Source organism: Lipotes vexillifer, unplaced genomic scaffold, assembly GCF_000442215.2.
Source record: "Lipotes vexillifer unplaced genomic scaffold, Lipotes_vexillifer_v1.1 scaffold576, whole genome shotgun sequence".
Classification (NCBI taxonomy): domain Eukaryota; kingdom Metazoa; phylum Chordata; class Mammalia; order Artiodactyla; family Lipotidae; genus Lipotes; species Lipotes vexillifer.
In genome coordinates this window covers 253,482-325,570 of record NW_006791774.1, presented here as the reverse complement: position 1 = coordinate 325,570, position 72,089 = coordinate 253,482, and the positions used below count along the sequence as shown (strand labels likewise).

The 72,089-nt window shown below is 45.4% G+C and overlaps 1 protein-coding gene and 2 pseudogenes across 1 annotated transcript; 2 read left to right on the top strand and 1 right to left on the bottom strand.

Annotated features, from left to right (window-relative positions):
• Positions 1-29,603: 29,603 nt before the first annotated feature.
• On the top strand, positions 29,604-34,905 carry LOC103086112 (uncharacterized protein C2orf78-like). The gene is made up of 2 exons (XM_007464632.1): positions 29,604-29,703; positions 32,573-34,905. Exons 1-2 carry the CDS (start codon positions 29,604-29,606, stop codon positions 34,903-34,905), a joined length of 2,433 nt encoding a protein of 810 aa, XP_007464694.1.
• Positions 34,906-37,912: 3,007 nt separating this feature from the next.
• On the bottom strand, positions 37,913-40,776 carry LOC103085828 (RNA/RNP complex-1-interacting phosphatase-like; annotated as a pseudogene).
• Positions 40,777-54,556: 13,780 nt separating this feature from the next.
• LOC103085550 (uncharacterized protein C2orf78-like) lies at positions 54,557-61,416 on the top strand (annotated as a pseudogene).
• Positions 61,417-72,089: the final 10,673 nt, after the last annotated feature.

The following is a 72,089-nucleotide window of genomic DNA, read 5'->3' as shown; positions in this document are numbered from 1 at the left end:
CCATGGGAACTATCACGGTGAGCACTGTCACCAAAGCACTGTCATCATGGGCACTATCACCATAAACACTATTACCGTAAGCACTGTCACAATGAGCATTGTCACCATGGGCACTGTCACCAATTTGAACTGCCAACATGTGAAATACTACCATGGGCACTGTCACCATGGGCAATATCACCCTGAGACCTGTCACCATAGGTACTGTCACCATGGGCACAGTCAACATGGGCATGGACACTATGTGCAATCTCACAGTGGGCACTATCACCATGGGCACTGCCACCATGGGCACAGCCACTATGGAAACTCCCACCATGGGCACTATCAACACGGACACTGATACCTTGGGCACTGTCACTGTGGGCACTGTCACCGTGGGCACGGCCACCATGAGTATTGTCACCATTGACACTCTCACCGTGGGCACTGTCCCCAGAGGCACCAATACCATGAGTAATGTCACTATGGGCAGTGTCACCATGATAAATTTCAACAGGGTCACTACCACAATGGGCACTGTCTTCCTGGTATATTCCACCATGGGCATGGTCACCATGAGCACTGTCACCATGGGCACTGCCACCGTGAGCACTGTCACAATTAGCACTCTCAGCATGGGCACATTTACTGTGAGCACGTTCACTGTGGTAACTCTCATCATGGGCACTGTCACCATGAACAAAGTCACCATTTGCACTGCTACCATAAGCACTCCATGGGCACTGTCAACATGGGCACTGCCAACATGGGCACATTCACCATAAGCAGTGTCACCATGTGCACTGTTCCGATGGGTACTGTCACCGTGAGCACTGTCACTATGGGCAGTGTCACCATGAGCACTTTCACCATGGGCACTATCCCAATCGGCACTGTCACCATGGCAACTGACACCCTGGGCAGAGTCACAATGGGCACTGTACCATGGGCACTGTCATGGTGGGCACTGTTACCGTGGGCACTGACACCATAAGCACTATCACCATGAGCACTTCTACCGTGAGCACTATCACCATAAGCACTGTCCCCATGGGCACTGTCACTGTGTGCAATATCACCATGGGCACTGCCACCATGTTCAGTGTAACCATGGGCACTGTCACTATGGTCATTCTCAATGTGAGCACTGTTACCATGGGCACTGTCACAATGAGCACTCTCACAATGGTCCTTATCACCATGGGCATATCACCATGAGCACTGTCACGATGGGCACTGCCACTGTAAGCACTCTCACCTTGAGCACTGCGATAAGCAGAACTGTCACCATGGGCACTGCCACCATGAGCACACTCACCATGGGTACTATCACCATCAGCACTGTCACCATGGGTACTGTCACCATTTTGCACTGAGACCATGTGTAATACCACCATTCTTCTGTCACCATGGGTACTATCATCGTGAGCACTGTCACCTTGCATATTGTCACCATGGTCACTGTCACCATGCGCACACCACCATGTGCAATGTCACCATGGGCACTATCTCCGTAATCTCTGTCACCATGGGCACCTGCATCATGGGCACTATCATGGTGAGCACCATCACCATGAGCATTTTCTCCATCGGCACTGTCACCGTGTGCACTATCAGCATGGGCACTGCCACCATGAGCACTATCACCATGAGCACTACCACTGTTAGGGCTTTCACCATAAGCACTGTCACCATGGGCACTGTAACCATGGGCACTATCACTGTGAGCACTGTCACCATGAGCACTGCCATCATGGGCACTGTCACCATGAACACTGTCAGTATGGGCACTATCACCATAAGGACTATCACTGTAAGCACTGTCACCATAAGTGCTGTCACCATGGGCAGCATCACGATGGGCACTGCCACAATGGGCACTATCATGGTGTTCACTGTCACTGTGAGCAATGTCACCATGAGCAATGTCAACATGCACATTATCACCGTGAGCACTGTCACCATGAGCACTATAACCCTGAGCACTATCACAATGGGCACTATCACCGTGAGCACTGTTACCATGAGCCCTATCACAGTGAGAACTGTCAACATGGGAATTATCACCGTGAACACTGTCACCAAAGCACTGTCATCATGGGCACTAACACCATAAGCACTATCACCGTAAGCACTGTCACAATGAGCATTGTCACCATTGGCACTGTCACCATGTTGCACTGCCAGCATGTGAACTACAACTGTGGGCACTGTCACCATGGGTATGTCACCGTGGGTACCGTCAACATGGGCACGGACACTATGTGCACTCTCACAGTGGGCACAATCACCATGAGCACTGTCACCATGGGCACTGCCAGCATGGACACAGCCATGATGGTAACTGCCACCATGGGCACTATCAACATGGGTTATGACACCGTGGGCACTGTCACTGTGGACAATGTTACCATGTGCACTGTCAAAGTGGGCACTGTCACCTTGGGCATGGCCACCGTGAGTAATGTCACCATGGGCACTCTATTGTGGCCAGGGTCCCCACGGGCACCAACACCATGAGCACTGTCACTATGGGCACTTTAACCATGAGAACTTTCACCAGGGGCACTACCACAATGGGCACTGTCCCCATGGTATATGCCACCATGGGCACTGTCAAGATGGGCACTGTCAAGATGGGCACTGACACCGTTAGCACTGTCACCATTAGAACTCTCAGCATGGGCACTATCACCGTGAGCATGCTTAGTGTGGTAAATGTAAACATGGGCACTGCCACCATGAGCACTGTCACCATTTGCACTGCTACCATAAACACTATCAGCATAAGAACTGTCACCATGCGCACTATCAACATGGGCACTGCCACCATGGGCACTTTCATTGTGAGCACTGTCACCATGGGCACTGTTCCCATGGGTACTGTCACCATGAGCACTGTCATTATGGGCACTATCACCATGGTCACTACACCAATGGGCACTGTCACCATGGTAACTGATACTCTGGGAACAGTCACAATGGGCACTGTCACCATGGGCACTGTCATGGTGGGCACTGTTACCATGGGCACTGCCACCATAAGCACTATCACCATGAGCACATCTACCGTGTGCACTATCACCATAAGCACTGTCACCATAAGCACTGTACCATGTGCACTGCCACCATGGACACTGTCACTGAGCAATGTCACTATGGGCACAGCCACCATGTGCAGTGTCACCATGGGCACTGTCACCACGGTCACTCTCACCGTGAGCACTGTTACCGTCTGCACTGTCACAATGAGCACTGTCACCATGGCCCTTATCACCATGTGCACTATCACCATGGGCATATCACCATGAGCACTGTCATCATGGGCACTGCCACCATCAGCACACTCACCATGGGTACTATCATCATAAGGACTGTCACCATGGCCACTGTCACCATTTTGCACTGTGACCATGTGTAATACCACCATGGGCACTTTCACCATGGATACTATCATTGTGAGCACTGTCACCATGCATATTTTCACCATGGGCACTGTTACATGCACAGACCACCATGTGCACTGTCACCATGGGCACTGTCATCCTGATCTCTGACACCACGGGCACCTTCATCATGGGCACTACCACTGTGAGCACCATCACCATGAGCACTTTCACCATCGGCACTCACAACCTGTGTACTTTCACCGTGTGCACTGTCAGTGTGAGGGCTTTCACCATAAGCACTGTCACCATGGGCACTGTAACCATGCACACTATCACTGTGAGCACTGTCACCATGTTCACTGCCATCATGGGCACTATCAGGGTGAGCACTGTCACCATGAGCACTGTCATCGTGTGCACTGTCATCATGGGCACTATCACCATAAGCACTGTCACCATGAGCAATGTCACCATGGGCACTGTCATCCTGATCTCTGACACCACGGGCACCTTCATCATGGGCACTACCACTGTGAGCACCATCACCATGAGCACTTTCACCATCGGCACTCACAACCTGTGTACTTTCACCGTGTGCACTGTCAGTGTGAGGGCTTTCACCATAAGCACTGTCACCATGGGCACTGTAACCATGCACACTATCACTGTGAGCACTGTCACCATGTTCACTGCCATCATGGGCACTATCAGGGTGAGCACTGTCACCATGAGCACTGTCATCGTGTGCACTGTCATCATGGGCACTATCACCATAAGCACTGTCACCATGAGCAATGTCACCATGGGCACTGTCACCATGAGCACTGTCACCATGGGCAGCATCATGATGGGCAGTGCCACCAACAGCGCTATCACGGTGTTCACTGTCAACCTGAGCACTGTCACCATGAGCAGTTTCAACATGCGCATTATCACCATGAGCACTGTCACTGTGAGCCCTATCACCATGAGCACTGTCACCGTGAGAAATATCACGGTGAGCACTGTCATCATGAGTACTGTCACCGTGTGCACTGTAACCATTGGCACTATTACCGGAAGAACTAACATTTTGCACTGTGACCATGTGTAATACCACCATGGGCACTGTCACCGTGAGCTCTGTCACCACGGGCACCTTCATCATGGACACTATCACTGTGAGCATCATCACCACGAGCACTTTCACCATGTGCACTGTCAGCGTGGGCACTGCCACCATGAGCACTATCACCATCGGCACTCACACTGTGTGCACTGTCAGTGTGGGCACTGCCACCAGGAGCACTATCACCATGAGCACTGCCACCGTGAGGGCTTTCACCATAAGCACTGTCACCATGGGCACTGTAACCATGAGCAATGTCACCATGGGCACTGTCACCATGAACCCTATCACCGTGAGCACTGTCACCATGGGAATTATCATAGTGAGCACTATCACCATGAGTACTGTCACTGTGTGCAGTGTAACCATTGGCACTATTACCGGAAGCACTATCACCATAAGCAGTGCCACCATGAGCTATGTCACCATGGGCACTGTCACCACTTTGCACTGTCACCATGTGCACTACCACCATGGGCAGTGTCACCATGTGCACTGTCACCACGAGCAATGCCACCTTGGGCAATGCCACCATGAACATTGTCGCTATGAGAACTGTAACCATGAGTCCTGCCACCATGGGCACTTTCACCATGAGCACTGGCACCATGGGCACTGGCACCATTGGGACTGTCACCACTAGCACTGTAACCATGGACACTTCACCGTGAGCACTGTCACTGTGGTAAGTGTCACCATGGGCATTGTCACTGTGAGCACTGCCACAATGAGCACTATCACCATGAGCATTGCTACCATGAGTACTATCAGCATAAGGACTCTCAACATGCACACTGTCATGATGGGCAGTGCCATCATGGGCACTGTCACCATGAGCAGTGTCACCATCATCTTTGCCACAGTGTGCACTGTTACAATTGGAAGTGCCGTCATGTGCATTGTTACCATGGGCACTGTCATCGTGGTCACTGCCACCATGGGAATTGTCACCATGAGTACTGTGACCAAGGGCATTGTCACCATGAACAGTTTCACCACACGCACTGCCAACATGAGCACTGTCACCTTGGGCACTGCTACCATGAGCACTGTCACCCTGAGCACTATCACCACACGCAATGCTACCATGGGCACTTTCACCATGAGAACTGTCATCATGGGTATTCTCGCCATGGGCACTGTCATTGTGAGCACTATCTCCGTGAGCAATGTCCCCATTGTCACTTTCACTATGGGCAAGGTCACCATGGACAGTGTCACCGTGGGCACTGCCACCATGGGCACTATCACGGTGTGCAGTGTCACTGTGAGCACTATCACCATGAGCACTATCACCATGGGCACTGTCACTGTGGGCACTATCACCGTGAGCACTATCACCATGGGCACTATCACTGTGAGCACTGTTACCGTGAGCCCTATCACAGTGCGAACTGTCACCATGGGATCTATCACCGTGAGCACTGTCACCAAAGCACTGTCAGCATGGGCACTGTCACCATTTTGCACTGTCAACATGTGAAATACCACCATGGGCACTATCAATGAGCACCGTCACCAAGAGCACTTTCACCATCGGCACTCACACCTTGTGCACTGTCACCGTGTGCACTGTCAGCATGGGCACTGCCACCATGAGCACGATCAACAGGAGCACTGCCACTGTGAGGGCTTTCACCATAAGAACTGTCATCATGGGCACTATCACTGTGAGCACTGTCACCGTGGGCACTGCCACCATTGGCACTATCATCGTGAGCACTGTCAGCATGAGCACTGTCATCATGGGCACTATCACCACAAGCACTGTCTCCATGAGTAATGTCACTATGGGCACTGTCACCATGAGCACTGTCACCATGGGCAGCATCACGATAGGCACTGCCAACATGGGCACTATCACGGTGTGCATTATCACCGTGAGCACTATCAACATGAGCACATTCAACATGTGCATTATCACCCTGAGCACTGTCACCGTGAGCCCTATCACTATGAGTACTCTCACCATGGGAAGTTTCACAGTGAGCACTGTCACCATGAGTACTGTAACCATTGGCACTATTACTGGAAGCATTATCACCATAAGCGCTGTCACCATGAGCTATGTCACCTTGGGCACTATCACCACTTTGCACTGTCACCATGTGCACTACGACCATGGGCACTGTCACCATGGGCACGACCACCATGTGCAATGTCACCATGGGGATTATCATTGTGAGCACTGTAAAAATGGGCACTGTCACCATGAGCAGTTTCAACATGCGCATTATCACCATGAGCACTGTCAGTGTGAGCCCTATCACCGTGAGCACTGTCACCATGGGAAGTATCACAGTGAGCACTGTCACCATGAGTACTGTCACCGAGTGCACTGTAACCATTGGCACTATTACTAGAAACACTATCACCATGAGCGCTGTCACCACGAGCTATGTCATCATGGGCACTGTCACCATTTTGCACTGTCACCATGGGCACTCTCACCATGGGCACTATCACCGAATTCACTATCACCATGTGTACTGTCACCATGGGCACTGCCATCATGGGCACTGTCATCATGAGAACTGTCATCATGGTCTTTGCCACAATGTGCACGTTTCCAATGGTAACTGCCACCATGTGCAGTGTCACCATGTGCACTGTCATCACGAGCAATGCCACCTTGGGTAATGCCACCATGAACACTGTCACTATGAGAATTGTAACGATGAGTCCTGCCACCATGGGCACTTTCACCATGAGTACTGTCACCATGGGTTTTGTCACCATGGGCACTGTCAACATGAGCACTCTCATCACGTGCAATGCCACCATGGGCACTTCCACGATGGGCAACGTCACCATGGGCACTGTCACCGTGAGCACTATCACCATGGGCACTATCACTGTTAGCACTGTTACAGCGAGCCCTATTACAGTGAGAACTGTCACCATGGGAACTATCACTATGAGCAAGGTCACCAAAGCACTGTCATCATGGGCACTATCACCATAAGCACTGTCACCATAAGCACTGTCACAATGAGCATTGTCACCATGGGCGCTGTCAACATTTTGCACTGCCAACATGTGAAATACCACCATGGGCATTGCCACCATGGGCACTGACATGGTGTGCACTCTCACCATGAGCACTGTCACCATGAGCACTTTCAACATGCGCATTATCACCGTGAGCACTGTCACCATGAGCCCTATCAACATGAGCTCTTTCAACATGCGCATTATCACCATGAGCACTGTCACCATGAGCACTGTCACTATGGGCACTATCACCGTTAGCCCTATCACCATTAGAAATATCACCGTGAGCACTGTCAACATGAGTACTGTCACCGTGTGCACTCTAACCATTGGCACTATTACCATAAGCGCTGTCACCAAGAACTATGTCACCATGGGCACTGTCACCACTTTGCACTACCACCATGGGCACTGTCACCATGGGCACTATCATCAAATTCACTATCACCATGGGCACTGTCACCCTGGGCATGGCTACCATGTGCGATGTCACCACATGTTTTACCATAGTGAGCACTGTAACAATGGGCACTGCCATCCTGGGCACTGTCACCATGGGTACTGTCACCATGAGCACTGTCAACATGGTCTTTGCCACAAAGTGCACTGTTACAATGGTAACTGCCACCATGTGAAGTGTCACCATGTGCACTGTCACCATGAGCACTGTCACCATTTGCACTGCTACCATAAGCACTATCAGCATAAGAACTGTCACCATGCGCACTATCAACATGGGCACTGCCACCATGGGCAATGTCAACATGGGAAATGCCACCATGGGCACTTTCACTGTAAGCAGTGTCACCATGGGCACTGTATGCATGGGTACTGTCACCGTGAGCACTGTCACTTTGGGCACTGTCACCATGAGCACTTTCACCATGGGCACTACCCCAACTGGCACTGTCACCATGGTTACTGACACCCTGGGCACAGTCACAATGGGCCCTGTCACCATGGGCACTATCATGGTGAGCACTTTTACCATGGGCACTGCCACCATGAGCACTGCTAATGTGTGCACTATCACCATAAGCACTGTCTCCATGGGCACTGTCACCATGTGCACTGCCACTATGGGCACTGTCACTGTGAGCAATGTCACCATGGGCACAGCCACCATGTGCAATGTTACCCAGGGCACTGTCACCACATTCAATCTCACTGTGAGCACTGTTACCATGGGCACTGTCACAATGAGCACTGTCACCATGGCCCTTATCACCATGTGCACTATCACCATGGGCATCTAACCATGACCAATGTCACCATGGGCATTTTCACCATTTTTCACTGTGACCATGTGTAATACCACCATGGGCACTGTCACCATGGGCACTATCATCGTGAGCACTGTCACCATGCATATTGTCACCATGGGCACTGTCACCATGGGCACTATCATCGTGAGCACTGTCACCATGCATATTGTCACCATGGGCACTGTCACCAGGGGCATGGCCACCAAGTGCAATGTCACCACATGGTTTATCATAGTGAGCACTGTAACAATAGACCTTGCCAATCTGGGCACTATCATCGTGAGCACTGTCACCATGCATATTGTCACCATGGGCACTGTCACCAGGGGCATGGCCACCAAGTGCAATGTCACCACATGGTTTATCATAGTGAGCACTGTAACAATAGACCTTGCCAATCTGGGCACTGTCACCATGGGCACTGTCACTATGAGCACTGTCAACATGGTCTTTGCCACAAAGTGCACTGTTACGATGGTAACTGCCACCATTTGAAGTGTCACCATGTGCACTGTCACCATGAGCAATGCCACCTTGGGCAATGCCACCATCAACCCTGTCGCTATGAGAACTGTAAACATGATTTCTGCCACCATGGACACTTTCACCATGAGTCCTGTCACCATGGGTTTTATCATCATGGACACTGTCACCATGAGCACTGGTACCCTGTGCACTGGCACCATTGGGACTGTCACCACTAGCACTGTAACCGTGGATACTTTCACCATGAGCACTGTCACTGTGGCAACTGTCACCATGGGCACTGACACAATGAGCACTATCACCATGCGCACTGCTACAGTGAGTACTATCAGCATAACTACTCTCAACATGCACACTGTCACAATGGGCAGTGCCACCACGGGCACTGTTACCATTAGCAGTGTTACCATGACCTTTGCCACAGTGTGCACTGATACAATGGGAACTGCCAGCATGTGCACTGTTACCATGGGCACTGTCACTGTGAGCACTGTCACCGTGGTCACAGTCACCATGGGAATTGTCACTGTGAGCACTGCAACCAAGGGCAACGTCACCATGAACATTTTCACCATGAGCACTGCCACCATGAGTACTGTCACCTTGGGCACTGTCACAGAAGGCCCTGCTATGATGAGCTATGACACCATGAGCCTAGTCACCTTGCGCACTGTTACTGTGAGCACTGTCACCATGGGATAGCCATGATGGGCACTGCCACTTTGAACACTGTCACCCTGGGTACTGCAACAATGAGCATAGTCACCATGGGCAACATCACAGTGTGCACTGTCACCACGCTCACTATCACCATTCTTCACTGCCAGCATGTGCATTACCACCATGGGCACTGTCACCATGGGAACAATCACCATGAGCACTGTCACCATGGGTACTGTCACTATGGGCACTGTCACAATGGACACAATGACCATGTGCACTGCCACCATGAGCACTGTCACCATGGGCACTGCCACCATGAACACTATCACCATGAGTACTCTCACCATGGGCATTGTCACCATTTTGCAATGACACCATGTGCCCTACCACCACAGGCACTTTCACAGTGCGCACTATCACCGTAAGCAGTGTCACCATGGGCACTGTCACTATTTCGGACTGCAACACAGTGCACTACCACCATGGGCACTATCAACATGTGTACTCTCACCATGGGCACAGACACCCTGTGTACTGTCACAAAGGTCACATTCACGTGAGCACTCTCACCATGGGCACTGCCAACATGGGCACTTCCATCATGAGCCCTTTCACCATGGAAAATGTCACCATGTGTACTTTTACCATGGGCACTATCACCGTGAGCACTATCACAATGGGCACTATCACTGTGAGGACTGTCACCATGGGCACAATAACCGTGAGCACTATCACTATGGGCACTGTCACCGTGAGCGCTATCTCCATGGGCACTATCACCATGGGCACTGTCACCATGAGCACTCTCACCATAGCTGCTCGCACCATGGGACTGTCACCATGAGCACTGTCACCATGGGCACTATCACCATGAGCACTGTCACCCTGGGTACTGTCACCCTGAGCACTCTCACCATGGGTACTGCCATCGTGGGCAATCTCACCATGGGTACTGTCATCATGGGAACTGTCACCGTGGGAACTCTCACTATGTGCAGTGTCATCATAGACACTATCACCATGAGCACTGCTACCGTGAGCACTGTCACCATAAGCACTGTCACCATGGGCACTGCCACTATGGGCACTGCCACCATGGACACTATCACTGTGAACATTGTTACCATGGTTACTGTAACCATGACCACTGTCACCATGAGTACTGTCACAATGGGAATTATCACCGTGTGCACGTCACCATGGGTACTCTCTATATGGGTATGGCCACCATGTGCACTGTCACCATGGTCAGCATCACCATGGGCACTATCACCAGGAGAGCTATCACCATGGGCATTATCAACGTGAGATCTGTCACCTTAGGAACTGTCACTGTGAGAAATGTCACCATGTGCACTGTCACCATGGACATTATCACTGTGAGCACTGTCACTATGAGTGCTGTCATCATGGTTAATGTCACCAGGGGCAGTGCCACTCTGATCACTGCCACCATGCACACTGTCACCATGGGCACTGCCACAATGCGCGATGCCACCATGGGAACTGTCATAATGGGGACTAATACCGTGGGCACTGCCACTTTGAGCAATATCACCATGAGCACTGCTACCATGACCATTATCACCATTAGCACTGTCACCATGGGTACTGTCACCATGGGCATTGTAACCATGGGCATTGCCATCAACACACTATCACCATGAGCTCTTTTACCATGAGCACTGTCACCGTGTGCACTGTCACCATGGGCAATGTCACCATGAGCAGTGTCACCATGAGCAATATCACCGTGAGTATATTCATCAATGAGCATTGTCACCATGAGCACTGTCACCATGGGCACTGCCACCATGGGCACTATTACGTTGTGCACTGTCACCATGAGCAGTAACACTGTGAGCACTGTCACCATGGGCACTATCATGTGAGCCCTGTCACCTTGAGCTCTATCACAGTGAGCACCGTCACCATGGGAACTGTCACCATGAACACTGTCAACAAAGTAGTGTCACCATGGGCACTATCACTGTGAGCAGTATCACCATGAGAACTATAACCATGAGCAATGTCACTGTGTTCTCTGTCATCATGGGCACTATTACTGTAAACACCATCACTGTAAGCACTGTCACAATGAGCAGTGTCACCAGGGTCACTCTCACCATTTTGCACTGCCAACATGGGAACCACCACCATGGGCACTGTCACCATGAGCACTGCCAACATGGGTACTGTCATTATGGGCACTGTCACCATGGACATTATCACCATGAGCACTGTCACCATGGGCAATGCCACTATGGGCACTGTGACCATCGGCACTTTCACCATGAGTACTGACACTATGGCTACTGTAACCATGAGTACTGTCACCATGAGCACTGTCACCATGGGGACTGTCACCATTTTGCACTGTGACCATGTGTAATACCACCATGGGCACTGTCACCGTGATCTCTGTCACCACGGGCACCTTCATCATGGGCACTATCACCATCAGCACTCACACCGTGTGCACTGTCACCATGTGCACTGCCACCATAAGCACTGTCACCATGGGCACTGTAACCATGGGCACTATCACTGCAAGCACTGTCACCATGGGCACTGCCACCATGGGCACTATCACCGTGAGCACTGTCATCTTGTGCACTGTCAGCATGGGCACTATCACCATAAGGACTGTAACCGTAAGCACTGTCACCATGGGCAGTGTCACTGTGGGAATTGCCACCATAGGCACTATCATGGTGTGCACTGTCACTGTGAGCACTATCACAGTGAGCACTGTTACCGTGATCCCTATCAGAGTGAGAACTGTAACCATGGGAACTATCACCATGAGCACCATCACCAAAGCACTGTCATCACAGGCACTATCACCATAAGCACTATCACCATAAGCACTGTCACAACGAGCATGGTCACCATGGGCACTGTCACCATTTTGCACTGCCAACATGTGAACTACCACCATGGGCACTGTCACCATGGTCACTATCACCTTGAGCACTGTTACCATAGGTACTGTCACCATGGGCACCATCAACATGGGCATGGACACCATGTGCACTCTCACAATGGGCATTTTCACCGTGAGCTCTGTCAACATGGGCACTGCCTTCATGGGCACAGCCACCATGTTAACTGCCACCATGGGCAGTATCAACACAGGCACTGATACCGTGGGCACTGTCACTGTGGGCACTGTCACCACGGGCACGGTCACCGTGAGAAATGTCACCTTGGGCACTCTCACCATGGGCACTGTCCCCACGGGCACCAACACCATGAGCACTGTCACTATGGGGATTATCATCGTGAGCACTGTAAAAGTGGGCACTGCCATCATGGGAACTGTCACCATGGGCACTGTCACCATGGGCACTGTCACCATGAGCCCTATCACCATGAGCACTGTGACCATGGGCAATGTCACCATGGGCCCTTTCACAGTGAGCACTGTCACCATGGACTATATCACTGTGGGCACTGTCACCGTGGGAACTGTCACCAAGGGCACTATCACCATGAGCACTGTCACCATGGGCAGTGTCACCATGGGGACTGTCAACATGGGCACTGCCACCATGGGAACTATCACTGTGAACACTGTCACCATAAGGATTGTTTCCATGGGCACTGTCACCATGAGCACTGTCACCCTGGGTACTGTCACCATGGGCACTGTCATCATGGGCACTGTCATCGTGGGCACTGTCACCATGTACACTGCCACCAGGAGCACTATCACCATGAACACTGCTACCATGAGCACTATCATCATAAGCACTCTTACCATGCACACTCTCACGATGGGCAGTGCCACCATGGGCACTTCACCATCAGCACTGTCATCATGGGCATGGCCACCATGGGCATTTTTACTGTGAACACTGTCACCATGGGCACTATCACCATGAGTACTCTCACCATGGGAACTGTCACCATTTTGAAATGACACCATGGGCTCTGCCACCATGGGCACTGTCACCATGTGTACTGTCAGCTTGGGCATTGTCACGATGGGCACGGCCACCAAGCGCATTATCAGCATGGGCAGTATCACTGTACGAACTGTCACCATGGCCATTTTAACCATGGGCACTATCACCGTGAGTACTATCATAATGGGCACTGTCACTGTGAGCACTGTCACCATGGGCACTGTCACCCTGGGCAGTGTCATCGTGGGCACTAGCACCGTGGGCACTCTCACTGTGGGCACAGTCATCATGGGCACTATCACCATGAGCACCGGTACTGAGAGCACTATCAACATAAGCACTGTCACAATGGGCAATGTTACGATGGGCACTGCCACCATGGACACTATCACCATGAGCAGTGTCACCATGGGCACTGCCAACATGGGCACTGCCTTCATGAGCACTTTCACCGTGGTCACTGTCACCATGGGCACTTTCACCATGGTCACTATCACCGTGAGCACTATCACCATGGGAAATATCACCAGGAGGACTGTCACCATGGGCACTATGACAGCACTATCACCATGGGCACTGTCACCATGAGCACTCGCACCATGGGGACTGTCACCATGAGCGCTGTCGCCATGGGCACTATCACCATGAGCACTGTCACTGTGAGCACTCTCACCATGGGCACTGTCATTGTGGGCAATCTCACCATGTGTACTGTCATCATGGGCACTGTCACCATGGGAACTCTCACTATGTGCAGTGTCATCGTAGACACTATCACCATGAGCACTGCTACCATGAGCACTATCACCATAAGCACTGTCACCATGGGCACTATCACTGTGAGCACTGTTACCATGGTTACTATAACCATGACCACTGTCACCATGAGTACTGTCACCATGGGAATTATCACCGTGTGCACTGTCACCATGTGTACTCTCACCATGGGCATGGCCACCATTTGCACTGTCACCATGGTCCGTATCACCGTGAGAACTGTCACCATGGGTATTGCCACCAAGGGCACTGCTATCATAAGCACTTTCACCATGGGAACTGTCACCATGGGCACTTTCATCATGGGCACTCTCACCATGAGCACTATCACCATGGGCATTATCACCGTGAGGTCTGTCACCTTAGGCACTGTCACCGTGAGAACTGTCATCATGTGCACTATTACCATGGGCACTGTCACAATGCGCGCTGCCACCATGGGAACTGTCATCATGGGCACTATTACTGTGGGCACTGCCACTTTGAGCAATATCACCATGAGCACTGCTACCGTGACCATTATCACCATTAGCACTGTCACCATGGGTACTGTCACCATGGGCACTGTCACCATGGGCACTGCCACCAAGACAATATCACCATTAGCTCTTTTACCATGAGCACTGTCACCATGAGCAGTGTCACCATGAGCAATATCACCATGAGTATTTTCAGCATGTGCATTGTCACCAAGAGCACTGTCACCGTGGGCACTGCCACCATGGGCACTATCATGATGTGCACTGTCAGCATGAGAACTGTCACCGTGAGCAGTAACACCATGAGCACTGTCACCGTGGGCACTATCATGTGAGTCCTGTCACCTTGAGCCCTATCACAGTGAGCACTGTCACCATGGGAACTGTCACCATGAACACTGTCAACAAAGTAGTGTCACCATGGGCACTATCACCGTGAGAACTATAACCATGAGCACTATCACCGTGTTCTCTGTCATCATGGGCACTATCACCGTAAACACTATCACTGTAAGCACTGTCACAATGAGCAGTGTCACCAGGGTCACTCTCACCATTTTGCACTGCCAACATGGGAACCACCACCATGGGCACTGTCACCATGAGCACTATCATAATGAGCACTGCCAAATGGGTACTGTCATTATGGGCACTGTCACCATGGGCACTGCCACCATGAGCACTGTCACCATGGGCAATGTCACTATGGGCACTGCGACCATCGGCACTTTCACCGTGAGCACTGTCACCATGGGTACTGTAACCATGAGCACTGTCACCATGAGCACTGTCATCATGGGCACTCTCACCATTGTGCACTGTTACCATGTGAACTACCACCATGGGCAATTCACCATGGGCACTCTCACTGTGAAAACTGTCACCATGGGCACTTTCACCATGGGCATTATCACCATGAGCACTGTCACCATTGGCACTATCACCATGAGGTCTGTCACCATAGGCACGGTCACTGTGAGTACTGCCACCATGAGCAGTGTCACCATGGGCACTGTCACCATTTTGCAATGACACCATGTGCCCTACCACCATGGGCACTCTCACAGTGGGCACTATCACCATGAGCAGTGTCACCCTGTGTATGACCACCAAGTTCACTATCAACATTGGCACTATCAACGTAAGCAGTCACCATTTGCACATTAACCATGGGCACTCTCACCATGAGCACTATCACCATGGCCACTGTCATTGTGAGCACTGTCACCGTAGGCACTGTCACCCTGAGCACTCTATCCATCAGGACTATCACCATGGGCATTGTAACCATGAGCACTGTCACCATAAGCACGGTCACCGTGAGCACTGTCACCATGGGCACTGCCACCATGGGCACTATCACCTTGAGCATGGTCACCATGGGTATTGTCACCATGGGCACTTTCATCATGAGCACTGTCATCATGGGCACTGTCACCATGGGCACTGTCACCGTGGGCACTGATACTGTGGGCACTGTCGCTATGGTCAGTGCGACCATGGGCTCTGTCCCTGTGTGAACTGTCACCTTCGGTACCGCAACTATGAGCACTGTCACCATGAGCACTTTCACCATGGGCATTATCACCGTGTGAACTGTCACAATGGGCACTATCGCCATGAGCACTGTCACCATTTGCACTTTCACCATTTTGCACTGCCACCATGTTCACAAGCACCATGGGCACTGTCGCCATGGGCACGGCCACAATGTGCACTGTCACTATGGTCAGTATCACCGTGAGCACTGTCGCCATGGGTATTGCCAACGTTGGCATTGCCATCATAAGCATTTTCACTATGTGAACTGTCACCATGGGCACTTTCACCATGGGCACTATCACCGTGAGGTTGGTCACGACAGGCACTGTCACCATGGGTACTGTCACCATGGGCACTGTCACCATTTTGCACTGCCAACATGTGAACTACCACCTTGGGCACTGTCACCATGGGCACTATCACTGTGAGCACCCCCAACATGGGTACTGCCACCATGAGCACTGTCACCATGGGCAATGTCACTATGGGCACTGTGACCATGGGCACTATCACCGTCAGCACTGTTACCATGGGTACTGTAACCATGAGCACTGTAACCATGGACACTATCACCATGGGAATTATTACCGTGTGCATTGTCACCATGGGCACTCTCACCATTGAGCACTGCCACCATGTGAACTATCACCATGGGCACTCTCATCATCGGCAGTATCACCGTGAGCACTGTCACCATGTGAAGTACCACCATGTGCACTATCACCATGAGCAGTGTCATCGTTGTCACTGTCACAGTGGGAACTGTCACCATGAGCACTGCGACCAAGGGCACTGTCACCATGAGAACTTTCACCACGAACACTGCCACCATGAACACTGTAACCTTGGGCACTGCCACCATGAGCACTGCCCCCATGAGCACTGTCACCACATGCAATGACACCATGGGCGCTTTCACCATGAGAAAAAGTTCTCATGGGTATTTTCACCGTGAGCACTGTCACCATGACCAATGTCACCATTGTCACTGTCACCATGGGCACTCTCACTGTAGACACTGACGTCATGGGCACTGTCAACATGGGCATGGCCAGCATGTGCACTGTCACCATGGGCATTATCACCTTGAGCACTGTAACCACGGGCACTGCCATCATGGGCACTGCCACCATGACCCTTGTCACCATGGGCAGTGTCATCATGGGCATTGTCACCACGGGCACTCTCACCATTAGCAGTGTCACCATGGGCACTGTCACCATGAGCACTGTCACCATGGACTTTGCTACCATGTGCACTGTTACAATGGGAACTACCACCATGTGCACTGTCACCACGAGCATTGCCAACTTGGGTGCTCATGGTAATAGTGCCCATGGTGACAGTGAACATGGTGATAGTGACCATGGTGACAGTGCTCATGGTGTCAGTGCTCATGGTTTCAGTACCTATGGTGACTGCTCACAGTGACAGTGCCCATGGTGGCAGTGCCCATGGTGAGTTTGCTCATGATGATAATGTCCATGGTGACAATTACCACAGTGTCAGTGCTAACAGTGATAGTGCCCATGATGACAGTGCTCATGGTGACAGTGCCCACAGTGACAGTGCCCATGGTGATGGTGCTCATGGTAAGAGTGCACACAGTGGCAGTGCCTATGGTACCAATGCTCATTGGGGCAGTGCTCATGGTGATAGTGCTCATGTTGACAGTGCTCACGGTGATAGTGCCCATGGTGACATAGCTCATGTTGACAGTGCTCATAGTGGCAGTGCACAAGGTGAGAATGCTCATGGTTGCAGTGCTCATGGTGACAGTGCTCATGGTGAGAGTGCCCATGGTTACAGTACTCATGGTGTGGGTGCTCACAGTGATAGTGTTCACGCTGATATTGCTCATGGTTAAACTGCTCATGTTGAGAGTGCACACGGTGATAGTGCTTATGGTGGCAGTGTCCATGGTTACAGTGTTCATGGTGACAGTGCCCGTGGTGACAGTGCACATGTTGACACTGCCCTTGGTGACAGTGCTCATGGTGACAGTGCTCACGGTGATAGTTCCCATGGTGGCAGTACCCATGGAGACAGTTCCCATGGTGACAGTGCTAATGGTGATTGTGCCCCTGGTGACAGTGCTTGTGATGATAGTGCTCACGGTGGCAGTGCTCATGGTGAGAGTAATCACGGTGGCAGTGCCCATGGTGACACTGCTCACAGTGACAATTCCCATGGTGACAATGCTCACAGTTACACTGCCCATGGTGACAGTGCCCATTATGAGAATGCCCATGGTGACAGTGCTCACGGTGAAATTGCCCATGGTGACCTTGACCAAGGTGATACTGCCCATGGTGTCAACACTCATGGTTATAGTGCCCATGGTGACAATGCCCATTGTGAGAGTGCCCATGGTGACAGTGCTCACGGTGAAAGTGCCCAGGGTCACAGTGCCCATGGTGATAGTTCTCACAGTGAAAGTGTCCATGGGGACAATGTGCATGGTTACAGTGCTGAAGGTGATAGTGCTCATGCTGATACTGCCCATGGTGACAGTGCTCAAAGTGAAACTGCCCATTGTGACAGTGCCCATGGTGATAGTGCCTGTGGTGACAGTGCTCACGGTGAAAGTGCCCATGGTGACATTGCCCACAGTGATAACGCTCAAGGTGACAGAGCTCACAGTGAGAGTGGCCATGTTGACAGTGCCCTTGGTGAGAGTGCTCATGTTGAGATTGCTCATCATGACAACGCTCATGGTGGCAGTTCCCATGGTTACAATGCTCATTGTGGCAGTGCTCATGGTGATAGTGCTTATGTTGACAGTGCTCCCAGTGACAATGTCAATGGTTTCAGTGTCCATGGTGACAGTGCTCCTGGTGATACTGCTCAGGGTGACAGTACCCACAGTGATAGTTCCCATGGTGAGTGTGCCCACAGTGACTTTTCTCATGGAGACAGTACCCACTATCACAGTCTCCATGGTGAGAGTGTGCATGGAGACAGCGCACATTGTGACATTTCCCACGGTTAATATTCCCATGGTGACAGTGCCAATGGTGACAGTGCCCATGGTGATAGTGCCAATGGTGACATTGCCCACGGTGATAGTGCCCATGGAGACAGTTCTCACAGTGAAAGTGGCCATGATGACAGTACTCATGATGATAGTGCCCATGGTGACAGTGCTGACGGTCATAGTCCTCATGGTGACAGTTCCCATGGAGACATTACCAATGGTTACAGTACCCATGGTGACAGTGCCTATGGTGACATTGCTCAAGGTGAAAGTGATCATAGTGGCAGTGCACATGATGGCAGTGCCCATGATGAGAGTGGTCAAGGTGATAGTGCCCATGGTGGCTGTGCCCATGTTGACAGGGCCCATAGTGACACTGCTTATGGTGATCGTGCTTACGGTTGCAGTGCTCATGGTGATATTTCTCACGGTGGCAGTGCCCTCAGTGCCACTGCCCACAATGAGTGTGCCCACGGTGACAGTGCACAAGGTGACTATGCTCAGGGTGACAGTGCCCATGGTGACAGTGACCATGGTGACAGAGCTCACAGTGACAGTGTCCATGGTGACAATGCTCATTGTGGCAGCGCTCATGGTGATAGTGCTCATGTTGACAGTGCTCCTGGTGATAGTGTCAATGGTTTCAGTGCCCATGGTGACTGTGCTTATGGTGATAGTGCTCACAGTGGCAATGCCCATGGTGGCAGTGCCCATGGTGATAGTTCCCATGGCAACAGTGCCCATGGTCACAATGCTCACAGTGACAGTGCCCATGGTGACAGTACACATGGTGAGAGTGTTCATGGTGAAAGTGCCCATGGTGACAGTGCTCATGGTGTCAGTTGCTATGGTGACACAGCCCATGGTGACAGTGTTTATGGTGATAGTGCTCACTGTGGCAGTGCTCATTTTGATAGTGCTCAAGGTGACAGTGCCCATGGTCACAGTGCTCACGGTGACAGTGGCCATGGTGACAGTGACCACAGTGAAAATTCCCATGGTGAGAGTGCTCACAATTAAAATGCCCATGGTGGCAGTGCCCATGGTGATACTGCCCATGGGGTCAGTGCTCACAGTGAAAGTGCCCATGGTGACATTGCCTACTGTGATAGTGCAAAAGGTGACAGTGCTCACGGTCATAGTGACCATAGTGAGAGTGCCCATCATGAAACCACCCACTGTGATAATGCCCATGGTGATAGTTCTCATGGTGAAAGTGTCCACGGTGATAGTGTCCATGGTGAGAGTGCTCACGGTGATACTGTTCACCATGACAGTGCCCATGGTGAGAGTGCTCATGATGACAACGCTCATGGTGGCAGTTCCCATGGTTACAATGCTCATTGTGGCAGTGCGCATGGTGATACTGCTGTTGATAGTGCTCCCAGTGATAGTGTCAATGGTTTCAGTGCCCATGGTGACTGTGCTTATGGTGATAGTGCTTACAGTGGCAGTGCTCATGGTGATATTGCTCATGGTGGCAGTGCCCACGGTGATAGTTCCCATGGCGACAGTGTCGCAGTGATAGTTACCATGGTGACCATGCCCACGGTCACAGGACACATGGTGGAAGTGCCCATGGTGACATTGCTCACTGTGATAGTGCCATGGTGACAGTGCCCATGGAGGCAGTGCCCATGGTGAGAGTGCCCATGTGGAGAGTGCTCATTGTTGCAGTGCCCATGGTGCCATTTCCCATGGTGACAGTGCTCACAGTGATAATACCATGGTGACAGTGCACATGGTGACACTACCCATGGTGATAGTGCTTATGGTGATAATGCTCATCGTGACAGTGCCTATGGTGGCAATTCCCATTGTGACAGTGCCCACTGTGGCAGTGTCCATGTTGACAGTGCACATGGTGACATTGCCCATGGTGACAATGCTCATGGTCATATTGCCCATGGTGAAAATGCCCATGGTGGCAGTGCATATGGTAAGAGTGCCTGTAGTGACAGTGCTCATGGTGGCAGTGCTCATGGTGACAGTGCACATGGTGACACTGCACATGGTGGCACTGCCAATGGTGACAGTGCCCATGGTGGAAGTGCCCATGGTGACCGTGTTCACAGTGTCAATGCCCATGGTGACATTGCTCATGGTGACAGTGCTTACAGTGAAAGCGCTTACGGTGATAGTGCTCATGGTGATAGCACCCTGGGTGACAGTGCTCACGGTGACAGTGCACATGGTGACAGTGCTGATGGTGATAATGCCCATGGTGACAGTGCTCATGGGGTCAGTGTTCAGGGTTGCAGTACCCATGGTGACAGGGTTCACAGTGACTCTGCCGATGGTGGCAGAGCCCATGGTGACAGTGTCCATGGTGACAGTGATCACAGTGTCAGTGTGCACAGTGATAGTGCCCATGGTCACAGTGCTCATGGTGATAGTGTGCATGGTGATAGTGCACATGGTGACACTGCCCATGGTGACAGTGCTCACAGTGACAATGCCCATGTGATATTGCTCATGGTGACAGTGCTTATGTTGAAAGTGCTTACGGTGATAGTGATCATAGTGGTAGTGCCCAGGCTGACAGTGCCCACGGTGACAGTGCCCACAGTGACAGTGCCAAAGGTGACACTGCTAAAGGTGATAATGCCCATGTTACAGTGCCCATGGTGCAGGTTCCAATGGTGACAATGCCCACTGTGGCAGTGCCCATGGTGAAAGTGCACATGGTGACATTGCCCATGGTGATAGTACTCACGGTCATATTGCCCATGGTGACATTGCCCATAGTGACAGTGCTCATAGTGACAGTGCTCATGGTGGCAGTGCCCATGGTGACAGTGCCCATGGTTACAATGCTCATTGTGGCAGTGCTCATGGTGATAGTGCTCATGTTGACAGCGCTCCCAGTGACATTATCAAGGTTTCAGTGTCCATAGTGGCAGTGCTTATGGTGATATTCCTCACGGTGGCAGTGCTCATGGTGACAGTGCGCATGGTGACAGTGTCCATGGGGACAGTGACCACAGTTTCAGGACTCACAGTGATAGTTCTCATGGTGACAGTGCTCATGGTGAGAGTGCACATAGTGACAGTGTCAATGGTGGCAGTTCTGATGGTGACAGTGCCCATGTTCACAGTGCTCATGGTGGCAGTGTCCATGGTGACAGTGCTCACAGTGATAGTGCCCATGGTGATAGTGCACACGGTGGCAGTGTCCATGGTTACAGTACACATGGTGACAGTTCGCTTGGTGATAGTGCCCACGGTGACAGTGCACACAGTGATAGTGCCCATGGTGACAATGCTCATGGGGTCAGTGCTCATAGCTGTAGTACCCATGGTGACAATGTTCACAGTGACTGTGCCCATGGTGGCAGTGCCCATGGTGACAGTGCTCATGGTGATAGTGCCTATGGTAACAATGTCGATGGTGACAGTGTTCACGGTGACAGTGTCCATGGTGACATTGACCACAGTGTCAGTACTCACAGTGATAGTCCCCATGGTGACACTGCTCATGGTGACAGTGCCCATGGTGACGGTGTCCATGGTGAAAGTGCTCACAGTTATAGTGCTCATGGTGATTTTGCTCACAGCAAGAGTGTCCATGGTGACTGTACCCATGGGGACCGAGCTCATGGTGAAAGTGCCCCTGGTAACATTGCCTATGGTGATATTGCTCAAGGTGGCAATGCCCATGGTGACAGTGCACATGGTGACTGTGCCCATGGTGACACCGCTCAACGTGATAATTCCCATGGTGACAGTTCCCATGGCAACAGTGCCATAGTGATAGTGCCCATGGTGACTGTGCCCACGATCACAGTGCACATGGTGACAGTCCCCATGGTGACATTGCTCACTGTGATAGTGCCCATGGTGACAGTGCCCATGGTGGCAGTGCCCATGGTGACAGTGTTCATGGTTGCAGTGCCCATGGTGTCACTTCCCATGGTGACAGAGCTCACAGTGATAATACCATGGTGACAGTGCACATGGTGGCAGTGCCTATGGTGACACTACCCATGGTGACAGTGCTCACAGTGATAATGCTCATTGTGCCAGTGCGTATGGTGGCAATTCCCATTGTGACAGTGCCCACTGTGGCAGAGTCCATGTTGACAGTTCACTTGGTTACATTTCCTACGGTGACAGTGCTCACGGTCATATTGCCCATGGTGAAAATGCCCATGGTGGCAGTGCATATGGCAACAGTGCCCATACTGAGAGTGCTCATTGTGGTAGTGCCCACAGTGACAGTGGTCATGGTGACTGTGCCCATGGTGACAGTGCTCATGTTGATAGTGCCCATGGTGACAGTGCTCACAGTGGCAGTACCCATGGTGACAGGGCTCACAGTGGCAGTGCCCATGGGGACAGTGCACATGGTGATAGTGTGCATGGTGACAGTGCACATGGTGATAGTGCTCATGGTGATAGTGCCCATGGTGACAGTACTCATGGTGATAGCATCCATGGTGAGAGTGCTCATGGTGACAGTGCTCACAGTGACAGTGCTCATGGTGGCAGTGCCCATGGTGACAGTGCTCACGGTGATAGTGCTCATGGTGACACTGCACACGGTGACAGTGCTCAGGGTGATAGTGCCCATGGTGCCAGTGCTCTTATGACAGTGCTCACAATGATGGTGCTCACACTGATAGTGCCCATTTTGGCAGTGCCCATGGTCGCAGTGCTCATGGTGATAGTAGTCACAGTGGCAGTGCCCACGGTGACAGTGCCCACCATGACAGTGACCATGGTGACAGTGCCCTGGGTCAGAGTGCCCATGGTGACAGGGCTCATGGTGACAGTGCCCATGGTGACAGTGCACATGATGACAATGCCCATGGTGACAGTGCTCATGGTGGCAGTGCCCATGGTGACACTGCTCATTGTGGCAGTGCTTATGGTTGAAGTGCCCATGGAGACAGTTCTCACAGTGGAAGTGCCAATGGTGGCAATGCCCATGGTGACAGAGCACATGGTAACATTGCCCATGGTGACCCTGCTCAAGGTGATAATGCCCATGATGACAGTGCCCATGGTGGCAGTTCCCTTGGTGACAATGCCCACTGTGACAGTGCCGATGGTGACAGTGCACATGGTAACATTGTCCATGGTGACAGTAGTCACGGTCATATTGCCCATGGAGACAGTGCCCATAGTGGCTATACCCATGGTGACAGTGCTCACAGTGATAGTGTCCATGGTGACTGCTCATGGTGGCAATGCCCATGGTGACAGTACTGATGGTGACAGTGCTCTCGGTGATAGTGCCCATGGTGCCAGTTTCTACAGTGACAGTGTCCATGGTGGTAGTACACATGGTGGCATTGCAAAATGCTGACAGTGCCCATGGTGATAGTGTCCATGGTGACTGTGATGGTGTCAGTGCTCATGGTTGCAGTAACCATGTTGACAGTGCTCACAGTGACAGTGCCCATGGTGACAGTGCCGATGGTGACAGAGCTCACGGTTATAGCACTCACAGGAATATAGTTCACGGTATTAGTGCCCATGGTGACTGTACCTATGGTGACAGTGCTCATGGTGCAAGTGCTCGTGGGGTTCAGCTCTGGATTTGGGCCCGCCTCTGCGTGTAGGTCGCCTGAGGGTGTCTGTTCTTCAGTCAGACAGGACCAGGTTGAAGGAGCCACAGATTTGGGGGCTCTGGCTCACTCAGGCCGTGTGGACTGATGGGTATGGATATAGGGTGAGTCTGCGGCGGCAGAGGCCAGGATGATGTTGCACCTGCTGGAGGCATGCTGTGTGTTCTCCCAGGGAAGTTGTCCCTGGATCACGGGACCCAGGCAGTGGCGGGCTGCAGAAGCTCCCGGGAGGGGAGGTGGGGATAGTGACCTGTGCTCGCACACAGGCTTCTTGGTGGCTGCAGCAGCAGCCTTAGCATCTCATGCCCGTCTCTGGGGTCCTTGCTGATAGCCACGGCTCACGCCCATATCTGGAGCTCCTTTAAGCAGTGCTCATAATCCCCTCTCGTCGTGAACCAGGGAACAAAGAGGCAAGAAAGAGACTCTTGTCTCTTTGGCAGCTGCAGACTTTTCCTGGACTCCCTCCTGGCTAGCCGTGGCACACTAACCCCTTCAGGCTATGTTCATGCCACCAACCCCAGTCCTCTTCCTGCGATCTAAGCTCAGAAGCCCAAGCCTCAGCTCCCAGTGTCCACCCTTCCCGGCGGGTGAGCAGACAATCCTCTGGGACTGGTGAGTGCTGGTAGGCACCAATCCTCTGTGCGGAAAACTCTCCACTTTGCCATCCACACCCTGGTGGCTATGCTCTCCTCCGTGGCCCTGAAGCTTCCCCCCCTCTGCCACCCATAGTCTCTGCCCGCGAAGGGGCTTCTAGTGTGTGGAAACCTTTCCTCCTTCATAGCTCCCTCTCACTGGTGCAGGTCCTGTCCCTATTCTTCTGACTCTGTTTTTTCTTTTGCCCTACCCAGGTACGTGGGGGAGGTTCATGCCTCTTGGGAGGTCTGAGGACTTATGCCAGCATTCAGGGGTGTTCTATAGGAGCAGTTCAACGTGTAGATGTATTTCTGATGTATCTGTGGGGAGGAAGGTGATTCCACGTCCTACTCTTCCACCATCTTCTCCTGTCTCAATTTCTAATTTCTGAAAGTACCTTACATACACTGTTAGTAATCTTCACAACCAGTTGAGCTGGGTAAACTGGTCAGGAAGGTCAGAATTATTGAATGAATAAATGAATGAGTAAAAAGATCACTAGCTTTAACGTATCTGGGACAGTCAATAGTCTAACCAAGTTTCAATCCACAAGCATTTATTTACAATTCTGAAAACTTCCACATAATTACAAATGGGACAATAGTAGTCAATTACTACTTGGATAAAGAAAGGATACAGGTTAGCACAACCTAGTTTACAAACTTACAATTAGGCACATTCAATTTGGTGCTAAGTCATAAAATATTCTTTTGCAATTTATGAAAAATATCCAATAGGCATGTAATGGCCAAAGAGTACAAATGATACAAAGATCTATAGACATGACAATGTACAAATTGTGACATAAATCTATCAGAAACTAGAAAATCTATGTTGGTCTTATAGTTCCAGCATGCTAAAAGATACAGGCTTTGGGTGGGAACACAAAAAACTCCAGACCTGGCTATAACGGGGTTTCCAGAAAGTATGGGAACTAGCAAAGAGTAGGCCTGTGGATGGGAGTGGGTCCAACATGAGACGAAACAGTGCCTTAATGGGTATGTAGTATGCTGGGATGGAAAATATAGGAGCAAGGGATATTTGGAGAATCAGACAGCTAAGTATCTGACACTAACAAAATCTACCAGTATCCCATAGGGCCTCAGGTACCATGCAAGGGTTTGAGGGATTCCAGTATTTAATTAAATCAAAATGTGACAATGGAAGGAATTAAGGACAGCCTCAGGGGTAGACGAACTGGGTATGTTGCAACAAGACATGTCTCAGTTAACCTGATGGGTTCAAAATGCAGGAAGTGGGTATACGGGACAAGACCATACCCTAACTGTAAGAATAAAGGTTTCGGTCAGGGCAGGGCCTCGTGTCCCTACGTGTTGAAATAGAGCTCTTTAGTTTCTTCCTCCTACATGTAAGATTCTTTTAGAGGTTAAGATGATGCTGAGCCTGCAAGCTAAAGGTAAATGGCTGGAACTAGGGAGAGAAAATAAGTTACATATACTCGGAACCAAGAGAAGCCTAACTAACGGTTTGCCTAGCTAAATAGAATTGAATGTCGGAACTGAATATTTTAATATGTAAACATTTTACTGATACCAAAATGTGTCTTACCACACTCCCCCCAATCTCACATCGCCCACCCTAACCTGCAGTAGCTATGGGTCCCTTGATTTCCATGGAAATATAGAGAAAAGAGACACTGATCTGGCTTGCAGGTATTTAGTAAGTTGTTAGCCTCACATCACATACTAGTATAATGTAAGTAGGCCATCTGAAGTAGGAAGCTTAGGGGAAAAACCTTGAAAAACACTTAAAAGCTTAAGCCACATCTCTACACTACAACACCTTTCACAATTTCTTCACAGATAAGCATCATCCCCATCAGTGAAAAGACTCGTATCTCATAATAGGAAAAACAGACCTAAAAATTAAATGTGTGTCTTTGGAGGTCCCATCTATGGGATATCTTCCTGGTCCTAGAAAAGTCCCCAGAAAGATCAATCTTTGTACCCCTCCCTGAAAGCTTACCACCAAGGAAAATGACTAGATCCATAGATTTCCTCCCTCAAACCAGCTTGCCTCACGTATAAATCATTGGCAGCTCATCCCTTACTCACACTATCACAGTCACAAGAGTGGTTAGGGAGCAAAGCACTAATCCCGGGAACTGAAACAGAGGCAACCCAGGCCAAGTTGGGCTGATGGCAGATATCTGCTCCTTACGCTTGGGTGCATAATGTGACTCACCGCAATGCCTTTTTCACAGACCCTTTTTAAAGTTTCTCCACAAAATCCAACAGGTCAAGTTCGTTCATGATGCTTCAAGATAAACAATCGTCAAGAGAAAAACATGCAATATGTCTTACAATGTTGGAGTCCTTAAAAATATGACAAGGAAATAACCACATAGACAAAACCAGAGCATTTAAAAAACTCTGTATTCTACAAACATACCAGTGAATGCTATTAATAAGGTAATATGACATAAAACAAAATGAGAAATATAGGTAAGACTGTTCCCTTTAGTGTACAGAATTCATGGCAGTTGCTGCACTATCGAGCTACTTATACCTACGACTCTCTCTTCTGGTAATACAAAATGAGGCCAAAGTGTGTCAACTTGTTTCCCACAGAAACCAAAAAATCTACACGAATCTCTTTTCTCCTGTGCCCTTTCACCTTATCTGCTCCCAGTTCTCCACGAAATGTCCTCTTCCTTCTCTAATTATTCTCCTCTTCATTTTGCTAGGCCTTGCAGCCAAGCATGCAAGATAGAGAATCCTAGAGGTCCAAGATTCTAGAGTGGCTGTTTGCAAGGGTGAGGAGATTACAGTAACTGCCACACTGTATATACTTCTGTGCAAAGAAAAAGGGACAGTATTCAGAATGTCTCTCACATATAAAAGAGCTGGATGGCAGCATACCTGTGTGGCCCAAGGAACCAGAGGTAGCAAATTACGGGGAAAACAACTGCAACCAAAGGCTGGAAGAGGAAAGTCTGCAACCAGCTCTGTCTCCTAGCTCTCTGATATTTGCGTCCAACGGGCAGAGTCTATTTTGTGAAGCATCAAGCACTGAAGACTCCTGCTGCTGGAAGTTGACAGGAAGTAACATCCACGAGGGTAAGAATGCAAGGTCAAGGCTTGTCCTAGAATCAATGCCCATAATGGGAAAAAAAAAAAAGAAAAGAAAAGAAAAGAAAAAAGGAAAAAGAAGGCAGAAGAGAAATGTAAGTCGCAAGTCGAACCTGGCCCAGCCTGGCCCAGCCCAAGGAAGGTAGGAGTCAAGGAGACGAAATTAAAAGAGAAGAGCCTTGGACCACAACACTCTCCACAAGGTACACTCAACAAACTTCACCCTACGCTTCAACCAAGTTACAAAAAGAGCTTCTTAATCCTTACTTTTGCTCCTTAAAAGCTGCTATAAGTTCACTAATTAGACAGATATGATTTCAGAACAACTGTAATAGTTCAAACTAGATGGCTCTTGCCTTCCTAAGGATATTAATTAAATAAGATATATATAGCTCTAAGTATATGATACATATAATATAATACCGTGTAGGATATAGGTAACTGTTAGTAAATTATATTAATGAACGTCTGTAAGAAACGTTGCAGTGATTTCCCTAATGTAAGAGCCTGGGGGAGGTAAATCTGTCTTCTAGGATTTCCTCCCCAGACCTCAGAAATTTAGGTGTTGTTTTAGCTCTCCTACACTCTCTCCACCCAACCCCGCCTTCCTGTTGGGGATCGGACCTCCCTATTGGCTATCTCATACCTTGAAACTGCCTGCTTTGTGACATCATCCTCCTGTATCATATAAGTGACCAGTGAGCAGTAACCAGTGACCTTTGTGCTGGACACATGCGCCGTTCAGCTGCAGCCACTCAGACACCCTCTGGTGTTGCCTCCTCATCCCTTGTATCTGCAGTTGACGTTTTCTCTTCTTCTCTGACCATGTCAGGTAAGAAAAGAAACTTTCTAAAGTTTTTCGTTAGATTTATTTTGCCCCTAAATTTACTAGTAGATTCAAAATAGCATGGAATAATGAGGGAACATATTGAACTAGAAGTCTGGAGACCTAATTTCAGTTTTGACTTTGGCATTTACTATCTGTGTGACTTTGGACAAATCATTGACTGTCTCACAAAGCCTGATATTTTCCTTATCTGTTACGTTAGGATACTACATTGGTTGATCACTCTGATCCCTTTCTTTTCTAATATTGAGCCTTAAAGGGTACCCATGTAGAAAATGAAATCAGAGACTTCTCAAGAGTGTTTCAACAGAAACACAGAAAAGCCAGGTGACATAGAAAACTAGCAATATATAGAAAGATGTTTCATCTCTAATGGTCTCCCTCCACTAATATTTCGACTAGTTGAAAAGGGAAAATAGGGAGAGAGGATGGAGAGTACTGGGCTATATACGGAGGCACAGAGTCAAACGGTAGGAAGTTTAGGATTGTTTTCATCAGCACAGGCCAACAGGAACCAAGAGATAGGAAAAAATATAAGAATGAAGAGGGAGAGCATAGAGGAGCTCTCAAGAAAAACGTAGTTTGCAATGGAATGTTGATGGGAACCAAAGATTTTAAATTAAAGCAGAAACAGCATAGAGTGAATTCTGCTCAGAGCAGGGCAAAACAAAGTCGATTGTAGCAAATCCTTATTTTCACAGACTAAGAGGAAAGTAAGGACAGAAGAGGGTATCACCAGGAAAGGCAGCTTACCAGAAAAGTCATACTCAGTTTTTTTTTTCTTTTATTGCCTCTCTGAATACAGTTGGCACTTGACAGCTTTGAATATAAACATTTTAGAAATATGGCCTAGAAATGATGCTTCCTATATAAAAGAAACCAAAGTGGTTATCTAGGGGTCTGCTTTTCAATGTTTTATTTTTTCTAATATTTAAACTATGTAGACGTTTTACCAATTAAACATTTTAAATGATATCTTTGAAATTGAATCAGAAGGACTATTTCCTTTGTGTGATATGTAGCTTCTAAGGCAAGGTTGCTTTTCATCTTTACAGTTCTTTCCTTCCTAACACAGAGAGCACATTGATCAACAGCCATCGTTTGTTTTTAGATCTTAGCTACCTAAGAAGAAAAAGAAAAAGTCAAGCCCCACATCTCTAATTCCACATTGAGGGAACTCGCTGGCGGTCCAGTGGTCAGGACTTGGTGCTTTCACTGCCAGGGCTACTCGGCACACCAAAAAAAAAGAGAAAAAAAAATTCCACATTTATCTAGAACAATATTGCGGAGTCCTGTCGATGTTCTTACATTTGAAAATCTTTTTTAATTGGATTCTAGAGATGATGGTTGTTTTAGGTTTGGGGAAGTCATCTTCTTGGATGTTGAAGATGATTATAATCTAAGTTCTAGGATAAATACAAAAACCTTCTTCATACTTTTTAAGCTTCCTTTCTGCTTATTATATATTTCTATTCTTTGAAACATATATTTCTACCAGGTTTAATACCTGTTACTTGCTGGGTAAAACTATGAATGAGCACAATAATGAAATTCTTTTACACATTATTTTTGCTGTCTTCTTTGCGCCAGTTTTCATTGAAATATTGTCTGCATATATTGTGGCTACCTATACATTCACGTTGATTGAATTTTGTTGCTTTTTATGCATTTTTACTGATATATCTTCTCTGTCTGTATGTATTGGCTAGGAGTTCATGCAAAATCACCTTCTACCGTGGTTTTTGGTTAATAGTATTCACTAGAATACAGTGGGCAAAATTCACTTTCATAACATTGCATGCATGGTACAGAATGTCATTTGTTAGTAAACTCATTATGCTTTGATACTTGCCACATACCCGTTTTCATAACTATGTATTTTTTTCGTTATGTAATATGTTTTTCATGATTCTTCTTTGTCTTTCTAGAACTTATTCTATCTTCCTCCATATAAATCATACACAATATATCAGTTTATTCATGTATTAGTTATTACCGCTATTATTATTGGTGGTGGTGTTATAATCACTTTACAGATGAGTAATCTGAAGTAATCAGATAACTTTTTTCTTTCCAAAAGCACTTAAGAAATTCACTTTTGGGTCATCATTTTTAGGTAGGATGAGAAAGCAGGCTTGAAGAAGGTAAAAATGACTCTTTAAATTTACCAGGTGGACTGAGCTATACGTGAACTCTAGGTAATAGCGTGGGAACTGCACAAGCAAAGTGAGACACTGAAGATTACAATGGTAATAGCCGTACTGTTTTCTAACGGACAAAACAACTGCCTATAGTATAAGTTCTATTTCTCCTGCTTTCTGGCAGTATCATGCTCAGAGTAGCGTCCTGCCAAGGAAGTCAGGATACTTAGGTTCTGAAACCTGGGAAGGATACTAACATATTGAGAGAACCTGAACAAGTCAACCCGACCTCTCTGAGCCTCAGTTTCCTTCCTCGTGAAATGAGACTGTGAAAATAGAAGTTCTCTAAGGACCTCCTAGTTCTAAAACGCTTCCAGTCTAGGAAACAGCATAGAAGTCAATACTAGTGCAGGCTGAAGGGAAAGATGGGGCAGGGAGAAGGTTGCTTCCAGCCTAGAGAACAATGTCTGAACCACACCACTTGGGTCTTCTGCCCGTCTGTGCCCAACATGGGAGCACAGGCAGTTAATACAGAAGAGTGTAAAACTGCTCAGTCCTTACAACCATCATTAACGGTCTGATTTTTGGTTTCTCAGTAAGTATTGACATTAGAGGTGTCCTGATAGCAAGAACCTTAAGATAATGCTGTTCCTCAAACATAGTGAGACTTTATCAATCTCCCTTATTTTTTCGTTACCCTCTTGTTCTTACAGAAAATTTCCAAAATCCATCTCTACTTGGAACTCTAACTTCTCTGCAGCACTCTCTTCCTGTGGTGAGCAATGCAACTTCCCTAACAGGAAGTGTCTGCAACTTCTCCAGAGTCTCTGCTCCTGCCGTCAGTTCGGCATCAGCTACTGGTACCTCCTTCCAGACACTCATGTGTAGTGCCTACCTTCACCAACAGTCTAGCACAACGGTGTTTTCTGCAGTTACTGACCAGAGCGAGATCTCCACTTCAGCTGCTTCCTATCCAGGTGTTCTTGACTGGGACATCACAGGAAGCACTGAAATGAATTCTCCTTCACTCGGAGACTTTACTCTGGCAGTCACTGACCCGCACACAGCTGCTTCCTCCGTGTTTATGGCAGCCCAGTATGATAAAACTGCAGACCCCAATAACGTGGTCCCTCTATATCCATCACTTTCTGCCAGGCTTGCTCAGGGAACACCATCTCAAATTCCAAATCAGGGACACAGCCTGTCACTTCCCTATCAGGAAGGAAGGCAGGTATATTACTGTAACCGAGGCACATTGGGGTCTTTACTGTACGGAGAACTTGGCTCCTGCCTGCAATCCTATGGCTCTGTGTCATACACAGGAAGTAGGGCCTCTGTGCAACCAGAAATGGTAATGGTACTAAGGGAGATTCAGCCCACAAATATCCAACCACCAGCTTCCACCTCTGGAATCGACTACCCTGTGTATGCTCAACCCATCACAGAAACAAGTTTTCAAGAAATCCCTGATATTCACCAGCTCCTGGCCTGCACTGATCCCCTCAGCCAAGAGGAGCAGCCTGGTTCTGAAAATGCTGACCTGGGAAAGAACACCCTGAGCCTTGAGGACCTAGGGACACCCGAAAATGGGATGGAATCTAGCAGTGGCTTTGCAGACATTACTACATTGGCGGAGGATATTCACCTTCCCCAGCTCTTCAATTCTTTGAAAGACCTTGATCAATCCAAAGGTCACAACGTGACCAAAGCCAAAGGCAACAGAGCCATTAAGGCGAATCAGGTGCAGGAAAAGCCAAGTGCCATAAAGGTTCCCTCTGATCAACCCAGGAAGAACAAACATAAAGCCTCTGAGCCTATCAGTGATGCTCCCAAGGCCAAAATCCAGCCAAAGAATCCAGAGTGCCTGTTAGGGGGAGAAGTGGTTCTATGCAATGCTGCAGTCAGTGACAGGGCTCCTGTGAACACGGCCAAGGATTCTAAAGGCAAGCCTCAGAAAGCTGCATCCAGAAAGATCAGCAAAACGAAGAGCCATGGGCAGGAAAAGACCAAAAGGTCCAGAGGAAGAAAGAGGGCTGAAGAGAATAAGCAGTCAGGGAACAAAGTCAAGGCAGAAGAGGAGCCAACGATTCCCCAGACGAAGCGAAAGAAACAGCAAACTGAGCTTCTCCAAGAGAGCTTCAAAAAGCCTCGAACCTCCCTAGGCATGCGCATGCTGGAGTCTGTGAAGGTGCTGCATGCACTGGGGAAGACGAATGGTAAGAGAACTGGGCTCTCCTCCTGTCGGGTCTTGGGAAATTCAAGCAACCCTAAAGACCCCCAGCCACCCCCAGCTATCCAGCCATGGCGGCATACCCCACGTGAGGGTAAGGGTCCTGAGAAAACTCAAGTCGAAGCCCAGAAACCAGACAGCAGTGCTGAGAAACAGTGTCCATCTCCAGCCCAGTATGAGCTGCTGCCTCCTGGGAAGGTCAGGTTGATACCTCGGCCTTTATTTGCCTGGGACAAGCCTCAAGCTCGACCTGCTCCTCGGAGGCCACAGTCTCCGGCCTCACATCGGCCTGCTGTTGCTGACCGTGCCCACCCTGCTTCTACTAACTCAGCTCAACCTGCTGCAGTCAGTTCTTCCCAGCCAGCTCCTGCCTCCTTGCCAGGTCCTGCCAAACCAGCTCAGCCAACTGTGACCAACCCAACCCAACCGGGTTGGACCGACCACACCCAGCCTAGTGTCCCTCAGTCTGCTGCTCCTAGGCCTGCACCCTACAAAACTTCATCTAGCACTTCTCTCCAGCGGGAGCCTGTTCCCCCTGCTGTGACTAAGCGCCAGTCCCCAGCCAAGCTCCAAACCCCATTTCTACTCCAAGACTTCAGCAAGCAACCAGTTCCACGGGGGGAACCCCATGTTCCTGAGCCAGTAATGTCAAAGCCCATCGAACAAGAGCAGAGGCCAGAGCGGGAGGCCATGAAGAGGTGGGCCCAACAACAACATGACAATACTGCCAAATACACCTCTTTGGGGAAACTGCAATTTTTCATTGAGAGGGAAAGAGAAATGGAAATTGCTGACTACTACGGATATTTAAAGTAACAGCTGCTAGGATTGTTGGTGCCACATTGGGGACCAGCTGTTCTTCCATCTATAGATAATACAGGCATAAATTTATTTATATTGGTGTATTTTAAAACAATAAAACTGAATAAAAAATGTAAGATAATTAATAGATGAATAATAAACCTTTTGAATTTTGAGATGCTGCTAACTGTGGCGTGTTTTTTGGTTTTGTTTTGTTTTTGATGGGGTTGGGGTCAAAGTCTGCATGAGAAAGGAAGGACTGAATGTTGGATGGGAGAATGAAGGAAAGGGGTAAAAACTGAGGAAAGAGAAAGGAACTTGGTCCAGGGCTAGGAAGGCCAAAAGAGACTTATGGATTTATGAAAGGAAGCAGGAGTGAGGAGAAAATGGCAGAAGTAAAAAGCAGGGTCAGAGGTCAGGGTTGAAAGAACCAAATTTGAGTAGGGTTGAAGATGACAGAAGGTGACTCTAGGTTTACTAGGGGAAATAGAAAAAGTCTCTTGGGGAGGTTGGCCTTATGTCTCCCAACCACCAGATAGGTATTTAAGTTAAAACAAGAGGTTCAGGACACATCTCTGAAAGGTCTGAGTTGCCTTATTCAGGTGTGATTATAGTGGGGGGAGAGGGAAATCTACCAGAGAGGTGGCTAAGGCTCAGAGTTATCCTAGGGGCAGCTGACGACAGGGGTAGAGCCAAGGGGACTGCTGCATCAGGAAGCCCACGAATAGGGCCTGGTATGTAAATCACCATGTACTCAACACCTGAGCACCAGAGCAGCTAATGCACTATTCAGTTAATCCTGGCAATGACAAGGCAAGGCCAGTATTCCTGTGCCACTTCACTTAGAGAGGTGAATACAATCATCAAAATCTAGATGGGACAAATTACCTAGTTTCTTTAAAAATAAAAGTCAAGGAGGAAAAAAAAAAAAAGTGAGAGAGACATGGAGGGAGAACCTAGAGATTAAATAAGACTTCAGAGACCTAACAATCAACAGCAAAGTGTGGACCTTACTTGGATCTAACTCAAAATTCTTAAAAACAATTTTCTTTATGACATTTAGGAGGCCACTGCAAATCTGAGCCCTCACTGGGTATTTACTACTAAAAATGATAATAAGGAATAAAAGTTCTATATTTTAAATACACAAACCAAAAATATATAGATGGGGCTTTCCTGGTGGCACAGTGGTTGAGAATCTGCCTGCCAATGCAGGGGACACAGGTTCGAGACCTCCCACATGCTGCGGAGCAACTAGGCCTGTGAGCCACAACTACTGAGCCTGCGCATCTGGAGCCTGTGCTCCACAACAAGAGAGGCCGCGACAGTGAGAGGCCCACGCGCCGCGATGAAGAGTGGCACCCGCTTGCCGCCACTAGAGAAAGCCCTCGCACAGAAACGAAGACTCAGCACAGCCAAAACATAAATAAACCAAATAATTAATTAAAGAAAAATGTACAGGTGTAATTACATGTTGTCTCGGAGCTGCTTCAAGATAGTATGGAATGGGGTGTAACAGGTGGGGGTATAGATAAAACGTGACAGCCATCAGTTGGTAAATAATAAAGCTGGATGAGTTCACGGGTATACAAGGAACACTTACAGTATTTTGTATACGTTTAAAATTTGCGATAATTGTTTAAAAACAAGACCACACTGTAGACAACAGTTTGGCAGTCTCTCAAAAGTTAAACGCAGAGCTACCGTATGATCCAACAACTCTGCTACTACCTACACTGCACATCTAAAAGAACTGAAAGCAGGGATTTGAGCAAATATTTGTACACCAGTGATCATGGCAGCATGATTCACAATTGCTACAAGGTGGAAACAACCCAAGTGTCAATCAACCGATGAATAACAAAATATGGTATATACACACAGTGGGATTTATGAAGCCAAAATAGGAATGGCATTTTGCGACATGCTATAACATGGATGAAAACCTTGAAAACACTAGGTTTAGTGAAATAAGCCAGACATAGAAGGATAAATAGTGTAGATTACACTTACACGAGGTACCTAGAATAGGCAAATTCAGAGAGACAGAAAATAGAATAGCGTTTTCTAAGGGCCGCTGGGAGGGACAATGGGGTTGTTACTGTTTGATGGTTACAGAGTTTTTGTTGAAGATGATGAAAAGGTTTTGGTTATAGACAGTGGTGACAGTTACACAACACTGTGACTGTATTTAATGCCACTCAACTGCATATTTATAAATGGTTAAAATAAATATGATTTATGTATATTTTACCACAATAAAAAACAGAGGAATAACTGAGTTGAAATTTCAATGCTTCCTTGTCCGAGAGTCAGTTTCATCGTCCGTAAAATTCGTAATTGAAGTTGCCTATCCTCTGAGCTTAGTGCAGAGTAAGCACTCAGTAGGAGGTATCAGTACTACTTGCACTTCAACAGCAAAGGACTGTTGTGAAGATTAACAAAATCAATGGATACGAAAGAACCTCCTAAATGGCAAACTGCTATACAAATCTTAACAAACTTTAGGTGCTACTGTCTCCCAAGGCCATGGAACAGGTCAGAAGAAGGATAATTCTTTTGCACTGGTATGTCCTACACGGGCCAAGAGAACACATGGGTTTCTGTACTATATCAGAAGACATTAGGAAAAGAAAGCATAAAACTTAGAGAACAATTGTCTTTTACCCCGATGCTTAAACATGCTCAGGCAACTGCTTAAAATAAGTGCTAAAGACGTAATGGACATACCTTTCTTTCCTTTTAGGCTACTACTGTTCTTACTAAAAGTTTACTTCATTTTCAAAATATAGAATATGGAAGCTTAGAGCACTTCTTAAGCATACCTAGAGCCTACTGCCAAATACTATAGTTCAACTCATATCTTCAATCTCATCTTGAAACAGCAATTACAAATGCGTATTTAAGGAAGCCGCTAGCTTCCCTTTTTGAACCCACGAAAGAAGGCCAGGATTCACCTAAGCATAAGATGATAATTACTGAACTAGTATGCATTATTACAGTACCAGAAACAAGGTCATTTTCAATTACGGGCTCCATTTACCTCTAGCTTATAATAGCGGCGAGTATATGTTAAGTCAATAATCAGCCCAAGTTCTTCGTTGTGCTCTTGGAGTCTGTTAAAAAAGATCCAAGGCGGAAAAGCATTCTTCTGGCGCAAGATTCTTTTCAAAACTCTGTCAGAGAGAATAAAATAAGAAGGAACATGCGTTTAAAATCCTTTGTTATATTATCCGTTTATTCAAACCCTGTGATGCTAACATATGAGATTCAAAGTAAAGTTTCTTCCTCTGGAGCTTACAAGCAGTATTACAATCCTTTCTTCCAGAGAGCTTAGACGGAAGAAAATAAGCTCACTCCTATATAGTTATTTCTATCTTTGTTTATTCCATGTTGGTCTCCTAAGCAGACTGTAAACTCCCAGAAGGCAGGAACTACATCAATTTTGCCTACAGCTGTACTGCCAGCTCCAAGCAGAGTGCCTGTAAATACACACATAAATAAATTCTTCTTGAATATCTACCTATATGAAGGATGGCTTTCACTGCTAAATATTCTTTTATGTATTTGGCTTATTTATGTACTCTGTTCGACTGATCTCTGGTTATTCAAGTGCCAGCAACACACTTTTCTTTTTAAATTAGGAGACTAGCTTTACAGCAGTTTGAGATTCACAGCAAAACTGAGCAAAAAGTACACAGTTCCCACTTATACCCTCCCTCCTTCATCCCACACAGCCTTCCCCATTATCAACACGCCATACCAGTGTGCTTCCTTTGTGAGAATTCATGAACCAACACTGACACATCAGTATCAATCAAAGTCCATAGTTTATTGCATTCATGGTACAAGTAACTGACTATTTCTTTATTTCTAGTATAGTCATCCCCAAACATTTACATACTGAGTTACATATTACTTTCTTATAAATGACATTATTCTTTATTTATAGTTAGGGCATTCCATTGGTTTATTATTTCTTTTTAAATCAAGTACAAAAGTAGGCTGTATTTATCTATGAATTCCATTTCTGCATAGTAAAGCAGGTATTAAAAAGTATTTGCTATAAAAAGGGAAAACGGAGTACGACGGGGTTGAGAGCCAGGGGCTCTATATGGTGAATTCAGATTTCTGGAAGAATACGGTATTAACTTTTGCTTACCTTTTTTAAAGGAACTTTGAACGCAATGAAACGAGTCCCAGGTATCCGCTGTCCAACTGGGAGATAGTCTTTCCACCTATTAATATATATTTTGTTAGGCAAATTTTATGATAGGCTGTCTCCCTGCATAGGATGAATGCGCCTTGAAGATGGACATCATCTCTCTCTATAGTAGGTCCCTCTTCTTTCTGCTTTGCATTTGGCTGCTCCACTCATTCAACGCCACCCTGTAATAAGCTATACTTCCCTTGGTCCTGTTTTCCCATCTTGAAAACAGATAAAAGGCAACAAAACAATGCAAAGGTCTCAACAAATTAGGGATACCTAAAACCAGAGATGGCCAGGACTTCTGTATCCCTGATAAAACCTAGCCCGGTGTTGACTACTAAGGTATCATTAACACAGGCATGTTGACTGAAATAGTTTGAACTCAATTCTTCCCCTTCACAGTTTAGTTTTAGTCCGCATACAAAACCTGATAATAAAATTCTTTAATGCTAGGAATCACAGTGAAAAATAATATCTGAACTGACTTCTGTAAGATGAGTTAGAACTAAGGTTAATTCAGTGTATCTGAAGCATAGAAAGTGAGGGCAATAGTGGCACAAGATGGGGCTAGAGAAGCAGAGAGGATCCTAGACCACGCAGAGTCTTAAAGGCCAACAGTTTGGTTTCTATTCGCCAAAGAATGTTTGTGAGCGATGCTTATGAGCAATGTTCCAACTTGCTTTTAAGGTTTCTTGTGTGCAGGATGGATTGGAAGGAAGCAAGATACATGGACACTAGTTAGGACCTAATTGCAACAGACAGGCAAGTTCAGTATTAGGATGTTGAGGAAGAGTCGACAGATTCGGAAGAAATTCAGGAGATAAACTGAAGTGGGGTTAATGGGGTATGAGACGGAGGAAAGGAAGGTCTTAGGGAATTAAAGGCTTTACTGCACACATGAGCAAAGCCTCAAAATTAATCATTTGAACGTACAAAGGTAGATCTCTCAAATGACACCGGCTAGGAAGCAACAGTACGGCCTTTATAATTCCTAGAGACAACACAAATCAACTGTTTCGACGGAAAATTCGGCGCTACTGGTGCATTTTTTCACTCTAACTTAGTTCCAGTAACTATTACGCACATTTTCTGTGCCTAAACAACACAGCTTCAGGAACTGAAGGGGATTCCATTTCGGTAATTAAGGAGTGTCCCTAACTCTGACAGTCCCATCTTAAAAAACAGTCCCTCTGCATTATACCCGAGGAGCAATGGCCAGAGCCTCCCTTTAAAAACGATGGGGAGAAAGCAGAACATCACACACCGTCCCTTTCAGCTACTGTGAACTGAGCCGCGAGACGACCAATACCCCCTAGCACAGCGTGGACGGGCCAGCTCGCGGGGGCAACTGTGACAGGCGACAGCACAAGAGACGAAGCCTAGGCCCAGGGGCTCTAAGCTCCACCGGCAACACCCTGGGCCCAGGGAATATTACCTTTCTGGGATGTGCTTTCCACCCTTCCTCGTGCCGACGAACGTCCGGAAAAGCCGCGACGCTGACCCCAGCGCCCGCGGGCATGATGCCACTGGCTCACGTTACCCCCAAGATACCGCCCACCCAACGCCAGGAGTGACAAAGTCGCCAACCCGGCGCTCCCGGTGCCAGCACAAGGCCACGAACCACAGGCGCCTAGGCACAAGCCCACGCAGCTCGCGGACCTCTTTCTACTGCGCATGCGCCACCGCGCGTCGAGATGACGTCACACGCAGGCGGATTGACGCGCTTCTTCAGTAAAGAGGATTCTGACGCCTGCAATTCCCCTCCTTAGCCAGAGGCTGGTAGCACACGTCCATTAGTTCGTGTGTGTACCCTTCAGAATTCCAATCATACGGGACATGGAAAGTTGCCCCACTCTCCCTATTTCTTGTGTGGTTCTGTCAGGTATTTCCCATGTGCTTACATTCACACTTGTATCTTGTATGTAAGTATTTGTACGTAACAGATATCCTGTGTTTTATAGAAGAGCAGCATACTATATACATACTATATACATAGTCTACAATGTGTCTTGGATAGTGACGCTGTTATCTTTCTAAAATATAAACTTGGCTGGATTGCTCTGTTGCTTAAACATCTTCACTTAGCACAGAATAAAGCCCAAGTTTTTAGCACAGCATTGAGAACTCTTCATAAACAAATACCAGTCTGTCTCTCCAACTGAATTATAAGTTCAAACTATGACTCACAAGGACCTACATCATCCACCTCCTTCCTTTGCCCTGCCAGCCTCCCTGATCTCATCCTCTACTGCCCTGCCCTCACTCACTTTCCCCTGTCCAGCCCCGCTGGCTTCCTTACTATTCCTCAAACATGCCAAGCACAATCGTGCCTCAGGGACTTTGCACATACTATTCCTTCTGCTTCAGAACACACCCTCCCACCCCATCTCCACTCTCCCACATATCCAATGGCTTGTTTTTCACTTCAAGGCTCTGCTCAATTGACATCTTAATAGAGGGGACTTCCCTGATCACCTACCACATTCCCTCACCTCCTCATCTTCTTTTGTTATTCTCCAAAGCATTTACCACCACTTGCCACTCCATATATTGACTTATTTATTCACCTCTCTCCCCCACTAGAATGTAAAGTATGTAAGGGCAAGAACTTTTTTCTCTTCCTACTTCCTAGAACAGTGCCTTCAACTTAGAAGGTGTTATACAAATATTTGCTGAAAATGAATGTATGAATTCTTTGCCCTTTCACACTACCCTCTAGTCACACCAGAGGCTGCCCCTCCAGAGCACAAGTTCAAGCCCTGTGCCTTTTGGACCTGTTCCCAATACCTGGGCTGTCCTTTCCTCATTCCAGCAAAATCCTCTTCCGCCAAGCCCAGCTCAAACGCTGTCTCCTCAGTCAGGCCTTCCTCAACTTCTCCTCTATATTCCTTCTGCACTTGATTCTTTTATCATAATTAACCCACTGATAGTCACTACATGTTTATCTTCCTAGATAACTGTAAGTTGCTACTGAACAAAGACTTCTACTCACCTCTGTATCTCCGTGCCCTAACAACAAACCTATAAGGCTCTCGGTGTTCACTGAAACAATTTATTTTCTGAGTCTCTACCAATTCTAGGGAGTGGATAGTATAGTCTCCTCCTCATTATCAGTGAGCCCGGCATCTGTGGAAGGGGCTTAGAGCAAAGGAAGTCACCAATGGATCATAACTATGGTCCTGAGACTGCAATGGCAGAGAGCATGGTGAAGTTAGCCCACTGCATGCAGAAGACCCTCAGAGGAGTCAGCATATGCAGTGGACTACACTTGGTATAACATGTGAACAATCAAGGTTTACAAACGTGTTCTCATGCACTCGTTAGGATCTTCTAGCCCACGCAGAACAGACAGAACACACACAAAGGAGCCTGGAGGAAGTGAGTAGGCAGGCAGCTGCACCCTAACATCTTAAGAGGTAACATTTCTGTGACTACAGTTTACACAAATCAGATAATTTGCCTCCTTTCTAGACACCCTTGTGATCACAGGACAGGCCAAGCCTCTTAAGTTTTAAAGCTAAAGTACAGGGAAGATCTGTGAATAGGGCTTAAGATATTTAAGAGCTAGTACCTGCATTAAGCAACCAGGTTATAGAATGAAAATTTATCTTGAACTTCCAGTCTCTCCCTCTCTCTCTCACCTCCTATCCCCTATCTTCCCACCTCCATCTCTATTCCTTCTCCCCTACTCCCTGTTTTATGTATATATATATATATATATATATATATATGTGTGTGTGTGTGTGTGTGTGTGTGCATCATTTTATATATACACGGAATATTTACTGTCTGTTAGATTTACTTAATAAAGTGCACACTCCTCAGGCTAAATTTAGAAAGAGGACAAAATGAACACTTTCTCATGGGGGTCAGTGGTTTTCCAAAGACAAAAGATTCCTCAGTCTTAAAGCATGGCAAACACCATGTTCCTTCTGACAGTTAGATGCTAGAAAAAGGCAAGTGTATCATTAAAATTCACACGCTATTAAGACCTACTATCGAGTAGATCTTAAAGCAGAAACAAGAAAACACCAGCCTTTTAAGTTCTTCCTGTCTGAAGATGGGAATAAGAGGTGGTAGTGTTCTTCCTCACGTGCACCCAAAGTGTAAAAGCAGCAAAAATATCTTAAACACATATGATGAGGAAGCCACTCTTCTGGTCCACTCTGTTTTGTTTTGCCTCTAGGGATCTGTCTCACTCAGAACATTTGCTTTTTGTTTTCTCTTTTATATATGCTAAGAACCTGAGAGTCTTAACCTTTTCTTCCACCTCTCAACCAATAAATAGGACAAAAGAACATTTTAATTTTTTTATGTATTTTCCATTCAAATTTTTTAAAAAGAGATAAGTAAGCTAGTTCAGTTCATATTTCTCACAAAAATCACTTTCCACACTCAACTAGATTGTTTGTGACCATAAACAGGGAAAACACCAACCTCCATTAGCACCATCTGACACTTCCACCTTAATGTTACCAAGCACAACAAGCTTAATGTCAGAAGTATTAAAAATGTTAAAAATCCCCAACCCCACTCAAAATGCATACCGAAGTTCAGGTAAAGGAAAAAAACCAAAATCAAAAACAACTCACCATTATCTTTATTTTCTTTCAGAAACCCACTAACAGCATATTGGAATTTAAAACTAGTGTCATCATCTGGCACCTGATGCCCAATTGTATAAATTTCTAAATAAGGGATAGTTTCTGGTAAGTCCTATAAGGCAAAACCCTGAAAATATGTACTATTTCCTTTGTAGGGACAGAATAAAATATTCATTAGAGAAGGCAGAATATAAACCAGGACAGTACATTAAACTTAGTATGTCAGTCACTCTGATAAGAACCATTTTTTCCAAAGCTGCTTTAACCAGTAATTATCACTTGATTTTCATTAAAACTGCAGAAGGGACAGTTACTAGGCATGCAAAAGGAAAAGCAAATCTATGTGAATGAATGCACATGTAACTCAAAATGATATAAACAGTTCTACCTACATATATGTTCTGTCTTACATTTCAAGGGGCATAAAGCAGCTGTGATTTAAGTAGAACAGTAGAACAGAGTCAGAAGAACTTGGATTCAGATCAGGAAATAGAGCAAATTTCTGGCATTGTGGACAAGTGGTATGCCTGGCATGGGAGAAATAGAGTATCAATAGAAGACAGAAAAGGATAAGTGAAAGTTCTCTAGTTCTGAATTTAAATGGAAAGTAGCAGTATGAACCTATGACATATTTTAAAAATGTTAAAAACAAACATACATATTTCCTAGCTCTGACAACTGAAAAAGTCTAGAACAAACTGATGTCATGTCAAAAAGGCTCAGGAGTCACAGAGAAGCTCCAACTGGCCAAAGATAGGGCCTCAGAATAATAACTGTAACGGAGTCCACGGTGATATGAATAAATAAATTTTATAAAACTGGTCACCACTGGAAGATATTTGTGAATCAACTCATTATTTAGAAAACTGTTAAACAAAAGAAGAGAATCATGCCTCTGCACCTGGGCAGCCAAATAGCTGATGAGGAGAATCTTCTCCCCATAGAAATATACCCATCGAATAAGTGAAAAAAAGAACAGAATTCACCAATATTTGAAGCCTCAAGTGAATTAATGGATGTAGGTATGAATCATCAGTGACTGCTAATATCACAGAAAGAGACAATTATGTCTCCATGGAAGAACACATCATCACCTATGAAACTGTCTTGCGAAAACAAAACATGCAAGCTTCATTCTGATCAACTACCAATTGACAGGAAATAAAAGGATTGAAGAATATGTTAACAACACATGGAATATAATCATCAAAATCTAGGTGGGACAAATTACCTGGTATCTCTAAAAATAAAATTCAAGGAGGAAGAAACAGTGAGAGAGATATGGAAGGAGAACCTAGAGATTAAACAAGACTTAAGAGACCTGGCAATCAACGGCAATGTATAGACCTTATTTGGATCTATTTCAAAATTCTTAAAAACAAGTTTTTATGACATTTAGGAGACAGCTGCAAATTTGAGCACTCGCTGGGTATTTAATATTAAAAATGATATTAAGGAATAAAAGTCCGATATTTTAAATACACATACCCACAATGTATAGCTGGGGCTTCCCTGGTGGCACTGCGGCTGAGAATCTGCCTGCCAATGCAGGGAACACAGGTGCGAGACGTGGTCTGGAAAGATCCCACATGCCCCAGAGCAACTAGGCCCGTGAGCCACAACTACTGAGCCTGCACGTCTGGAGCCTGTGCTCCACAACAAGAGAGGGCACGATAGTGAGAGGCCCGCGCGCCGCGATGAAGACTTGGCCCCCGCTTGCCGCAACTAGAGAAAGCCCTCGCACAGAAACGAAGACCCAGCACAGCCAAAACATAAATTAACCAAATAATTAATTAAAGAAAAATGTACAGTGTAATTACATGTTGTCTCGGAGCTGCTTCAAGATAATATGGAATGGGGTGAAACAGGTGGGGGTATAGATAAAACGTGACAGCCATCAGTTGGTAAATAATAAAGCTGGATGAGTTCACGGGTATACAAGGAACACTCACAGTATTTTGTATACTTTTGTATATGTTTAAAATTTGTGACAATTGTTTAAAAACAAGACCACACTGTAGAAAACAGTTTGGCAGTTTCTCAAAAGTTAAACGCAGAGCTACCGTATGATCCAACAACTCTGTTACTACCTACACTGCACATCTAAAAGAACTGAAAGCAGGGATTTGAGCAAATATTTGTACACCAATGATCATGGCAGCATGATTCACAATTGCTACAAGGTGGAAACAACCCGTGTCAATCAACCGATGAATAACAAAATATGGTATATGCACACAGTGGGATTTATGAAGCCAAAATAGGAATGGCATTTTGTGACATGCTATAACATGGATGAACCTTGAAAACACTAGGTTTAGTGAAATAAGCCAGACATAGAAGGATAAATAGTGTAGATTCCACTTACACGAGGTACCTAGAATAGGCAAATTCAGAGAGACAGAAAATAGAGTAGTGGTTACTAAGGGCTGTGGGAGGGATAATGGGGTTGTTACTGTTTGATGGTTACAGAGTTTTTTTTGAGGATGATGAAAAGGTTTTGGTTATAGACAGTGGTGACAGTTACACAACACTGTGACTGTATTTAATGCCACTCAACTGCAAATTTTATATGGTTAAAATAAATATGATTTATGTATAGTTTACAACAGTAAATAAAAGAGGAATAACTCAGTTTAAATTTCAGTTTTTCCTTGTCCGAGAGTCAGTTTCATCGTCCGTAAAATTCGTAATTGTAGTTGTCTATCCTCTGAGCTTGGTGCAGAGTAAGCACTCAGTAGGAGGTATTAGTACTACTTCCATTTTAACAGCAAAGGATTGTTGTGAAGATTAACTAAGTCAATGGATATGAAAGAAACTCCTAAATGGCAAACTGCTATACAAATCTTAACAAACATTAGGTGCTACTGTCTCCCAAGGCCATGAAGGAAACGGATTATTCTTTTGCACTGGTGTGTCCTACATGGGCTAAGAGAATGCATGGGTTTCTGTATTATATAAGAAGATATTAGGAAAAGAAAGCATAAAACTTAAGGAACAATTGTATCTTACAGTGATGCTTAAACATGCTCAGGCAACTGCTTAAAATAAGTGCTAAAGACATAATGGACACACTTTTCTTTCCATTTAAGCTACTAGTATTCCTACTAAAAGTTTAATTCATTTTCAAAATATAGCACATGGAAGCTTATAGAATTTCTTAAGCATATCTAGAGCCTACTGCCAAGTACTATAGTTCAATTCATATCTTTAATCTCATTTTGAAACAGCAATTACAAATGCGTATTTAAGGAATCCGCTAGCTTCCCTTTTTGAACCAATGAAAGAAGGCCAAGATTCACCTTAGCATAAGATGATAACTACTGAAATACTATGAATTATTACAGTATCAGAAAGAAGGTCATTTTCAATTACGGGTTCCATTTATCTCTGGCTTATATTAGCGGCGAGTATATATTAAGTCAATCATCATCCCAAGTTCTTCATTGTGTTCTTGGAGTTTGTTAAGGGGGGAAAAACATTCTTCTGGAGAACTATTCTTTTCAAAACTCTGTCAGAAAGTATAAAATAAGAAAGAACAGGCGTTTAAAATCCTTTGTTATATTATCCATTTATTCAAACCCTGTGATGCTAACATATGAGATTCAAAGTAAAGTTTCTTCCTCTGGAGTTTACAAGCAGTATTACAATCCTTTCTTCCAGCGAGCTTAGACAGAAGAAAATAAGCTAACTTCTATATAGTTATTTCTATGTTTGCTTATTTCATGTTGGTCTCCTAAGCAGACTGTAAACTCCCAGAAGGCAGGGACTACATCAATTTTGCCTACCGCTGTACTGCCAGCTCCAAGCAGCGTGCCTGTAAATAGACACAGAAATAAATACTTCTTGAATATCTACCTATATGAAGGATGGCTTTCACTGCTAAATATTCTTTTATGTATTTGGATTATTTATATACTCTGTTCGACTCATCTCTTTGGTTATTCAAGGGCGAGCCATACACTTTTCTTTTTAAATTAGGAGACTAGCTTTAGAGCAGTTTGAGATTCACAGCAAAACTGAGCAAAAAGTACACAGTTCCCACTTATACCCTCTCTCCTTCATCCCACACAGCCTTCCCCATTATCAACATGCCATACCAGTGTGCTTCCTTTGTGAGAATTCATGAACGAACACTGACACATCAGTATCAATCAAAGTCCATAGTTTACTGCATTCATGGTAAAAGTAACAGTATTTCTTTATTTCTAGTATAGTCATCCCCAAACATTTACATACTGAGATACATATTACTTTCTTATAAATTACTTTATTCTTTATTTACAGTTAGGGCATTCCATTGGTTTTTTGTTTGTTTGTCTTTGTTTGTTTGTTTTTTGCTGTACGCGGGCCTCTCACTGTTGTGGCCTCTCCCATTGTGGAGCACAGGCTCCGGACGTGCAGGCTCAGCGGCCATGGCTCATGGGCCCAGCCGCTCCGCGGCATGTGGGATCTTCCCGGACCGGGGCACAAACCCGTGTCCCCTGCATCGGCAGGCGGACTCTCAACCACTGCGCCACCAGGGAAGCCCTGTTTTTTTTTTTAATTAAGTTCAAAAATATGTTTTATTTATCTATGAATTCCATTTTTGGATAGTAAAGGAGGTATTAAAAAGTACTTGCTATAAAAAGGGAAAATGGAGTATGATGGGGTTGAGAGCTAGGGTTCTATATGGTGAATTCAGATTTCTGGAAGAATACGGTATTATCTTTTGCTTACCTTTTTAAAAAGAACTTTTAATGCAATGAAACGAGTCCCAGGTATCTGCTGTCCAACTGGGAGATAGTCTTTCCACCTATTATTTATTTTGTTAGGGAAATTTTATGTTAGGCTGTCTCCCTTCATAGGATGAATGTGCCTTGAAAATGGAAATCATCTCTCTCTATAGTAGGTCCCTCTTCTTTCTCCTCTGAATTTTGCTGCTCCACTTATTCAACCCCACCTTGTAATAAGCTATACTTCCCTTGTTCCTGTTTTCCCATCTTGAAAACAGATAAAAGGCAACAAAACAATGCAACGGTCTCAACAAATAAGGGATATCTAAAACCAGAGATGGCAAGAACTTCTGTATCCCTGATAAAACCGAGCCCGGTGTTGACTACTAAGGTATTACCACATGCATGTTCACTGAAATAGTTTGTACTCAGTTCTTCCCCTTCACAGTTTAGTTTTAGTCCGCATACAAAACCTGATAATAAAATTCTTTAATGCTAGGAATCACAGTGAAAAATAATATCTGAACTGACTTCTGTAAGGTGAGTTAGATCTAAGGTTAATTCAGTGTATCTGAAGCATAGAAAGTGAGAGAAATAGTGGCACAAGATGGGGCTAGAGAAGCAGAGAGGATTCTAGACCACGCAGAGTGTTAAAGGCCAACAGTTTGTTTTCTATTCTCAAAAGAATGTTTGTGAGCGATGTTTATGAGCAATGCTCCAACTTGCTTTTAAGGTTTATTGTGTGCAAGATGGATTGGAAGTAAACAAAATATATGGACACTAGTCAGGACCTAATTGCAACAGACAGGCAAGTTCAGTAATAGGAAGTTGAGGAAGAGTTGACAGATTCGGAAGAAATTCAGGAGATAAACTGAAGTGGGGTTAATGAGGTATGAACTGGAGGAAATGAAGATTTTAGGGAATTAAAGGGTTTACTGCACACATGAGCAAAGCCTCAAAATTAATCATTTGAACGTACAGAGGTAGATCTCGCAAATGACACCGGTTAGGAAGCAACAGTATGGCCTTTATAATTCCTAGAGACAACACAAATCAACTGTTTCGATGGAAAATTCGGCGCTACCGGTGCGTTTTTTCACTCAAACTTAGTTCCAGTAACTATTACGCACATTTTCTGTGCCTAAACAACACTGCTTGAGGAGCTGAGGGGGATTCCATTTTGGTAATTAAGGATTGTCCCCAACACTGACAGTACCATCTTAAAAAGCAGTCCCTCTGCATTTTACCCAAGGGACAATGGCCAGAGCCTTCCTTTTAAAATGATAGGGGGAAATCAGAACATCATACACTGTCCCTTTCACCTACTGTGAGCTGAGCCACGGGACGACCAATACCCTCTAGCACAGCGCGGATGGGGCAGCGCGCGGGAGCATCAGTGACAGGAGACCGCACAACAGACGAAGCCCATGCCCAGGGACTCCGAGCTCTTCTGGCAACGTTCAGGGACCAAGGCATATTATCTGTCCGAGATGTGCTTTCCGTCCTTCCTCCTTGCTGACGAAAATCCGGAAAAGCCTCGCCACTGACCCCAGCGCCACTGATTCCACTGGCTTGTGTCAGCCCCAAGATACCGCCCACCTAATGCCAAGAGTCCAAAAGTCGCCAACCCGGCGCCGCTAGTGCCACAACAAGGCCACGAACCACAAGCGCCTAGGCACAATCCCACGCAGCTTGAGAACCTCCTTCTACTGTGCATGCGCCACTGCCCGTGGAGATGACGTCCTCACGCTGGCCAACAGAGATGCTTCATTAGTAAAGAGGACTCTGACGCCTGCAATTCCCTCTTTAGCTGGAGGCTGGTAGCAGAGGTGCATTAGTTCGTGTGTGTACCCTTCAGATCATATGGGACCCTCCAATCATATGGGACGTGGAAAGTTGTCCCCCTCTCCCAGTATCTTGTGTGGTTATTTCAGATATTTCCCAAGTGCTTACATTCACACTTGTTGTATCATGTCTGTAAGTATTTCTACGTAATGGAGATCCTGGATTTTATACAAGAGCAGCATACTATACATAGTCTACAATCTGTCTTGGATAGTGATTTAGCCAGTCAATTTTTGTGTACATCCATTCCATTCTCTTTCATAGCTGCATCACATTACATAATTTACATTGGCAGTCCAATATTGATGGACTTTTAGTTGTTTTCACTTTGGAGGTATTTTGTTTGTTTTTTGTTTTTGTCCTCTGTTACAGATAAGCTGCAATGTGAACTTCTTTATACATGTGTATAGCTATATATAAATTTCTAGACATAGAATTTCTGGAATGAAAGAGATGCAAACTTAAAATATTGATTTTCAATCAATCTGATCTGCCTAATAAACCTTGAAAATTATTCTTTTAACTTATACTCCACTCACAGTGAAACATTTATTGGGTTTCTATTATGTACCTGGTATCAGGCTGGAGGTTGACAGTATGTATTTACATTTTAGACACTACCAAAAAAAGCCTGAGAGGGACAAGAGTGGAGGTCAAGTATAACGTTTCCTCACAGTATCAGGCATAGGGATCTGTACCTGTTAGAAAAACTATGAATCCTGCCACAAGTGGAACAGCAAAGAACAGCATGTCCTATAGTGGGTCTGAAGGTATAATAACATACTAAATTCCATTGTTATTTATAATAACAAATGTTTTCTGTTAGTATTACTCTTCAGTTTCTAATTTCTGAAAGTATCTTACATACAATGTTAGTAATCCTCACAACAATTTGAGCTGGGTAAACTGAGTCAGGAAGGTCAGAATTATTGAATGAATGAATGAATGAGTAAAAAGATCACTAGCTTTAACGTATCTGGGACAGTCATAGTATAACGAATTTTCTGTCCACAAGCATTTATTTACAATTCTGAAAACTTCCACATAATTATAAATGGGAAAATAGTAGTAAATTACTATTTGGATAAAGAAAAATACGAGTTAGCACAAAATAGTTTACATACTTGCAGTTAGGCACATTCAATTTGGTGCTAAGTCATAAAATATTCTTTTGCAATTTATGAAAAATATCCAATAGGCATGTAATGGCCAAAAAGTCCAAATGATACAAATATCTATAGACATGACAATGTACAAATTGTGACATAAATCTATCAGAAACTAGAAAATCTATGTTGGTCTTATAGTTCCACCTTACTAAAAGATAAAGGTTTGGGTGGGAACACAAAAAAATCCAGACCTGGCCATAAGAGAGTTTCCAGAAATTATGGGAACAAGCAAAGATTTGGCCTCTGGAAGGGAGTGGGTCGAACGTGAGGTGAAACAATGCCTTAATGGGTATGTAGTATGCTTGGATGGCAAATATAGGTGCAAGGTATATTTGGAGAATCAGACAGCTAAGTATTTGACACTAACAAAATCTACCAGTATCCCAGAAGTCCTCTGATACCATGCAAGGGTGTGAGGGATTCCAGTATTTAATTAAATCAAAATGTGACAATGGGAGGAATTAAGGAAAGCCTCAGGGGTACGCGAACTGGGTATGTTGCAACAAGACATGTCTCAGTTAACCTGATGGGTTCAAAATGCAGGAAGTGGGTATAAGGGACAAGACAATACCCTAACTATAAGAATAATGGTTTAGGTCAGGGTAGGGCCTCATGCTCCTAAATATTGAAATAGAGCTCTTTAGTTTCTCTCTCTTACATATCAGATTCTTTTAGAGGTTAAGTTGATGTTAAGCCTGCAAAGTAAAGTTAAATAGCTGGAACTACATAGATAAAATAAGTTACATTGGCTCGGAACCAGGAAAAGCCTAACTAAGGGTTTGTCCAAATAGAATTGAATGTCGGAACTGAATATTTTAATATGTAAACATTTTACTGATAACAAAATGTGTCTTACCACACTTACCCCAATCTCACACAGCCCACACTGACCTGCAGTAGCTATGGATCCCTTGATTTCCATGGAAATATAGATAAAAGTGACACTGATCTGGCTTGCATGTATTTAGTAAGTTGTTAGCCTCACATCACATACTAGTATCATGTAAGTAGGCCATCTGAAGTAGGAAGCTTAAGGGAAAAACCTTGAAAAACCAGTCAAAGCTTAAGCCACATCTCTATACTACAAAACTTGCACAATTTCCTCTTAGATCAGCATCATCCTCATCAGTGAAAAAACTCATATCTCATAATAGGAAAAAAAGGCCTTAAAACTAAACATGTGTTTTTGGAGGTCCCATCTATGGGATATCTTCCTGGTACTAGAAAATTCCTAGAAAGATCAATCTTTGCACCCCTCCCTGAAAGCTTACCATCAAGGAAAATGCCTACATCCATAGATTTACTAACTCAAACCAGTTTACCTCACATATATATCATTAGCAACTCAGCTCTTACATTATCACATTCACAAGAGTAGTTAGGGAGAAAAGCACTAACCACGGGAACAAAAACAGAGGTTACCCAGGAGAAGTTGGGCTGATGGCAGATATCTGCTCCTTACGCTTGGGTGCATAATGCGAATCACCGCAATGCCTTTTTCACAGACACTTTTTAAAGTTTCTCCACAAAATCCAATAGGTGAAGCTCGTTCATGATGCTTCAAGTTAAACAATCGTCAAGAGAAAAGCATGCAATACGTCTTACAATGTTGGAGTCATTGAAAATATGACAAGGAAATAACCATGTAGACAAAACCAGAGCATTTAAAAAAATCTGTATTCTACAAACATACTAGTGAATGTTATTAATAAGGTAATATGACATAAAAAAAAAGAGAAATATAGGTAAGACTGTTCCCTTTAGTGTACAGAATTCATGGCAGTTGCTGCACTATCGAGCTACTTATATCTATGAATGTCTCTTCTGGTAATACAAAATGAGGCCAAAGTGTGTCAACTTGTTTCCCACAGAAACCAAAAATTCTACATGAATCTCTTTTCTCCTGTGCCCTTTCACCTTATCTGCTCCCAGTTCTCCATGAAATGTCCTCTTCCTTCTCTAATTATTCTCCTCTTCATTTTGCTAGGCCTTGCAGCCAAGCATGCAAGATAGAGAATCCTAGAGGTCCAAGTTTCTAGAGTGGCTGTTTGCAAAGGCGAAGAGAATACAGTAACTGCCACAATGTATATACTTCTGTGCAAAGAAAAAGGGACAGTATTCAGAATGTCTCTCACATATAAAAGACCTGGATAGCAGGATACCTGTGTGGCTTAAGGAACCAGATGTAGCAAATTACGGGGAAAACAACTGCAACCAAAGGCTGGAAGAGGAAAGGTTTGAAACCAGCTCTGTCTCCTAGCTCTCTGGTATTTGCTTCCAATGGGCAGAGTCTATTTTGTGAAGCATCAAGCACTGAAAAGAAGACTCCTGCTGCTGGAATTTGACTGGAAGTAACATCCATGAGGGTAAGAATGCAAGATCAAGGCTTCCCCTAGAAACAATGTCCATAATGGAAAAAAAAAAAAAAAGAAGGTAGAAGAGCAATGTAAGTCGCAAGTCCAACCTGACCCAGCCTGGCCCAGACCAAGGAATGTAGGAGTGAAGGAGTAGAAACTAAAATAGAATAGCCTTGGACCACAACATTCTTCACAAGGTACACTCAGGAAACTTCACCCTACTCTTCAACCAAGTTACAAAATTTCTTAATTCCTACTTTTCTCCTTAAATGATGCTATAAGTTCACTAAATAGACAGATATGATTTCAAAAGTACAGTAATAGTTCAAACTAGATGGCTCTTGCCTTCCTAAGGATATTAATTAAATAAGATATATATAGCTCTAAGTATATGATACATAAAATATAATACTCTGTAGAATATAAGTGTCAGTTAATTACATTAATGAACATGTGCAAGAAATGTTGCAATGATTTCCCTAATGTAGGAGCCTGGGGGAAGTAAATGTCTTCTAGGATTTCCTCCCCAGAGCTCAGTAATTTAGGTGTTGTTTTAGCTCTCTTACCCTTCCTGTTGGGGATCGGACCTCCCTAATGGCTATCTCATAATTTTAAACTGCCTGCTTTTTGACATCATTCTCCTACCAAACCTACTACCACTTGGTAGAGTCTAGGGGTTTCCGTGGAGTTGTCTGTAAATAAGTTTGGATGATCACAAGTTACCAGTGACCGGTGACCAGTGACCAGTGACCTTTGTACTGGACACATGCACCGTTCAGCTTCAGCCACTTAGGTATCCTCTGGTGTTTTCTCCTCAACCCTTGTATCTGCAGTTGATGTTTCCTATTCTTCTCTGACCATATTTGGCAAGAAAATTAACTTTTTAAATTTTTGTTAGACTTATTTTGCCTCTAAATTTACGAGTAGATTCAAAATAGCATGGAATAATGAGGAAAATTATTGAAATAGAAGGCTGGAGACCTAATTTCAGTTTTGACTTTGGCATTTACTATCTGTGTGACTTCGGACAAATCATTGTCTCACAAAGCCTGATATTTTCCTTATCTGTTACGTTAGGATACTACATTGGTTGGTCACTCTGATCCCTTTCTTTTCTAATATTGAGCCTTAAAGGGTACCCATGTAGAAAATGAAATCAGAGACTTCTCAAGTGTGTTTCAACAGAAACAGAAAAGCCAGGTGACATAGAAAACTAGCAATATATAGAAAGATGTTTCATCTCTAATGGTCTCCCTCCACTAATATTTTGACTAGTTGAAAAGGGAAAATAGGGAGAGAGGATGGAGAGTACTGGGCTATAATGAGGGACAGAGTCAAACTTAAGGAAATTGAGGATTGTTTTCATTAGCACAGGCCAACAGGAATCAAGAGATAGGAAAAAATATAAGAATGAAGAGGGAGAGCATAGAGGAGCTCTCAAGAAAAACGTAGTTTGCAGCGGAATGTTAATGTGAACCAAAGATTTTGAATTAAAGCAGAAACAGCATAGAGTGAATTCTGCTCAGAGCAGGGCAAAACAAAGTTGATTGTAGCAAATCCTTATTTTAACAGACTAAGAAGGAAAGTAAGGCCAGAAGAGGGTATCACCAGGAAAGTCAGCTTACCAGAAAAGTCATATTCAGTTTTTTTTCTTTTATTGCCTCTCTGATTACAGTTGGCACTTGACAATTTTGAATATAAATAGTCTAGAAATATGTTTTAGAAAAGATGCTTCCTATTTTATACAAGAAACCAAAGTGGTTATCTACGGGTCTTCTTTTAAATGTTTTATTCTTTCTAATTTTTAAACTATGTAGACATTTTAAAACTTTTAAAAGATACCTTCGAATTAAATCAGAAAGACTATTTCCTTTTCGTGATAGGCAGGTTCTAAGGAGAGGTTGCTTTTCATTTTTACAGTTCTTTCCTTTCTAACACAGAGAGCACATTCATCAACAGCCCCATCGTTCCTTTTTAAATCTTGGCTACCTAAGAAGAAAAAGGAAATGTCAAGCCCCAAATCTCTAATACAACATTGAGGGAATTCCATGGCGTTCCAGTGGTTAGGACTCAGGGAATTCACTGCCAGGGCTACGCGGCATGGCAAAAAAAGAAAAAAAAAGTTCCACATTTATCTAAAACATTACTGTGGAGTCCTCTGGATTTTCTAACATTTGAAAATATTCTTTAACTGGATTCTAGTGATGATGGGTTTTTTTTAGGTTTTGGGATGTCATCTCCTTGGATGTTGAAGATAACCTAAATTCTAGGATAAATAGAAAAACCTTCTTGATATTTTTTAAGCTTCTTTTCTGCTTATTATATATTTCTATTCTTTGAAACATATATTTCTACCAGGCTTAATACCTGTTACTTTCTGGGTAAAAATATGAATGAGCACAGTAATGAAATTCTTTTACACGTTATTTTTGCTGTCTTCTTTGTACCAGTTTTCATTGAAATACTTGTCTGCATATATTGGGGCTACCTATACATTCACACTGATTGAATTTTGTTGCTTTTTATGCATTTTCACTGATATATCTTCTTTGTCTGTATGTATTGGCTAGGAATTCATTCAAAATCACCTTCTATCGTGTTTCTTAGTTAATAGTATTCACTAAAATAGTGTGGGCAAAATCCACTTTCATAACATTGCATGTATGGTACAGAATGTCATTTGTTAGTAAATTCATTATGCTTTGCTACCACGTCCCCAGTTTTCATTAAAAACTATATATTTCTTTTTCATTATGTAATATATATTTCATGATTTTTCTTTGTCTTTCGAGAACTTATTGTATTTTCCTCTACATAAATCATGTGCAATATATCAGTTTATTCATGCATTAATTAAAACTGCTATTATTATTGGTGGTGGTATTATAACCACTTTGCATATGAGTATTCTAAAGTAATCAGATAACTTTTTTCTTTCCAAAAGCACTTAAGAAATTCACTTTTGGGTCATCATTTTTAGGTAGGATGAGAAAGCAGGCTTGAAGAAGGTAAAAATGACTCTTTAAATTTACCAGGTGGACTGAGCTATACGTGAACTCTAGGTAATAGCGTGGGAACTGCACAAGCAAAGTGAGACACTGAAGATTACAATGGTAATAGCCGTACTGTTTTCTAACGGACAAAACAACTGCCTATAGTATAAGTTCTATTTCTCCTGCTTTCTGGCAGTATCATGCTCAGAGTAGCGTCCTGCCAAGGAAGTCAGGATACTTTTAGGTTCTGAAACCTGGGAAGGATACTAACATATTGAGAGAACCTGAACAAGTCAACCCGACCTCTCTGAGCCTCAGTTTCCTTCCTCGTGAAATGAGACTGTGAAAATAGAAGTTCTCTAAGGACCTCCTAGTTCTAAAACGCTTCCAGTCTAGGAAACAGCATAGAAGTCAATACTAGTGCAGGCTGAAGGGAAAGATGGGGCAGGGAGAAGGTTGCTTCCAGCCTAGAGAACAATGTCTGAACCACACCACTTGGGTCTTCTGCCCGTCTGTGCCCAACATGGGAGCACAGGCAGTTAATACAGAAGAGTGTAAAACTGCTCAGTCCTTACAACCATCATTAACGGTCTGATTTTTGGTTTCTCAGTAAGTATTGACATTAGAGGTGTCCAGATAGCAAGAACCTTAAGATAATGCTGTTCCTCAAACATAGTTAGAATTTATCAATCTCCCTGATTTTTTCATTACCCTCTTGTTCTTACAGAAAATTTCCAAAATCCAACTGTACTTGGAAATCTAAATTCTCTGCAGCATTCTCTTCTTGTGGTGAGCAATGTAACTTCCCTAAGAGGAAGTGTCTGCAACTTCTCCAGATTTTCTGTTCCTACCATCAGTTCCGCATCAGCTACTGGTACGTCTTTCAGGACACTCATGGGTAGTGCCGACCCTTACCAACATTCTAGCACTACTATGTTATCTGGACTTACAAGAGACAGGTATCCAGCTGATTCTTATCCAGGTGTTTTTGAGTGGTACATCACAGGAAGCACTGAAAATAATTCTTCTTCACTCGGAGACTTTACTCTGGCCATCACTGACCAGCACACAGCTGCTTCCTCCATGTTTATGGCAGCAGAGTATGATAAAACCGCAGACATCAATAACGTGGTCCCCCTATATCCATCACTTTCTGCCAGGCTTGCTCAGGGAACACCATCTCAAATTCCAAATCAGGGACACAGCCTGTCACTTCTTTACCAAGAAAGGAGGCAGGTATATTACTATAACCAAGGCACATTGGGGTCTTTACTGTACAGAGAACTTGGCTCCTGCCTGCAATCCTACGGCTCTGTGTCATACAAAGGAAGTAGGGCCTCTGTGCAACCAGAAATGGTAAAGGTACTAAAGGATATTCAGCCCACAAATATCCAACCACCAGCTTCCACCTCTGGAATCGACTATCCTGTGTCTGCTCAACCCATCACAGAAACAAATTTCAGGGTGAGGACAAAGAGCAAGAAAGTTGAACAATGAGTTCAGCATTCAAAAATGGGGTCAAATCTACAGCTGGGAAGTAGTGTATAGACAGGTGGGATGTAGATCCTGAGCCTTTAAGAACCACTACCTTCGCTCAGTGTTCTGCTTTTAGACTCTATATAAGAACACCTAGGGCTTCTCTGGTGGTGCAGTGGTTAAGAATCTGCCTGCCAATGCAGGGAACACGGGTTTGAGCCCTGGTCTGGGAAGATCCCACAGGCCGTGGAGCAACTAAGCCCATGTGCCAGAATTACTGAGCCTGAATTCTAGAGGCCGTGAGCCACAACTACTGAAGCTCACGTGCCTAGAGTCCATGCTCTGCAACGAGAGAAGCCACCACAATGAGAAAACCACACACCACAACCAAGAGTTGCCCCCGCTAGCTGCAACTATATAAAGCCCGTGCACAGAAATGAAGACCTAGTGCAGTCAAAAAACTACATACATAAAATAAATAAGTTCAAAAATAAATAAATAAAAATAAATTAGAAAAAAAAAGGAACACCTAATGCAGGTGGAAAGAGAGAGGGACACTGTAAAGATCATCTATGCTACATGTACAAGAACACAGAGAGCATACCAATAGGTATCACATTTTCCACTGCTGTAGCTGATCATTCCCCCTGTACTATCACACTGTATCATTCCCTTCCCGATCTACTGCTAGAGTCGCTTTGGAAGGTGTTTCAGAACTCTTGTTATGATAGTGCCAGTTTACCTGTCCTCACTTCCTTAATTTATACCAGGATTTAAGACCTTGTGGTCCGGGATCCTTTCCAGAGCAAGCAGGCTAAGACTCTGCCTTTGTTTTTATATTTCATCAGGAAGGGCTCTACTCCCTCTCCTAGTTCATGGTGTGAAGTGTTCTTAGCCTCTCAGGAAAGTGGGGAGAATTGAAAGGACTCTATATGAGAATGCTAGGCTTTGTAAAACATTTCATTTTTTAAAAATAAGACTCATTGTTTATTTGACTTACAACAATCCTATGAAATACAAAGAAACCCAAGAATCAGTGACATGAAATGATCACTAGTAAGAATTACAACACTCACCGCTTGTCTCCTAGCATAGGCCACTGTCCGTGATCCTTAAGAAGAGTTAGTAGAAATGCTTTGCCCATCTTGCCCCTAAACAACAACACAGCAATCGTACCTTTCAAGGTACCTGATTGCTGTGTTGGTGTTTAGGAGGAGCATCTCACTTACCAGTGACTGACTTCTACCTTGATTCCTTTGTAGGGATGGAGACTTCCCTGGTGATGAAAAATTCACTGGGATTGCAACCTCCAAGCCAGACATTTTGTGTGGCACAAACTCAAGAACTCCCCAAGTCCTGCAGGATCAGAAATACTCAGATACTTGAGAAAAACACACCAGCTGAACTTGGGGACATTTCAGGGACAGCTCCAGTCCAGAGTGCCAGCAGTCTCCTGGCCCTGCCTCCATCTCCAAGCCAGAGACAAATAGAGAGTAAGCAGTTGGAGTATATTAAAACCAATCTTTCAAAAGCTCTGGATGCCTACCAGATCCCAAGAGAAAACCAAGAGCCTCCACTACTCCCTTTATAAATCCCTGATATTCACCAGCTGCTGGCCTGCACTGATCCCCTCAGCCAAGAGGAGCAGCCTGGATCTAAAAATGCTGATCTGGGAAAGAACACAATGAGCCTTGAGGACCTAGGGACACCTGAAAATGGGATGGAATCTAGCAGTGGCTTTGCAGACATTACTACATTGGCGGAGGATATTCACCTTCCCTAGCTCTTCAATTCTTTGAAAGACCTTGATCAATCCAAAGGTCACAACGTGATCAAAGCCAAAGACACCAGAGCCATTAAGGCGAATCAGGTGCAGGAAAAGCCAAGTGTCATAAATGTTCCCACTGATCAACCCAGGAAGAACAAACATAAAGCCTCTGAGCCTATCAGTGATGCTCCCAAGGCCAAAATCCAGCCAAAGAATCCAGAGTGCCTGTTAGGGAGAGAAGTGGTTCTATGCAATGCTGCAGTCAGTGACAGGGCTCCTGTGAACACAGCCAAGCATTCTAAAGGCAAACCTCAGAAAGCTGCATCCAGAAAGATCAGCAAAACGAAGAGCCATGGGCAGGAAAAGACCTCAAGGACTGGGGAAAAAAGAAGGCTGAAAAAAATAAGCAGTCAGGCAACAAAGTCAAAGCAGAAGAGGAGCCAACGATTCCCCAGACGAAGCGAAAGAAACAGCAAACTGAGCTTCTCCAAGAGAGCTTCAAAAAGCCTCGAACCTCCCTAGGCATGCGCATGCTGGAGTCTGTGAAGGTGCTGCATGCACTGGGGAAGAAGAATGGTAAGAGAACTGGGCTCTCCTCCTGTCGGGTCTTGGGAAATTCAAGCAACCCTAAAGACCCCCAGCCACCCCCAGCTATCCAGCCATGGCGTCATACACCACGTGAGGGTAGGAGTCTGAGAAAACTCAAGTTGAAGCGCAGAAACCAGACAGCAGTGCTGAAAAACAGTGTCCATCGCCATCCCAGTATGAGCTGCCTTCTTCTGGGAAGGTCAAGTTGATATCTCTGCCTTTTTCTGCCTGGGACAAGCCTCAAGCTCTACCTGCTCCTCGGAGGCCACAGTCTCCGGCCTCACATCGGCCTGCTGTTGCTGACCGTGCCCACCCTGCTTCTACTAACTCAGCTCAACCTGCTGCAGTCAGTTCATCCCATCCAGCTCCTGCCTTTTGCCAGATCCTGCCAAACCAGCTCAGCCAACTGTGACCAACCCAACCCAACTGGGTTGCACCAACCATACCCAGCCTAGTGTCCCTCAGTCTGCTGCTCCTAGGCCTGCACCCTACAAAACTTCATCTTGCTCTTCTCTCCAGTGGGAGCCTGTTCCCCCTGCTGTGACTAAGCGCCAGTCCCCAGCCAAGCTCCAAACCCCATCTCTACTCCAAGACTTCAGCAAGGAACGAATTCCATGGAGGGAACCTAATGTTCCTGAGCCAGTAATATCAAAGCCCATAGAACATGAGCAGAGGCCAGAGCGGTAGGCCATGAAAAGACAGGCTCAACAAGAACGTGACAATGCTGCCTAATACACCTCTTTGTGGACACTGCTATTTTTCATTGAGAGGGAAAAAGAAATGGAAATTGTTGACTACTAAGTTTATATAAAGTAAAAGCTGCTAGGATTGTTGGTGCCACTGTGGGTACTAGCTGTTCTTCCATATATAGATAAGATAGGTATAAATTTCTCTAGTTATTTTGATATATTTTAAAACAATAAAACTGAATAAATAAATGTAATAGAATTAATAGGTGAGTAATAAACCTTTTGAATTTTGAGAGGCTGCTAACTGTGGCGTGTTTTTTTGCTTTTTTTGTTTGTTTTTTGATCGGGTTGGAATCAAAGTCTGCATGAGAAAGGAAAGACTGAAAGTTGGATGGAAGAATGAAGGAAAAGGGTAAAAACTAAGGAGGAACGAGCTTCGCCCAGGGCTAGGAAGGCCAAAAGAGTCCCCATAGTGAAAGAACCACAGGGCTTTGTTCCTCCATTGTTCTACTATGAATCTGCAGCCTTCCCTCTCACCCTGGGACACAAGTTGGACTCTACTCTCTGAAAGGCTTTCCCTTCCATCAAGTGGAGCCCCTCAGCTTGGCAGAATTTCCCTGAGAACTACACATGTAATAATTTCAAGCATTTGGCATAAAGAACTCCAGTCTGGCCCGTGCCACACCTCACTTTTCTTCAGTGCAACAACATTCCCACTGCAAGGAGAATGCTCTCAAAAGCTCTGCTCGTTACTAGGCTAAATTCAATGGTTCAGAGTCCTTAAGAGGGACTTCGTTAACTGTCCTTGTTAGGTACATGCTTTGAGGAAAAGCTCAAAGAAGCATGAAGACACACAAGCAGTACATTCATTCTATGAAAGAAAACCCCTTGTTCTTATGTCTCTTGGTTCACGGTCATGCCCTCAGAGAATCTTCAGAATACAAGGACTCCCATTATCCTCTGTGAGAAACACACCCGTTTCATAATACATATATCTGTCCACCCAGTCTGAGAGACTTTCACTCCTGTTGGTAATTTGTATATAGAGCTTGGCTCAGCTTGGCGTGGAATGTTGGGAAAATTAAGGCGGCAATGGCCTGGAAACGTTTGACTCAGCTGCTCCCAATCCTGTCTACTCTTTCTGAACTATGAAACAACCGTTTACCCCAACGTTCTTTTATTTCACTTGGAAGAAAAACATCCCTCTTTCTGTTCAGGGAAATATCCTGTTCACAGAGGGTGCGTTAGCATGCTCTTATTGGCCCTTAGATTACAGAGATTGGAAGAGCTTGGCAGTACCTTGGAAAGACCAGCAAGGCAGTTGCCTTCCACACCACCTTTATTCCAAGCCATACACTTCACAAACCTCTTCCTGTCAGGGAGAGGACACTGTGCCCAGGCACTTCTTTATTATTTTAAAACACAGGGCTGCACTCCTTCTACTTGTCCTCTGGAAGGGCATGCCATGGCCACTGGTCCTCTGCCATGTGAAAAGCTGCACCCACTCCAGCAGCAGGACCACACCCTCCCTAGCTCAGCACCCTATGAGCATTATGAAAGTTTACTTGGCCTCGTTATCACATCCTTGTCTCCATACGTCACACCAAACTTCATCTTCCCTTCCCACCAGTTGGAGGCCTGCAGAGTCACTTGTGCTGGTCCATTCCACCGTTTCTTCAAGTAACTGTGGGAAACTTTTTCATTTGGTAAGGTTAAGCAGGCGTTTGTTTCCTTCTCACCTGAGGCGCCCGCATTGAGGAAAGATTCAAAGCAGCCACTTCCAAACTTACGGTGATACACCTGTTAAACAAAACCCTACCAGTGACGCCCCAGACACTTACCTTCCATATAGGGCCAGAGTGGTTCATGAGAGTTCTTGCTTCTGGCTTGTAAGCCACTCTTCCATTTTCAAAGTGAACAAGGAATGCTTTCATTGAGTGAATTCTGAAGGGTTCCCACTCCTTCCTGCCACAGTAGGACCAGGCTTCCCAAAGCATAGCACGTCATGTCAGAAAATACACTTTGGCATGCTCATCCAATGCTTCAGAAGCTGCGTATTATCCTGTGTACATGTGCTGCACCAGAAGACACCGGTCTGTCTCACTCTGCATTTGTTTTTCTTCTAAGCATCACATGTGGTTTTTGTAAGGCAAACAAGCACATTGGTCCAGGGTGCAAAACCATCACGACCTTCCAACTGAGGAACACAGAGCCTGGTGCAGTGTCAAATGTCTCTCATAAAGCTGACTGACATATCCGTGGAACTCCTGGCTAAGGGTCACGCACTGCAGACACGGCAACCACTCGGAATAAGAATGCAGAGTGTCACAGGTCTTCGCTGTCATTAAGCTACATTTTACCCCACACTACCCAGCAGCCACAAGCTCGACTACACATTGTGAAACACTCTGCCTTCCAGACTCAGGTGGTGCACTTTCATATTACTGGTACCAAGAAATCACCAATAGTTCAACTGCAAGTGTAGCCCCTCCTACCACGCCATAGCTCCACTGCAAGGGGAAACATCCTGTCCCAAGTGAACACCAAGAGTGACATTTTTTTGCCAGTGCATTCAAAATGGTCTTGAGCTGACTGAGGGAAGCTCTTGTTCCTGTAGGGTAAAGCTGACCCTCTCTTCTAGTTTTGATTCATTTCCTCATTTGGACCACTCTAAGTAGTTTCAGAGAGTTTTGAGGAACCCTCCTGTCAGGTGGCTCAGAAAAAAAATGATGGCCCACTGAATCTATTTGGATGGGCTTAATCGAGATATTGAGAGATGGGAGAGCATCAAAGTTCTTACCTCTAGACTATGAGAAACACAACCCTGTACTAGGTGAGAAACCGGCCTTTCCTCACGGTTGAAAGGCTCTCATTCCTTTGTGGCCGCACAGTGTAGAGCATCACACAAAGTGCCATGCAACTTTAGAAAGCCTAGTTGTACAGGTGGCTTCAACTGCTCACAAGCTCCGCTACACCCTAGTTCCAAAGTGCCTTGCCAGCAAAACATTCTGCATCAATCTTCATTCCTCTGGCTGATAAGAAATGCAGGAGTGGTCCTGAGTCAGAAGCAAGGCTTCTCATGCCTTGGACAAAGATTTCCCTGATACTGGACTTCCCAATACAGAGCTTAGGGTGTCTGCAGTGCAGTGTCTTGAAAGGGCAGTATTATGGTCCACTCCAGGGATCACAGTGCCACTTACTGCTCCTCATTGTGAAAAACCCTCAGGGCCTTGTTCTTTCATTTTTTTTTTGGTATGAAACTGCAGCCTGCCCTCTCACCCTAGGAAACATGTTGGGCTCTACTCTCGGAAAGGCTTTCCTTTCCTTCACAGGGAGCCCTCTCTGGGTGGCAGAAGCTCAGCTGATAATTTCACATTTGAGTTTTGCAACCGTGTGACACAAAGCACTCCAATGTGGACCATACCACACATTGCTTCTTGTCAGGTAAACAACACTGCCAGTGTGAAGAAAATGCTCTCAAAATCCCTGTCAGTTACAAGGGGAAATGCATGCATCCATAGAACTTAACAGGATTTGGCTTCTAAGCTGTGGTTCATAACTGCTTTGAAGAGTGGCTCTGGAGATCACCTTCCTCCCCACAGATACACCAGAAATACATCTACACGTGGAACAACTCCTACAGAACACCTACTGAACTCTGGCAGAAGACCTCAGACCTCCCAAAAGGCAAGAAACTCCCCATGTACCTGGGTAGGGCAAAAGAAAAAAGAATAATCAAAGACAAAATGATAGGGAAGGGACCTGCACCAGTGGGAGGGACCTGTGAAGGAGAAAAGGTTTCCACACACTAGGAAGGCCCTTCACGGGCGGAGACTGCGGGTGGTGGAGGGGGAGCTTCGGAGCCGTGGAGGAGAGCGCAGCCACAGGGGTGCAGAGGGCAAAGCGGAGAGACTCCCGCACAGAGGATTGGTGCTGACCAGCACTCACCAGCCAGAGAGGCTTGTCTTCTCACCCGCTGGGGCAGGCGGGGCTAGGAGCTGAGGCTTGGGCTTCAGTCGGAGCACCGGGAGAGGACTGGGGTTGGCGGCGTAACACAGCCTGAAGGGTGTTAGTGCACCACAGCTAGCGGGGAGGGAGTCTTGGGGAAAGTTTGGACCTGCCCAAGAGGCAAGAGACATTTTCTTCCCTCTTTGTTTCCTGGCACGCGAGGAGAGGGGATTAATAGCTCTGTTTAAAGAAGCTCCAGAGATGGGCGTGAGCCGTGGCTAAAAGCACGGACCCCAGAGACAGGCATGGAACGTTAAGTCTGCTGCTGTCACCACCAAGAAGCCTGTGTGCGAGCACAGATCACTATTCACACTCACCTTCTGGGCAGCCTGCGCAGCCCGCCACTGCCAGGGTCCCGGGATCCAGGGACAACTATCCCAGGAGAAGGCACGGCACACCTCAGGCTGGTGCAACATCCTGCTGGCCTCTGCTGCCGCAGGCTCACCCCACACTCTGTACTTCTCCCTCTCCCCGGCAGAGTGAGTCAGAGCCCCCGAAGCAGTTGCTCCTTTAACCCCGTCTTGTCTGAGCGAAGAACAGATGCCCTCTGGCAACCTACAGGAAGAGGCGTGGCCAAATACAAAGCTGAGCACCGGGAGCTGTGAGAACAAAGAAGAGAAAGAGGAATCTCTCCAAGCAGCCACAAAAGCAGTGGATTAAAGCTCCACAATCAACTTGATGTACCTTGCATCTGTGGAATACATGAATAGAAAACGAATCATCCCAAATTGAGGAGGTGGACTTTGAGACCAAGATTTATTATTTTTTCCCCTTTTCCTCTTTTTGTGAGTGTGTATGCTTATGCTTCTGTGTGAGATTTTGTCAGTATAGCTTTGTTTGCACCATTTGTCCTAGGGTTCTATCTGTCCATTTTTTGTTGCTGTGTTTTGGTTATGTTTTTAAATTTTTTTTCTTAATAATTATTTTTTATTTTAATAACCTTATTATATTTTATCTTAATTATATTATTTTACTTTATCTTCTTTCTTTTTCTCCTTCCTTCCCTCCTCCCTCCCTCCCTCCTTTCAATCTTTCCTTTTTTTAAATTTTTCTTTCTTTCTCTTTCTTTCTTTCTTTCTTTCTTCTTTCTTTCTTTCTTTCTTCTTTCTTTCTTTCTTTCTTTCGATTTTCTCTGTACTTCTACTTCTACTAATTCTTTCTTTCTACTTTTTCTACGTTATATTCTGAGCCATGTGGATGAAAGGCTCTTGGTGCTGCAGCCAGGAGTCAGTGCTGTGCCTTTGAGGTGCGAGAGCCAACTTCAGGACACTGGTCCAAAAGAGACCTCTCAGCTCCACATAATATCAAATGGTGAAAATCTCCCAGAGATCTCCATCTCAACACCAGCACACAGGTTCACTCAACGACCAGCAAGCTACAGGACACCCTATCTGTGCCTTTGAGGTGCGAGAGCCAACTTCAGGACACTGGTCCAAAAGAGACCTCTCAGCTCCACATAATATCAAATGGTGAAAATCTCCCAGAGATCTCCATCTCAACACCAGCACACAGGTTCACTCAACGACCAGCAAGCTACAGTGCTGGACACCCTATGCCAAACAACTAACAAGACAGGAACACATAGCCACCCATTAGCAGAGTGGCTGCCTTAAATCATAGTAAGTCCACAGACACCCCAAAACACACCACCAGACGTGGACCTGCCCACCAGAAAGACAAGATCCAGCTTCATCCACCAGAACACAGGCACTAAGCCCTCCACCAGGAAGCCTACACAACACACTAAACAAACTTTAGCCACTGGGGACAGACACCAAAAACAACAGGAACTACAAACATGCAGCCTGCAAAAAGCAGAACCCAATCACAATAAAATAAGCAAAATGAGAAGCCAGAAAAATAAACAGCAGATGTAGGAGCAAGATAGGTTTTTATCACCAGACCTAACAAATGAAGAGGAACTAGGCATTCTACCCGAAAAAGAATTCATAATAATGATAGTAAACATGCTCCAATATCTTGGAAATAGAATATAGAAAATGCAAGAAACATTTAACAAGGAACTAGAAGAACTAAAGATGAAACAAGCAATGATGAACAACACAATAAATGAAATTAAAAATACTCTAGATGGGATCAATAGCAGAATAAATGAGGCAGAACGGATAATTGACCTGGAAGATAAAATAGTGGAAATAACTACTGCAGAGCAGAATAAAGAAAAAAGAATGAAAAGAAATGAGGACAGTCTCAGAGACCTCTGGGACAACATTAAATGCGCCAACATTTGAATTATAGGGGTACCAGAAGAAGAAGAGAAAAAGAAAGGGACTGAGAAAATATTTGAAGAGATTATAGTTGAAAACTTCCCTAATATGGGAAAGGAAATAGTTAATCCAGTTCAGGAAGCACAGAGAGTCCCATACAGGATAAATCCAAGTAGAAATACGCCAAGACACATATTCGTCAAACTGTCAAAAATTAAATACAAAGAAAGCATATTAAAAGCATCAAAGGAAGAACAACAAACAACACACAAGGGAATCCCCATAACGTTAACAGCTGATCTTTCAGCAGAAACTCTGCAAGCCAGAAGGGACTTGCAGGACATATTTAAGGTGATGGAGGAGAAAAACCTGCAACCAAGATTACTCTACCCAGCAAGGATCTCATTCAGATTTGATGGAGAAATTAAAATATTTACAGACAAGCAAAAGCTGAGAGAGTTCAGCACCACCAAAACAGCTTTACAACAAAGGCTAAAGGAATTTCTCTAGGGAAGAAACACAAGAGAAGGAAAAGACCTACAATAACGAACAAAAAACAATTAAGAAAATAGGAATAGGAACAAACATATCGATAATTACCTTAAATGTAAATGGACTAAATGCTCCCACCAAAAGACACAGATTGGCTGAATGGATACAAAAACAAGACCCATATATATGCTGTCTACAAGAAACCCACATCAGACCTAGAGGCACATACAGACTGAAAGTAAGGGGATGGAAAAAGAGATTCCATGCAAACGGAAACCAAAGGAAAGCTGGAGTAGCAATTCTCATATCAGACAAAATAAACTTTAAAATAAAGACTATTAAAAGAGACAAAAAAGGACACTACATAATGATCAAGGGATCGATCCAAGAAGAAGATATAACAATTGTAAATATTTATGCACCCAACATAGGAGCACCTCAATACGCAAGGCAAATACTAACAGCCATAAAAGGGGAAATCAACAGTAAAATATTTTCAAATGAAGCAACTGACAAAGGATTAATCTCCAAAATTTACAAGCAGCTCATGAAGCTCAATAACAAAAAACAAACAACCCAATCCAAAAATGGGCAGAAAACCTAAATAGACATTTCTCCAAAGAAGGTATACAGACTGCCAACAAACATATGAAAGAATGCTCAACATAATTAATCATTAAAGAAATGCAAATCAAAACTACAATGAGATATCATCTCACACCAGTCAGAATGGCCATCATCAAAAAAATCTAGAAACAATAAATGCTGGAGAGGGTGTGGAGAAAAGGGAACCCTCTTGCACTGTTGGTGAGAATGTGAATTGGTAAAGCCACTATGGATAACAGTATGGAGGTTCATTAAAAAACTACAAGTAAAACTACCATATGACCCAGCAATCCCACTACTGGGCATATACGCTGAGAAAACCATAATTCAAAAAGAGTCATGTATGAAAATATTCATTGAATCTCTATATACAGTAGCTCAGAGATGGAAACAACCTAAGTGTCCATCATCAGATGAATGTGTAAAGAACATGTGGCACATATATACAATGGAATATTACTCAACCATAAAAAGAAATGAAAGTGAGCTATTTGTGTTGAGGTGGATAGACCTAGAGTCTGTCATACAGAGTGAAGTAAGTCAGAAAGAGAAAGACAAATACCGTATGCGAACACATTTATATGGAATTTAAGATAAAAAATGTCATGAAGAGCCTAGGGTTAAGACAGGAATAAAAACACAGAGCTACTAGAGAATGTACTTGAGGATATGGGGATGGGGAAGTGTAAGCTGTGACAAAGCGAGAGAGAGGCATGGACATATATACACTACCAAACATAAGGCAGATAGCTAGTGGGAAGCAGCCGCATAGCACAGGGAGATCAAATCGGTGCTTTGTGACCTCCTGGAGGGGTGGGAAAGGGAGGGTGGGAGGGAGGGAAATGCAAGAGGGAAGAGGTATGGGAACATATGTATATGTATAACTGATTCACTTTGTTATAAAGAAGAAACTAACACACCATTGTAAAGCAATTATACCCCTGTAAAGATGTAAAAAAAAAGAGTGGCTCAAAGCAGTGTGTGGACATATGAGCGGTACCATCATTCCATGAAAGAAAACCGATCATGTTTAGGGCCCTTGAATCAAGTATGAGCCCTGAAAGACTCCTTTGCAAAGAGGGTCTTCCTTCTGCATCTGTGAGAAACACACCTATTTCATGATACTTATTCCTGTCAATGTCATCCGAGACACTTTCACTCCTTTGGGAATTTGTATATGGAACTATGCTAAGCTTACTATAGAACACTGGCAAAAGTAGGGAGGCAACGCTCTGCCGAAGTTTTACTGAGGTGTTCCCAGTCCTGCCTACTCTTTCTGTACCGTCTAACAAGCAACGGTGCTGATATTCATTCACTGCACCTCATGAAATACATCCCTTTTTCTCTTCAGAGAACCACCCTACTTTCAGGGTGTGAAAAACAGTGCTCCTATCGAGCCTTAGAGTACATAGCTTAGCTCATGTTGACACTATCTCGGAAAGAGCCTCATATCAAATTCCTTCCATGCCACTTTACACCAGGCCAAGCAGTTCACAAACCTCTTCCTCTCAGGGAGAACACAGTGTGCAGGCACTGCCTTCTTCTAAGAACAGTGGCCATAATCTGAGGTGCAACTTGTCTTCAGCCATGCAAAAGTCTTTACACTCTCCAACCCAAAGACCACATTTTTGCTAGCTCAACACCCTATGGGCATTGTGAATATATACTTGGCCTCATATTTGCATCACCCATTCCAGATTTCACACGCCAACTTTAATGGTCCTTCCCACCAGAGGGAGTCCTGCAGGACCCAATTGTGCTGGTCCATTCAGGCATATCTTCTGGTTCCTCTAGGAAGTTTTTCAATGTGTAATCTTAATCTGGTCTTGTTTCCTTCTCAAGTGAGGGGCTCGTGGTCAGGAAAGATGCAAAGAAATTCCTTCCAACCCTGCGTTGCTACATCTGTGAAAGAAAACCCTACCTGCCTAAGCTCCAGACGCTTATTTTCCATGAAATTCCAGAGTGTAGCTAATGACATTTCTTGCCTGTGCCTTGCGAGCCATGCTTCTATGTTTGACATGAACTGGGAAGGCTTTCTTTGCCTGATCTGAAGGGTTCTCACTGCTTCCTGACAGGTTGAGCACCGGGCTTGCCCCAGCATTACACGCAATGTCAAAAAACGTATCTTTGGCACATCCTTTCAACACTTCCAGAGCTGCCCCAAATCCTGGGGATATGTGCAATGCCAGATGACACCAGTCTGTCTCGTTCTGCATTTGTTTCACTTCTAATCATCCCACGTGGTTTCTGTAAGGCAACCAAACTCTTTCATCCAGAGTGAAAGACCATCACAATCTTCCAACTGAGGAACTTACAGCTTGGTGCAGCAGTCAAATGTGTCTCATACAGATGACTGACCGATCCGTGGGACCCTATGTTAGAGGCCACATGCTGCAGAAACAGTGTCCACTCAGGGGAAGAATGCGAATCCTCACTTGTCTTCCCCATTGTTAAGCCACATTTTCCACATACTACCCAGCAGACAGAGGCTTGACTTGGCATTGTGAAAGACTGCCTTCCAGACTCAGGCAGTGAACTTTGGCAAATTCCTGGTGCACAGAAATCACCAATGGCTCATGTGCAAGTCTAGCCCCACCTACCACTCTCTAGGTCCCCCGCAAGTTGAAATATCCCTTCCCCAATGGAACACAGCAAGTGACACTTTTTGGCCTGTCCTTTCAAAATCGTCTTGTGTTAACTGATAGAATCTCTTTCTTGTGTATAGTAAAGTCAACCTTGTTCTCTTGACTCATCGGTTCGTTCATACCACTGAAAGCCATTTCAGGGAGTTTGGACTTACCTGACTGTCCTGTAATTTTGAATGAAAAGCCAGCCCTCTGAAGCTACGTGGATAGTGTAAGTCCAGACAATGACAGCCCACGGCCTATCAAAGTTTTTCCCTGTACATTTGAGAATCATATGCTTGTACTAAGTGAGAAATATGGCTTTCCTCAAGGTGGGAAAGGCTCTCACTCCTGTGTGTCCCTGAAGTGCAGGGCAACTCACAAGGTGCCATGAATCGTTGGAAAGCTAGTTGGGTAGGTGGCTCCCACCTCTAACCAGCTCCCCCATGTCTGGGTCCATAGTGCCTTCCCAGCCCAGAACACCCTGCATCAAACGTCATTCATCTGGCTGGTAAGAAAGCAGGAGTGTTCCAGAATGGGAAGCAATGTTCTTCTGCCCCAGTGAGGTCTTCCCTGCTACTGGAGTTCCCAACACAAAGATTATGGGGGCAGGAGAGCAGTCCCTGGAAAGGGAAGTATTGTGGGCCACACTAGGCATCATTTTGCAATTCCATATTCCCTGTACTGAAAGAAGCACAAGACCTAGTTAATTCGTTCTTTCACTACAAAATAGTGGGCACCCTTTGTCTCTCAGACTCATGTTAGACTATACTCTCTGAAAGGCTTCCTTTCCATGGCATGGAACATCCCTTGGGTGGCAGAACCTC

What these genes read in the sequence shown, in the direction of transcription:
- LOC103086112 (XM_007464632.1), top strand. Translation starts at nt 29,604, where the DNA reads ATGCGCCGTTCAGCTGCAGCCACTCAGACACCCTCTGGTGTTGCCTCC. An exon ending in TTCTTCTCTGACCATGTCAG is followed by an intron (nt 29,704 to 32,572) that starts GTAAGAAAAGAA and finishes TTGTTCTTACAG; the next exon opens with AAAATTTCCAAAATCCATCT.